General features: G+C 39.9%; 1 pseudogene; it reads left to right on the plus strand.

Moving 5' to 3' along the window:
* The first annotated feature begins 28,500 nt into the window (after positions 1-28,500).
* Positions 28,501-29,041, plus strand: LOC143679239 (testis development-related protein pseudogene; annotated as a pseudogene).
* Positions 29,042-72,089: the final 43,048 nt, after the last annotated feature.

Genomic DNA, 72,089 nt, shown 5'->3' on the forward strand with positions numbered 1-72,089 from the left:
ACAATAAATAAAAAATACAATCAAATGCTTCATTTAACCGATATTCATCTTTTATCCCAGAGGTTGACAAAAAGGCCTGCAAGCTAAATCTGCCTACTGTTTTTGTACAGCCCATGAGCTAAGAATGGCTTTTACAGTTTTTTAATGGTTGGGGAAAAAAAATCAAAGGAGGAATATTTTGTGATGCGAAAAGGATACAAAATTCAAGTTTCATGTCCGTAAGTCATTTCGTTGGAACGCACCCACACTCAGTGTCTCACACTTTGGATGGCTGCCCTCACACAATGGTGGTGTAGGGCAGCTGCAAGAAGTACTGCATGGCCCACAGACCCAAAACATTGACCCTCTGGTCCTTTCCAAAAAATGTTTGGAGGTTCTTATCCCATCTGTCCATTTAACCAACATTCATTGAGCGCCGACTGTGTGTTAGGGACTGTGCTAAGTGTTGGAGGAGACAGAAAGGCAAAAATGGTACAACTCCTGCCCTCAGGAGATTATAGGCTCCACATGGCGACAGGGTGATGCCGCTTCCACTGGCTTTAAAGTGTTCCACTCTCTGACTCATGCCTCCTGGCAATGGACCCTCATGACACTGAGGACCTCCTTACGTAGTTTCCAGAAGAAAAAACTGAAACTTTAGTGGCCTACTCACAACTGCAAACCTCACAAGTAAGAAAGAAGGGAGAGCCCAAGTCTTGTGAAGCTGCCACATTGCACCTCACATCCCACACTTCATTGAGATAGGGATAGCTCACTTAACTGTCGGGTGTCTGTGAGAATTGAATAAGGTAATGTAAATAAACTTTGAAATACATAAACTTTTAAAATTGTCAAAACCATGCAAATATCAGATACTATTTCCATTTCAAAATAAGAGGAAGGAGGACCTATAAACAAATTAATAAAAGGCTGATTGCAAGTGGTGCCACAAGAAAGGTACAAATAAATTGCTGTGGTGGTTCATTTCAAAATAGATCATGTTTCAAAGAGCGCATCAAAGCAAACTTCACTGTGAGGCCAGAAGCTTTGCTCAGCTTGCTTGGGTGAGTAAGACTTAAATAACTGGTAACAGAAGTGATTAATGTTTTGCTTATGACTTCACTTAGCAAAGCATTGAAGCCATTCATTCCTCAAAGTCGTTCTTCTAGCTCCAATTGTTTGGTGGCAGTTCATCTACAGAATCTTATCAAAATAAAAATATGATTTCCACTGTAGAAGTGGATGACAGCACCTCTTGGCCCCCCTGTCCTGAGAGGCCAGAGTGGATGGTGACCTCTCCATCCATGCCACAGGGCTGGCACTAATCACTTCATCTCAGCACTCTTTCCTGGAAGCCAGGACCCATTCCTGGGACTCATTCTTCTTCTAGCTCCCCAGGTGGTCTCACATAAGGTACCACCTGACAGCTCTGGACATTTGAGAAATTAAGCAGGGCCCTGCCCTAGTCAACACAGTGAAGAGAGACATTCTAGGGCCTGTCCCCAACCAGCAAGAAGTGGCAGAAACATCTTTCTCAATGCTCCAGGAAACAGTTAAAAGACTGCAGTAACAGTGTGAGAACCAGATCAAGAGCAGAGCTATTAAAAGCGGTAGGATCTCTTGGTGCCCTGGATGGCCCCTCCCACACTCCTCACCAGCCCCTGGTCCCAGTTCTACAGGGAGAAGAGGAACCCTCATGTGCATGCTGGGAGCATGTGTGTCTAGCCCAATATGTCTGGTGGTGCCTGACGGACTCACTGTTCCAGAATTTACCCTGCAGTAGAAGGCAGCTCATCCAGCTTTGTGGGGGAGCAGTCAAGTCGTGCTGCCTAAGTCAAGGGATTGCTGACACATAGTGAAGTGCCAGGGACTGTGAGGAAACCATTGGCTAGGTGAGAGGAGATATTTGTATCTGTGTAAATGGGGGAATTCCTAGGGCTACATGAACACGCCCAAGACATAACACATGTGCAGAAAGGGTAGGGAGACCCCTGCACTTTGCCCTGGAGCTTCTCTCTAGACTCATTGTATGGACAAACTCTGAAGGAGCGCACTTGCACAATCTGCAAAAACTAGGGAAGGTATTTTCTTTTCTTCCTTTTTTTTAGCTTGTGACAACCAAGGAAAGCTCTGTCATAACACCAGCTGGATGCCAACTTAAGGAACAGGTATCTCAGTCTAAATTCCAGTGATGACACATTAATATATCACAATGTCCATATTTCAACAAAAGTTTACAAGACATACAAAGAAATAGGAAGTAATGGCCAAGACAAAGGAGAAGATTAAAGCATTAGAAGTTATCAACAAGGAGGACCAGACCTGGGACATACCAGACAAAGACATTGCAGAAATGGTCCTAAATATGGATGAGAGAAAAAATATGGAACTATTAAACTTTACCACTTGGGAAACCCCAAGTCTCAAACAAAAAGAGACACCCAAATCAATAGGCTGAGCCCTTGATTTTGAGGCTTGCTCTTATGAAGCCTTTGTATGTAGCAGAGAAGTTTAGCCTACCTATAGATATGCCTAAGAGTTACTTCTGGAGGATCTCTTTTGTTGCTCAGATATGGTCTAACTCTCTCTAAACCCAACTTTGCAAGTGAAATGATGATTATCCCCACTATGTGGGGCACAGCATCCTGGGGTGAAAGTCTCCTTGGCACCATGGGATCCACAATGCCATACTGACCAAAATGGGGGAAAGAAGTATAACAAATAAGGTATCAGTGGCAGAGAGAGTTCAAACAGAGTTAAGAGGCTGCTCTGGAGGCTCCAATTAGACATTGCTACCTATCATAACTTGCAAACCCCAACCAAAACTACTCCTGCCAATCCTAAAGAACACCTATGGTGTTGTATAAGATTTTACAAAAGTTCCATGAACTAGGGTAATTTTCCAGGAATGTGCAACCTCCAGACGAGTCCTTAGGCCAGATAAGTCCTGAAATGCAGAGGGCCCAGCCTCTCCAGAACATCAACTACTTCCATTCCCCTACCCCATATTAGTGACAGCCTCTTCCAACTTGATAAAGTTAGAATGGGCATAGCCCGAATACCCATAAAGAGTGGGAGACAGATCAAAGGTGATGGTAGAGTTATGCAGAGAAGGTAGGGTTTAACAACTGATTATGATTACTGAATCATTATATTAATATTTCTTTTAGTCTCCAGTATCTTAGAGTAGCTAGAATAAACCCTAAAATTGTGGAATTGTAACCCATATCAAAATTTGAAATCTGTTCTACAACTAAGTGTTGCAATGTGCTTTGAACTTTATTGCTCTTTTGTATGTATACTATTTTTCACAAAAAGGAAAAAAAAATCAATTGTGTTGATAAATGCATAGCTATATGATGATACTGTGAACCATTGATGTACACTTAGGATGATTATATGGTATGTGAATATATAATATATATCAATAAAAATAATTTTTAAAAAAAGAATGAATTACCAGGTTCAAGAAATATGAAAAGTCACTGAAGTAATTTTTGGATGGATATTCTCTATGCATATGCTCCCTATACTGATAGGGACTTTCTGAAAACTAATGAAAGATATTCAGATCAGGAAATTATGTACTTGTGCCAAATCCACAAAATTAAAGTTTATTATGTCAGAAGAAAAAAAATGGTCCTAAATATGCTCAAAGAACTTATGAAGGAAATCAGGAAAATGATAGCTGAACACAAACAATCAGTACAGAGAAGGGAGTTACAAAAGGGTACCAAATAGAGCAGAATAAATTTAAAATTCACTAGAATTTTCAAAACACCAAATTGAAACTGGCAGAAGAAAAAACCAGAGAATGTGACGATAAGACTATTGAAATCATCCGATCTGAGAAACACAGAGAAGAATGAATGAAGAAAAATGAGGGACTTGTGGTACACCATTAGGCATACCAATATACACATTTGGGAGTCCCAGAGGAGAAAGAGAAATGAGCAGAGAGAATATTCAAAAAAATAATGGCTGAAAACTTCCTAAATTTAGTGAAAAACATGAATATACAATCCAAAATGTTCAATCAACTCTGAACAAGATAAACCTAAATAGAATCCTACCATGGCATATTATAATAGTCAAACATTCAAATGCCAAAGAAAAAGAAAGAATTCCGAAAGCCACAAGGGAGAAGCAACATGTCATGATAAGGGAGTCTCAATATGATTAAGTGCCAATTTCTCATTGGAAACCAAAGTGGTGGGATGACATATATAAAGTTCTGAATACAAAAAATATTGCCAATCAAGAATTCTATATCTAACGAACAATCTTTTAAAAACAAGGGAGAAATTAAAATACTTCCCAGATAAACAGAAGCTGAGGAAGTTCACCATCATTAGACCCGCCCTACAAAAGATGCCAGAGAGAGTTCTGCAGATTGCAAGGAAAAGACATTAGACAATAGATGAAAGGTACATGAAGAAATAAAGATCTCTGGTGAGGATAATGTCGTGGGTAAATATAAATGCCAGTATATTATATTTTTGGTTTGTAACTCCCTGTTTACTTCCTACAGGAACTAAAAGGCAAATGCGTACAATGAAATGATAAATCATTTATTTGGGACTCAAAATGTATAAACATATCATTTGTGATGAGAACTATACAAAGGTGAGGAGACAGAGGGGTATAGGAATATAATTTGTGTAGACTATTAGTTAAGTTGATATAATAAGTATAGATTCAGAATGTTAACTTTAAGCCCAAAGCTAACTACAAAAAAAATCATAGAAAATGCAATTTGAGAGAGAAAAAAGTTAGAGTACAGGTTGTCAGGGATGGAGGGCAGGGAGAATGAAGAGTTAATGCTTAAGGGTGCTGAAAATAGAGGATAATTAATACTTTAAAATGTCACCTTATGTGTGAGATTAAAGCAAAGAATGTTTATTTGTTACAAAATTTAGATTTTGACTAGAGCATTTCCTAATATAACTCATGTAGACAGTTTGATTGAATGTCATAAGTACTTGGAATCTCAGGTAGGACATGAGATTTTGTTGGTTTGTCCAGAGTGATGCCCTGATGAATCCCAGAGTGATTTGATCAGTGACTGGAAAAGTATTTGCAAGCCTCCTTCAGGGAATGGTGAGAGTGGGGAGAAACTCAACTTCCCCAAGTTGAATTCTTGATATTCTCACAAGCAGTGTGGACAACCAAAGCTATAGGCTGAGCCCCCAGTCTTCGGGTTTGTTCATATGAAACTTAACCCCACAAAGGATAGGTCAAGTCTACTTAAAATTTAGGCCTAAGAGTCACCCCCAAGAGAGCCTCTTTTGTTGCTCAGATGTGGCCTCTCTCTCCAGCCAACATGACGAGCAATCTCACCACTCTCCCCATCTCTGCGTGGGACATGACTCCCAGGGATGTGGACCTTCCTGACAATGTGGATCAGAGATCCTGGAATGAGCTGAGACTCAGCATCAAGAGACTGAGAAAAACCCTAGAATGAGCTGAGAATTAACATCAAGGGATTGAGAGAACCTTCTCGACCAAAGGGGGAAGAGTAAAATGAGGCAAAGTGTCAATGGCTGAGAGATTCTAAACAGAGTCGAGAGGTTATCCTGGAGGTTATTCTTATGCATTAAGTAGATATCACCTTGTTGTTCAAGATGTAGCAGGAGAGGCTGGAGGGAACTGCCTGAAAATGTAGAGCTGTGTTCCAGTAGCCATGTTTCTTGATGATGATTGAACAATGATATAGCTTTCACAATGAGACTCTGTGAATGTGAAACCTTGTGTCTGATGCTCCTTTTTAGCTACTATATCAACAGAAGAGTAGAACATTAGGAATAAAAATAAATAATAAGGGGAACAAATGTTAAAATAAATTTAGTTTGAAATGCTGGTGGTAAATGGAAGCGAGGGGTAAGGGGTATCGTATGTATAGTCTTTTTTTTTCTCTGTTGTCGTTTTATTTCTTTTTCTGTTGTCTTTTTATTTCTTTTCCTAAATCGATGCAAATGTTCTAAGAAATGATGAATATGCAACTATGTGATGATATTAAGAATTTCTGATTGTATATGTAGAATGGAATATCTTAATGTTTTGTTTGTTAATTTTTTTAATTAATAAAAAATTAAAAACAAAACAAACAAAAAAAGAGTTAATGCTTAATGGGTATAGGATTGCTGTTTAGAAAGATGGTAAAGTTTTAGTACTGGAAGGTGGCGAGGGTAGTGCAATATTGTGACTGCAATTAATCCCATCCAATGGTATGTTTGGGAGTGGTTGAGATGGGAAAGTTTATGCAGTATAACTGTTTCCACAATTTTTTTAAAAAAGCAACTAAAGAGACAATGACAGTCAATTGTAATAGTTGATCCTGGACGAGATACAGCAAGGGAGGAGAAAAATCTCAAAGATACATTATTAGGACATATGTTAATAGTGGAATAATGACTGCAAGCTTTTCCTCAATGGTAAACTTCTTGAACTTGATAAAATGTACTCAAAGTGGTTCTATATTATTCTTATGCATTAAGTAGATATCACCTTGTCATTCAAGATGTAGTGAAGAGGATGGAGGGAACTGCCTAAAAATGTAGAACTGTGTTCCAGTAGCCATGTTTCTTGATGATGACTGTATAATGATATAACTTTCACAATGTGACTGTGTGATTGTGAAAACCTTGTGTCTAATGCTCCTTTTATCTACCATGTCAACAGATGAGTAGAACATATGGGATAAAAATAAATAATAGGGGGAACAAATGTTAAAATAAATTTAGTTTGAAATGCTAGTGATAAATGAAAGCAAGGGGTAAGCGGTATGGTATGTATAATTTATTTTTCTCTGTTATCGTTTTATTTCTTTTCATGTTTCTTTTTCTTTCTTTTTCTGAATTGATGCAAATGTTCTAAGAAATGACAAATATGCAACTATGTGATGATATTGAGAATTACTGATTATATATGTAGAATGGAATGATATGCTAATGTTTGTTATTAATTTTTTTAATTAATAAATAAATTAATTTAAAAAGTTAAAAAAAATGAGTGGTCCTAATAAAGCATCACAATATTTAGAAGAACATAAAAAAAAGTGGTTGTATAAGTGAATATTCTCATTCTTAGGAAATGTACATGGCAGTAAAGGGTTCAAGGAGTGTGATGTATACAACCTATACTCAGTGTTCTGAAAATGGGTTGATAAACAGAAAGATGGATGAATGCATGGATGATGATGATGATGATGGTAAAGATGAAGAGAAAAAAAGAAAGAAAAAAAGAAAGAAAGAAAGAGAGAAAGAAAAAGAAAGAACGAAGAAAGGAAGGAGAGAGGGAGTGAGGGAGAGAGAGGAAGGAAGGAAGGGAGAGAGACAGAAGGGAGACAGAGAAAGGAAGGAAGGAAGGAAGGGAGGGAGGGAGGGAGGGAGGGTAGAAAAAAGTGTCCAGTGATAAAATTGGTGGATCTGGTTATATAGGGTGGGAGGGTAGGGATATGGTGAAATTCCCTACATGATTTTATATTATTTTTAATTGTCCTATTTCAAAATAATTTTTAAAAAAAGAAACTAAGCAGTTGATATATCATTTTTCAGAAGAGTTGGCTAAAAAATAATACATACTGTTGATGTCAGTTTCTCTGGGACTGTACCAATTTGGTTTAATATGGTCTATTTATGGGAGGTGTGATTATTTCCAACTGAATCCATGTACTCTTCATTTGAAGTGAAATTTTTAATTACTCAGAATTGTAATGCCCAGAGGCATATTCTGACAGCAATTTCTTGTATATTCAGTCTTGGAATCCATGACATGCTTATAATTATTCTTCTTCTTAGAGAAAATTTGGGGAACTGCTTATCGTTATTCTCTCAGACCACCCTTGGAGCTGTCCCCCTGTGAGATGGCTTCATCAGGGTTTTAATACTAATCAGGATGCTTTTATTCTTTAACTTTAGAACCTGCTGTTTCTCTAACTTACCGTGATTAAGCACAGAAGGAGAGGGAGGGAAGATATTTAGAGGAATGACTCATTATTCCCAAACAAATATATAGAAGTAAGAATGCTGCTATGAACAAAAAGTCTTACTGAACTCAAGTTTCCCATAAACTCTTTTTTTTTAGCCCTTACCAGAGGTAACCTCTAGTTACCCAATTTATTAAGACAAATATTACCTTATTCAGAAAAAAGCAAAAATGTAATAAAATAGTTGAAGAAGAAGATTCAAATTCAATGCAACTACTTTCCCTACATTATGCCACCCTAAAACATCATTCAACATAATTAGTACTGAGTGTCCGAGGGGTTACTCTGCCTTTGGAAATTTCAATCTGCTCCAACCTCATCTTGTCTTGCACATACCTCATGTGTAGTTAGCATACCTTAGGAAGTGGGGTAAGGCCTCATTGCCATGGTATAAAATCTGTATTTTTGGAGATGGCAAAGGTTTGTCTTTTGTCAAAAACCAAGAGCTCTACAATGTATTGGCTACATTACCAATCCAAATAAAAATTCTTTTGATAAACTAAAATTCTTATAGTAAATATTCAGTTAACCTGGAATGCTCAGAGAATAGCCATTCCAGTTGGTTTATTATTTAATAAATGAATAAGGCCACAGCAATTAAATGTTCTGGTTTGCTAAAGTATCTGGAATGTAATATACCAGAAATGAGTTGACCTTTACAGTGGAGATTTATTAGTTTACAGATTTACGTTTTAAGTCCATGAATATGTCCAAATTAAGGCATCAACAAGATAACACTTTCTCTGAGGAAAGGTTGCCGGCAGCCAGGGCTCCTCTGTCACAAAGTGACATCTACAGGCCCTTCTCTCACAGATTTCTTTCAGGTTCTGGGTCTTTCAGTTTCTGTGGGTCTTTTCTTGCTTCTCCTGGGGTTTTTCTCTCTAAACGCTCCGGGTATTCACCTCTTTTATCCTCATAAAGGACTCCAGTAAAGGATTAAGACCCATGTTTAATGGGCTGGGTCACATCTCAATCGAAACAACCTAATCAGAAGTCCCCACCCACAGTGAATCTGCCCCCACAGTGGTAGATTAAGAGAGCATGACCCTTGCCCTCGATCCTGAGGTTTACTATTGTGAAGCTTATGTAGGTAGTGGAGAAGCTTAGACTACCTATAGTTATGCCTAAGAGTTACTTCTGGAGGACCTCTTGTTGCTCAGATGTGGCCTCACCCTCTCTAAGCCCAACTCTGCGAGTGAAATCATTGCTCTCCCCTCTACGTGGAACATGACTTCCAGGGGTGAAAGTCTCCCTGGCATTGTGGGAGATGACTCCCAGGGATGAATCTGGCCCTGGCATCATGGGATCAACAATTTTATCCGGAAGAAAAGGAGATAAAGAAGTGCAATGGATAAAGTATCAGTGCCAAAGAGAGTTCAAATAGAGTCAAGAAGCTATTCTGGAGGTTGCTCTTACACAAGCCTCAGTTAGACCTTGCTACCTGTCATAACCTGCCAAAACCAAGCCAGGACCATTCCAGCAAATCCTAGAGAACACCTAGGGCAGTATATAAGATTCCACAAGGGTTCCATGTGCTTGAGTAACTTTCCAGAAACTTACAATCTCCAGATGGGTCCCTGGTCCAAATAAATCCTGAAACCTAGAGGGCCCAGCCTCTCCAGAACATTAGATAGTTCCATCTCCCTACCCCATGCTAGTGACAGACTTTCCAATATGAAAAAGTTAGAATGGTCATAGCCCAAACACCTCTAAAGAGGGATGGAAAGATCAAAGGTGATGGTGAAGTTATATAGTGTAGATAGGATTTAACAAATGAATGCTGAATCATTAAATTGATACATAGAGCAGCTAGAAGTAAAAACCTAAAATTGTGGAATCGTAACCCATATCAAACTCTGAAATATGTTCTGCAACTAATTGCGGTGCTGTGCTTTGAAATTTATTGCTTTTTTTTTTTAATATAAATGTTATTTTTCACCAAAAAAAGAAGGAAAAAAGTCTATAGTGATGATAAAAAAAATTTAAGCCCTCTAGGTCTCCTACATTCTGGAGCAGCTAGAAGGAAAAATCTGAAAGGATAATATGGTAGCCCATGACAAACTCTGGTATCTGTCTTGTAACTTGCATTGAAGAGAGCTTTGAAAACTATTGTGTTTTAATTTTTTTTGTTTTGTATATATGTTATACTCATCAATAAACAAATTAAAAAAGAGAGAGAGCATGGCCTTTTCTGTGGTACATAACAGCTTCAAACCAGCACACCCCACCCTTTGTCCCAAAAAAGAAATATTCTTTCTAGATGCAAAATATATTCACTCCATCACAATATCACAAAAGCCTTAAATCATCTCATTAACAATATTAAGTAAAAAGTCTTATCAAAATTATTTGCAGGTGTGGTCTGTCCTGGGGCAAAATTCCCCTCCATCTGTGAACCTGTGAGACTTAGAACAAGTTATCAGTTTCCAACATACAAACAAGGTACAGTCATTAGATAAATGTTCCCATTTCCAAGGGAGAAATTGGAAAGAAAACAGGGGTCAAAGTTCCCAAAGAGTTCCAAAACCTTCAGGGCAAAATTCATTAGATTTCCAGGTCTGAGATTACTGGAAAGACGTTTTATCCTCAGGGCTTGAGAGAGCAGCAGCTCCACCCTTTCCAAGGGCTTGCACAATGATCTTGTTCTCTCCAAACACTGGGGTGAGCGCTCCAACATCTGCAAGCATTGGGGAGACCACCCTGTTCTCCATTCCACCCTTCTCAGGAATATGGGTGGCAGCAGGACTCTCTGCCATCTCCGGGGCATAGGTTCATCCCTCTCCAAACAATGAGGTCATGACCAAGCTCTCTCCAATCCCTGGGAAATGTGCTCCACCCTCTCTGAAGCCTGGGACGGTAGCACTCTTCCTCAACAATGGGGAAGAAGGCCCTTCCTCTGCAAACTTCAGGACAAACTCACCATCCTCACATGCATGGGTGGGTGCACTCTCCCAGCCCAAGGTTTCTTTTCTCCAGAACTCAGTTTCCATGGTTCTGCCTTTGGAGTAATTTTCCCTTCAATTTGTCCCTTTTCTGTCCCTTTTAGTATAGGCTGGCAGTGCTTCCATCTATACAGATCCTGCAACAAATTTGTCATTTTTTCATGCAGCACACGGGAGTCTCAACCATCAGATGAAAGGACTTTACACAAATCCTTTCTGGATAGATGAATTTCCAATCCTGACTTTTTAAAAATGGCTGACTGGTTCCATGACTGGTTAAATGCTCACATGGGATACTATTCTATGGGGACTCATTTTCTGGAAGCCCAGAATTTTCCAAACTATCAATTTCTGGTTTCTGTGTACCAAAGAGCTCAGTTCTCAACTTATCCCTTTCCTCTTGCTTTTTACTATAAGGAACCAGACCAGACTTTCTACATTTAATTTGGAAATCTCTTCGGCTAAGTATCCAAGGTCATTGCTTTCATCTACCTTCCATTTGACATTAGGACTCAATTTGCCAAAGTCTCTGCCACTTTAAATATGGGCCACCTTTCTTCCAGTTTGCAATGACACAGTCATCATTTCTGCCTAAGGCCTTACCAGAAGTTCATTTAACATCCGTATTCCTACCAATAGTCTCTTCAATGCCATCTAGGTGTTTCCTATCGAGCATTCACAGTTCTTCTAGACTCTTCCCCTTACTCATTTAGAAAGTTGTTCCAGCATTTTTGATATTTGCATCTTGCAGCACCCCACTCTTCTGGTAAGAAAATCTGTTTTGGTTTGCTAAAGCTGCCAGAATGCAATATACCAGAATGGCTTGGCTTTTCCAATGGGGATTTTTAGTTTACAAATTTACAGTCCTAAGGCCATGAAAATGTTCAAATTAAGTCATTGATAAGATGATACCTTCTCTGAAGAAAGGCAGATGGCATCTGGGACACCTCTGTCACATGAAGGGGTCCGCAAGGGACTGCGTCCGCAAGTCCTTTGCTCCTCAGTCTCATAGCTTTCAGGTTCCGGCTCTTTCAGCTTCTGTGGGTCCTTGCTTGCTTCTCCTAGGGCTTTTCTCTCCGTGTCCTCTTGGTGTCTTTCTCTCTGTGAGCTCTTACCACTATTTTTCTCTTTTATCCTCATAAAGGACTCCAGGAAAGGCTTAAGGCCCATCTTGAATTGAGTGAGTGCATCTCAACTGAAAAACCTAACCAAAAGGTCCCACTCTACAATAGGTCTGTCCCCGCCCCCCCCCCCCCCCCAGGAATGGATTAAAGGAACATGGCCTTAATCCTGACCAAACGGGGAAAAGGAGTGTATCAAATAATGTATCCTTGGCTGAGAGTGTCCCTTCCAACATTATAAAATTGGAGTGGGCATAGCCCAAATACCCCTAAAGAGTGGGAGATCAAAGGTGATGTTGGAGTTATACAGAGAAGGCAAGGTTTAACAAATGAATATTATCGCTGAATCATTATATTGATATTTCTTTTAGTCTCCATTATTTTAGAGTAGCTAGAAGTAAAATCTAAAATTGTGGAATTGTAACCCATACCAAACTCTGAAATCTGTTCTACAACTAATTGCTGTGATGTGCTTTGAAGTGAATTGCTGTTTTGAATATATGTTATTTTTCACACAGAAAGAAAAAAATATTTCTTCTAGCCTCCAATGTTCTAGAGCAGCTAGAAGGAAAAATCTGAAATAGTGGCATGGTAACCCATAACAAACTCTGAAATCTGTCCTGTAACTACTTGTTGAAGTGTACTTTGATGCTTTTTCTTGCTTCTCTTTGTATATATGTTATATTCAGCAATAAAAAAACATTTTTTAAAAAAGTTAAAAAAAAATGGCCTTTTCTGGGGTACATAACAGCTTCAAACCAGTGCATTCAGGAACGTGAAATTTTAAAATAATCTTAAAAATAGTCTTATCACACCATTTTTCCTAGAGATAAAAATTAACAACATTAATGTGATCAAAATCTACATACAAATTAATCAAACGATGTCTATATAAAACAAATACAATTTAAAAGCCTGATTCAAAAATCACACATTTGGTTTTGGAGTTGAAATGAGACCAGTTAAATTCAACAGACCTTGAGGAGGCATCTCATATATGCCACACAAGGTTTAAAGAAAAAAAAATAAGTATTAAGAAAACTTTACATGTTCTGTTTTTTGCCCTCAAGAATCTTACATTACTCCAATCAACAAGACTTACAAATAATTCAAAATATAAAATAAGACAAGTTTGTCTATGATACAGTGTCAAAGTACATTTTCCAGTGTAAAGGAGCGATCAGCAAGTGAAGAGAACAGGACTGGTTGGACGGACTGAGGGAGTTGTAGGGAGATGGGCTCCTGGGACAGGCCTCAGCGGCTGGGCATAAATCGAGAGGAAAGAGGTCGGCATTCTAGGCAGTGAGCAATCTCATGAAGAGGGGAAGCAGACACATGCATGGAAATATGGGGGCAGAAAATGTCACGCACCAGCTAGAGAGGAGTTACATTCTGAGGCTCACAGCATGAGAGCGATTGCAGGCACCTCCTTGATGCCAAAGAAAAGAGAACCCCTGACCTCCAGTTTAGTAACATTTTCACTCAATCATGGAATCAACATTTTTTTTCTAAATTGCAATTAGATGCCTAAGTCCACAACAGTAAAACAGCAAAAGAGAACAAGAAAAGGTGGGGGGGGGGGGGGGGGAGTAAGAGAGAGGAAGAGGAAGAAGGAATGGAAGGAAGGAAGGAAGCAAGGAAGAAAGAAAGAAAAGCTCTGCAGTATTCCCCAAGAGAGGTATAATACTAGACCACAGACACAGATTTCTTTGGAACACTGCCCTCCCTGGCTGCCCTTCAGATAAACTCCATAAAGAGCATTTGACAGAAAAACTTTCCTCAATATGGCAATATAGTGCATACCCTATTCATTTCCATAAAACATTTTGTGATGAACACACTGTTTTGATATCAGGATAACATGTTCACACCATATGTTTCTGTTCATTCACAGCCAAAGCATTTGGGTGCTATTAGGAATGCATGAAAAGAATGTTATATATATATATATATATATTTTTTTTTTTAATTGGACCACTTGTGAAAAAAATGTTTTAATTTAATTCATTGGTAAAGCTTTCCATCCTTAACAATTCAGCCATGCATTCCCTCTGAATGAAACTCTCACAAACTGGAAATAAAGAGCTGCCTTCTACAGTGCCAGGGGAGACTACTTATTAGAACTTAAAGAAAACTCTAGCAGAGACTAGAAGTCAGAGAGTTTTGGAGTTCTAACTAAAAAGTGATTCTGAGGATCCCACACCTGGAACAGATCCCAGGTAATTCCCATGGAGAGTGAAGATGTATATTATCAAAAGTAAACCTCCACAGAAGTTAGCAGCTATGAACAGATTGAATCTGAAGTTTTTCACAGTGAGCCCTTGAAACTGAGTTTGTAGTTTCCTTCCAAACCCACAGATCAGGAAAGCTAAAGGCGCAGCAATCTTCACCTGTGAAAGCCCTACCAACTTTTCTGAAGTACTCTGTTAGAATTTAGACAATTTGGCACTATGATTGTCAAGTGTTAAAATGTTTTATTATAAATTTTTTCATGCTTTCATTTTACTAGCAGCAAAACATCTCTACCACATTTCTCTTAAATTCTTTGTTTTAAATGTCCCAGAGAACTCTCCTTCCACTATGGTACCTTGCTCCCTTTTATGGATTACATATTTGTTTCCAGCACCTCTTCCTGTTTTCCATGTGTCAGTTAATGGCAGTGATCCAATCATCTTTTTCATTCAGACCAGAAATCCCTCTGTTTTAACTGGTCACCAAGTACTGCAGTGTGAGAACAAACTGTCCATCACTTTCCCATCCCATAGACCAACCATACTGCTTGACTCCATTGTCCAGACTCATGAGGTCCATAGGCCCTTCTCTTACTTAATTCCATGTCCTTTTTATTTTTCCCCAAGGCCACATAATTGGAAGGGATGACTTCCCCAAAAGATAGAACCAAAGGCCTCCAGGATTCTGAGGTCACCTTGCCTTTAAATGGAATGGTGTTAGCTCCTATTTTGTATTTCTTAGGCCATTTTGACTTATAAAAAGAGAACTATTGGTTCCTGAAGGAGGGCAAACTTCTACTGGCTGCTGGTTCCCTCCCCTACAAGCCTTGTTGATGCCACAAAAGTCAGGAAAGCCCATCGAGCTGCAGAACTGGAGTAAAGGCCGGAAGGAGACTCCTGCAGAGGGGGCGGTTGTGGCATTAAGGGGACAGTAGGTTGGGCAGAAGGCCAGGCACAGTGTGGGACAGGTTTAAGGAAAGTGTTCTAGTTTTCCTTGTATCTCACTGCCACATTACCTGTCCATTCTCACAATGGGGCAAGAAACCCGCAGTGTTAGGCCAAGCCCACAGAAGCAGGAGGGAGCAGTGAGGCAGACTCTACACCAAATGAGAACAGCAGTTGCAGGTGGACTCAAACCCCCTCCACACCCTGAGGACTAGCAAGAAAAGTCAAGGAAGAAGCTCCACATTCGGCTGTAGGCCAGAAGTAAGTCAGATTCCCAGTCAAGGAAAGGAATCAGATGGCTTTGGACTTTTCACCAGCTATGTTAGAAGAGTGGCGCCAATTGAATAGTTTCTCAAGGTATTGAAAGAAAATAACTTTGAAACTAAAATTATCTATCTAGTCAACCTGTTGCTTGAATGTAATGTTGCAGTGAAGATATCCTCATGCATACAAAGTCTCAAGAGATCTATTACACAAAAATCACTGAAAATACTTTTGGAGGAAGGACTTCAAAAAGGAGAGAGAGAAATCTTGAAGGGTGCTATAAGATATGTGGAAAGCAGATGAATAAATGATGATTTATTGGCATTTAGAGAAAGTTTTTGTAAATAACAGAAAGAAAGAGATTAAAGCATATTTTAAATAATCTAGAAACAAACTTTGGGTTCTACCAACATGAGTGGCATGAGGGAAAGTAATGAGGAAGGACAGTGGAAGAGGCAGGTGTGTTGAGGGGCCTGTCTGTCTGGGAAGAGATATGGTGACATTTAATCCACTGATAAGGAAAAATGAAGTAAATATGGGTTTAATAGATTGGCATATCCACTAGAAGAATAAAAGTAAAATTTAGGGTTTTCAAATCAGCAAAATAAAATTAGAACCATCCAATGGAACACAAGGGAGAAGAAAAATAGTAACCTAATAGTTATAGCAATGTAAACAGAAAACAACTAGGATGGCAGAAATATGTTTGAAAAGAACAATTACAAAAGCGTAAATAGGTTGACCTCACAAATCAGAGCACAGACTGTCAGATTACATTTTATTATAAATTATCAGTGTGTTGTCAATGAGAAACAACTTTTTAAAGAGCATAGAAACTTGAAGGTAAACTATATCAAGTATATCACACACACAAAAATGCATTAGACAAATATAAATAAAAGGAGGTCAGGGCAGCAATTTTAATGTCAAATAAGATTGAACTCAAGATAAAAATTATCATAGGGTCAAAGAGAAAAAGTATATACCAATGAAAGGTAAAAGAGATAAAAATATATACTTATCTTGAACATGTATGCATCTAGCAACAAAACCACAAAATAGAAAGTAAATACTGACAGTACTATTGGGAGAAAAATTACATGATTACCTCAAGAGGAAAAATTAATCTGTTTCAAATACAATTCTCATAGCTATATAAAAAGAAGAGCTCTTCTGCAAATTTGATAAAATTTATATGCCAAAAAAATATTTCCTACAACATATAAGTGGTCTATCTTCAGACACTTTCTTACTAAGCTTAGGAACAAGGCAATTATCCACCATTGGTGCTGCTTATTAACACGATACTGCAAGTCTTGGCCAATACAAGCATAAATACAAATGCGGAGAAAAAGATGGTGTGGTCCGCAAACATTATGATAATTTCTTTATTTACCACAACAAAAACATTCAGAAAATACAACAGACTGTATCATTTATAAATGAGAAAAAAAGCTATAAAATGTGTAGAAATTAACCTAATAAAGAACACATAAGCCTTTTAAAGAGAAAGATTTTAAACTATTGTAGAACATAGGAAATATCTAAATAAATGGAGATGGGTGATATATAAAGGCAAGACAACTTAGGAGTAAAAATATCAATTCTTTCTAAATTATTCTAAAAATTCAATGCATTCTCAATAAAAATTTCAGCTGGATTTTTTTTTGGGAAATTAGGAAAATAATGAAGAATTCATATGGAACAACAAAGATTCATAAATAGCTAAATAAATTTTTTAAAACAATAGCAAAGAAAGGGCCTTGCCACATGGGTATCAGCCATATTAAAAGCCAAAGTAATTAAAAGAGTAAAATAAGTCAGTCAATCAGAATAAATGGCACATGGGGGAAATAACAGTAACAGATACTAATATTCACTGAAATGAAAACACAGTGGAATTGGAAGGCAAAGTACATTTTTTTAATTGTGTGTGTGTGTGTGTGTGACCACCAACATGTGAGCAGTGATGCTGAGAGGGAAGTGATGATCAGGGGAGGTGCAATGGTTAATCTCATATGTCAGTCTGGCTGGGTCATAGGTCAGCTGTTTGGTTAAGCAAGCACTAGCTTCATAGATTCTGTGAGGGTATTTCATACATGGATTTGCATCTACAGCTGATTGCATCTACAGTTAACAAAGGAGCTTCCCAACTCTTAACAAATATAAAGTCGTGATATATCCATAATTTCTCCCACAAATAATCAAATATCTGTATTGATAACCTCTTATGCTAGATGATACTTAAATCTCAAGATCTGGAGTGAATCAGGGATTAACTTGGGGTCTCAGAGCCCTTGTCTCTCACCAATGGAAGACACAAGTAGCAGTTGAGTCTCACGAGTACTGCTTGAATCAGCAATGAAGGGAGTCTCCTTATCCAATCACCTGGAAGTTTTAAAGGCAGTACTAAGAATTTCAGAAGTCAGAAAGAATTCCTGCCTTTACTTCAGCCCACCAACTTCTGGAGAATTCAGCTTCACCTTCACCAGAGTTTTCAACTTGTGGGCTGCCCTACAGAATTCAACTTTGCCATCCTGCAGTTGCACGAGCTGATTCCTATAATAAACCTCTTTATTTCTGTGCACATGTGTGTGTGTAATACAAATATATATGCTATATGTATATGTATATGCGTGTGTGTATATATATATATATGTATGTATGTATGTATTATACATATGCACGGACATACGGGCTTTGTTTTCGCTGGAGAACCCTGATTAATAGAGGAGGGATAAAGGGAGGATTTTAAGTTCTTTTTTTATACACATTTGCACTAAAATGCATACACTATATAATTTCTAAAATACACATACAATCAAAAGGAGAGTGAGAGAGACAGAAATGCAGAGAGAAAAGAGCACAGGTACGTTAGAAGTTGGTTCAGAAGCCCCTGATCACATTGCAGATCCCTGAGATGTGACCTCCCTTGAGGCCCAGCCTACTCTCCCCAGCCAGGGGCACAGCTTCAAAGAAGCAAAAACCCTGAAGATGGAGAATGCTGAAAAGAGAGGAAAGCTGAGTGAAGACAGACTTCACCTATTCATAGTTGGTCCCAGGGCTCAGGCTAAAACCATTACTAACCCCTAATTTTCACCAAGTCTAAATTTGGTCTGTGACTTGAAGATAAGCATTTGGAACGGATACCAAATTAAACTCTTAAAGCACAGGAAGATCGTATTCATATGTCCAAGTCACACACACCCTCTCCACACAAACACAGGGTGTATAAATATGTGAGACAAAGCACTAGTACATCGAATCATCGATATGTTTGTAGAGAAAACAAAACCATAGCCAAGGCTTTGAGTTATCCTCATTCATGACTTAGAAACAGAGTGAAAATGTGATTCATTTTTTTCCTAACATTTCTCTGTTCTTTCACAATTGAAACATTGCCTCAGCACAAATGTGAAAAATGTCTGATGGAAAAAAAAGATCATATGTCTATTTAATAGGCCTTCTGGAGCACAGATTGAATTTTTCTGGTGCATCGAGGTTTGGATGTACATGAATCTGCTGGTATTACTTTTTCTTTTCTTCTAATAATATCTTTCACAGTTACCTATGCTTTCCAAACTCATGTTCTAAGAAACAGTCCTGAGATGTCTTTTCTCAGTAACTCCTTCAAAAAGAATCCATTAAAAACTTTAATACAATGAAGGTCCAGTCCACTTCTTAACTTTTATAATTCAGAGTTTCCAGAATACAGACTGTATTTCTTCTCATTTAAAATGTGATTTCCTGGAAGGAATGGCATGCCTTTTGGAAGAAAAGCTAAAACTGAAGCTCTCTACATCATAAATGGGTATCAAGGCCCCCTTGACGTTCCTCTCTGTTTTGTTTTGTTACATTGCCAGAAGTTTTTAAACCAACCAGTAAATTAGAGGCTGGCTTCTCTCCCCAGAGGTATAATTACATTAGTTACTCAGTAAATCTTGAAACAATTTTGTTCCAGAGTTTTCTAAGGAGCTCATTAGATAATCCCTGGATCTAGGGAAATTTAGTCACAGGGCCTGAAGGAATTGGCCTTCACTGACTCAAAGAGAAAAAAAATCAGGAGCAGCAAGCAGGCAGAAGAAAATCGTAACAGCGCTGAACAAATATAAATTCATGAGACATCTACAATCTCTCTTACAATGTAAATAACAAAAACGTGCACGATGGTCTCTGTTCTAGTTTGCTAGCTGCTGGAATGCAATATACCAGAAACGGAATGGCTTTTAAAAGGAGTAATTTAATGAGTTGCTAGTTTACAGTTCTAAGGCCAAGAAAATGTCCCAATTAAAACAAGTCTATAGAAATGTCCAATCAAAGGCATCCAGGGAAAGATATCTTGATTCAAGAGGGCCGATGAAGTTCAGGGTTTCTCTCTCAAGTGAGAAGGCACATGGTGAACACAGCCAGGGATTCTCTCTTGGCTGGAAGGGCACATGGCAAATACAGCATCATCTTCTAGCTTTCTCTCCTGGCTTCCGGTTTCATGAAGCTCCCCAGGAGGCGTCTTCCTTCTTCATCTCCAAAAGTCCCTGGCTGGCTGCATTTTCTGACTTCGTGATGCTACAGCATTCTTTGCTGTCTTTGAATCTTTCATTCTCCAAAATATTTCCTCTTTTACAGGACTCCAATAAACCAATCAAGACCCACCCAAATGGGTGGAGACATGTCATCCCCTAATCCAGTTTAACAACCATTCTTGATGAAATCACCTCATCCAGGGAGATGATCTCATTACAGTTTCAAACACACAGTACCGAATAGAGATTATTCTACTTTTATGAAATGAGATTTATATCAAAACATGGCTTTTCTTAGGGGGCATACTTCCTTTCAAACCAGCACAGCCTCTTATGTAGATGATCCTTAGACCCCAAGATCTGGACCGAAGCAGGGATTAACTCAGAGCCTCAGGGTCTCATTGTCCTGCACTGGGGAGACACAGGCAGTGGTGCGAGCTTGACCTGCTGCCCCTAGGTGCTGTCACAAGCCTCCCTGTGCTGCTGGGAGTCGCGCCTCTCAAGTGGGGTGGTAGACTATACCTCTCCTCTCACTGACACGTTCCAGTCACCCTTTTCTCTCATCGCGTTTTAATCATAACAACCCAAAGTTGGAGATCTCGAGAGCCTAGCTGCGGCATGTCCAAAAGCTCCGCACTGCCAGCTCTCCCAGTGGGTGCACTGCTATGGATTGCTTAATCAAAAAAGCATGTATTCGAGGCAAATGTTCCAAGAAATGATCATGATGATGAATATGCAACTATGTGATGATATTGTGAATTACTGATTATATAGGTAGAACAGAATGAGCAAAAGTTAAGAATATTTGCGTTTGTTTGGTGTTTTTTTGGTATTTAAAAAAAAATTTTTTTTAAAGCATGTATTCAGCAACTGGTGGACCCCAGTCCCATGAAGACCCTCCCCTCAATCCAATCCACCTCGTGCCACACCAAGAGTAGATTTGGAGCCGATTCACCCACCGCGCTCCCAAACCAATTTTCTATCATATTCTTTTTTCATAAAATTTCAAAATGGTATTGGAAAGAAGATGCTAATTACTTCCTATATTTAACTGCCTGGCAATGGACTCCAAAAATAACACAAACAAACCTTTGTTTTGCAAATAAACAAAACTAGCCCTGTCTGCAGCTCATATATTTGTCAGCAACAAGTTCAGAAATAAAAGATGCCACGGGGAATTAGAGCAGCTGCTAAAAGCAAGTCAAAGCAAGTACTAAAAAAACAGAACTTCATACACTGTTAAATAACAGTCATGTTGCTAATTAGCAGTGAAGAGTCGATGGAATTCAGGATATCCTTGAATCTTGGAGCCTTCTTTCCACCAATGTGCTATGGGGAGAAAGAATTGTTTTCAAGGCAGGCCTTGATGGAAAATAAAAGTGGCTTCATTTCTTTCTCGCAGTGGTAAATGACAACCAGACCCCAAGCCCTGTGTCCGAGGCCCTCCTAACTCCCAGCGTTCACTGGAACGGGAATCTTACAGAGTAAAGTGTGTCACGTTGAACGTTCCAGCTGGCCTTCAATGTCTGTGAGCCAGGCGTGTGAACACCTTCAGGAACAGTCCCCTTCCATGACAGGAGAGGTCAGGAGTGACAATAAACAGTGTGGAGGCCGCCGTGGCTGAAGGAATTCTGCTCCAGAGTGGGACCAGAAGCCGAGGGTCCCCAGAGGCCATGGGCACCCACCTGTTCCACAGGCTCCATTATAAGGAATTTTCAGGAACAGTCTACCTTTTCCCGGGGAACAGACCAAAAAGAGTGCACCTTTTCAAGACTTGACCATTTGATAACTCAAGGCAATATGTCCCGACAGCAAAAAAAATATATATATATTTGATTTATGCTATGGAATAACATGTTGCAACACTAAGAATATGAATAAATTGTGGCGACCCACAGAAATATAAAGTCTTGTTTTATAGGGTCATTGTTGCCCTCTCTCATATTTCTTCCAATATTTTGCTTATGGCAAGTTTTCCCAAAAGACTTACTTATCTGAGCAAAGCATCTGAGTTCCGCTGATGAGCCTACCCCAAGGAAGGTGAGTCCTGACATATCAGTCCAGGAGGGAATAAAATTCATGTGCCAGGAAGAACAACACATATCCATCAATGTGGTTTAAACCGAAGAGAAAATTGAAGAGTGATGTTTTATGTGACATATAGGTTATTAGCCTGGTTTTTTAAAAAATCTGGTTGAGTATACATATTACAGGAAATTTAAAAGAGAAATAAATGTCTGACAGACAAAATCCCCCATTCCTGTTATTTGTAGATCTATAAAATAAAATTGGTCATCGATGGGTGCAAGGATGGTTCAGTGGTAGAATGCTCGCCTTTCATGCAGGAGACCTGGGTTTGATTCTCAGATCATGCATCCAAAAACAAAAAATAGTTTAAAATAAGATTAGTCATCGAAAGGCTGGTTTTTAATTCTGTATAGAGTAAAATATCTGTCCAATAATTTATGAAATCTGTTACTCAGATTTAGAGTGCTTCCTATATCAGCAGTCAAGTCACACTAACCAAATGCCTCATCCCAGTGCCCTGAGCAGGGTTTACAGACCTCACCCACTCACCCCCAACACCACTCAACACCCCTTCTGTCTGTAGAAATAGGTCTTGTTGAAGATCAGCCACACCCATTTGGTTACATATTTTTCCATGGCTGTTCGCAAGCAGAGCTGAGGAGTTGGCCTACGAAGCCAGGAAGTTTTACTCTCTGGCCCCTTCACAAAAGTCTACTGACCTGATGTGTCCCATGTCTGCCTGTCTTAATGCTCCCAATCTGCCCTAATTTCCTACTGAACTATTTCCTACTCTTTATATGTTGCAGACTCTGATGATCGTCATTTTACTTTCAGTATTTGACTTGGAAAAGACTTGGTGGACTTCAGTTCTTCCGAAGAAGTATGTAAGCTGTTAGCTTTCATAAAATGATCCTCATCCTTTTACCTTCTGCTTGTTTCACATGAAGGAGCGCCACTCCACCAGGTCTGGCACATGGGCTGGGCTGGGTTGTTTGCTGTACAAGTGGGCCCAGCAAAGGGGATAAAGCAGAAGATGAGTCCAGAACTTGCCCCATTTGACAACCCATAAGCCTGACACAAGGCCACTTCTGTGCCCCAAGAAAAGAGCACTTGTATTTGAAATTGCATGAAGTGTCTTCCAGTCGCCAAATTTTGCACCCATGTGATTGCTTCTGCCCGGAAGTGGCTATTCCTGATATACACAAAGACGTCATCTGGTCTACCTCAGGGGGTCTCTAGTGGGGACCCAGAAAAGGAGGCGAAGTTCCTAAGTAGAGTTCTGTATGTCCTAAACTCAACATCACTTTGTCCTGGGTTGTACATAAACAACAGTGAGAAGGTAGCAGCTCGGAGAGAAGAGGAAGGCAGGTTGATAACCATAATTGATATGTAATACATGTTGGGGATATGAAAAGCTTCTTAATAAGAGAAAAAATGTAGGAAAGAGGCTTCGAACTTAAATTATTTACTAATATCCTGACCAAACCTCTCTCTGGAACGCGGATATTTCTGGGGCTATGTAATTAATTACCGAACAGGAAAACAGTGATGAGGGGAGAAAGTGAAGGAGGTGGAAAGGAGGAAACATGGAAAGAAGAGATCTCTTCGGAGCAGGTGTTGGAAAGGAAGATAAATGAATGTTTAAGAAGGCTCTCCAGGAAGTCAGGTTCTCATGGAAAAACAGGGTTAGGGATGGTCAGGGAGGAGCCCTCGAGGGACTGAACATGAGGAGATGGGCCCGGACAGGGGTGGGAGGAGGGGTTGAAATGAGTTGCAGAGAAAGACAAATGAGATGGGAAACCACGACCATGGCTTCCAGCTTCTAGTTCATAAGTAATGGAAGAAGATCGATGATCTATTTTGTTGTAACACAATATGCAATTACTCCAAAAATGCAATGCATAATAGTAGTGCTGAGACATGGTGTTCACATTTCATGCAATTACATATTTAAACATGTTATAAGAGGGAATGAAATTTAAAATGAGGTATAAATCTAAATTTGCATTCTGTATTTTTCTTAAGAAGTCTATAAATTTACACATTTGAATTCCTTAGTCAATCTAACTCTCTTGAAACATACAATTCTGATTATTCAAACTTATATTGAACTTGCTAAAAGGTTTTAAAAATCGTCTAAGGTTCACCAATAAAAACAGGGAAATAGTCACCAAAAAAAAAAAAAATTAGATTTAGCTGTCAACTCTGGAGTGAATTACGTGGTTACTTGAGTCCCATATTTGGATTTGCTTTCAAATTTCCTGATGAAGGAACTTCCAGTCTTGGAGTGAATAATGAATTAGCTGAATATCCTAACCCCATGTTCATAGAAATAATAATGTTAAAAAATAATGAACCCAAATATACTCAACCACATTCTGAAAGTTCCTGAAAAATCCCCTTCTTTAGGATTTTTGCTGGGTTTGCAGGGGACTCACCTTGGGCAGCCCCTGTCCCTTATTGGGGGTTCTCCTTCTAGCTGTGCAGCTTCGAGATGAGGCTCCCCCTTGGTGCTCTGCGACCACAGCACCAAGGGGACCCCTGGGGCACAGTCTCTGTGCCTTGCTGTGGCCAAAAGGCACAGACCTCATCTTGTTGGTGATTAGTTCTCTTCTGCTGCGTGATACAGTAGCGCAAGCCTTGTGCCTTGGAGCCAGCCATTCTCAGTGGGCGCTGTGGGCTTGCTCCGAGCTCCTGGGCCCAGAAAACCCACCTCCATGCTTACCCTGCAGACTGTACCCCCTTGCAGTCTGGTGGACCTCCTCTCCCACCTCGGGCCCTGTCCCCTGCCAGGGGTCATCCGCCATGTGTGCCCAAAGCACTCGGACCAGTTGGGATGGTCTCTTCGCCCCATCCTGAGACCAGCAGGGGAAACGCTCGGCCTTACAGGGCTCACCAGTGGCTCAGCCCCCACCACCTGGGGGGCATCTCAGGCCTGAGGTTCACCCATGCCCAGGGCCCTGGGGCCTTTCCCCACCTCGGACTGGGGTCCATTCTCCTCATGCCTGTGGGGCTGGGGAAGATGCCAGGGCAGGTTCTGGGTCAGCCTGCCCAGCCCTGGCAGCCTGAGAGCCACTCCTCCCTCGTGGGCATGCTACTGTCGTGATAGGAAACAGGTACTTGTCCTTTTGTGTCTGGCTTAGCCTCGGAACCTTGCTACACTCCATTTCTTTTGCCTGTAAATCCCATATGAATGCTACTCACCCATCCTATCTCATTTTAAAGACTATTCCACTGGCAGGTCCTGTTATACACCCATGTTATTTGTGCTTCCTCTTTGCAGGAAGCACCATATAAGCATAGTTAACAGATTTTTAAATTTTCTCTCTTCCCTTCTAGACTAGACATTACTGGGGTTACATTTTCACCACTGGAAGTGTTGACATAAAATGAAGGGAGGTAGAAAGTAAGGAGGAAGGGAAGAGAGATGTAGGGAGGGACTGAGGGGAAGGCAAGACACCATACGTCAGTGACATTGCACAGATATTGCAGATATTGCAGGCAGCACCATAGGAAAAGGAATCTCAGGGTTGACTGGAGAGGGAAAAAAAACAATAAAAAGAGCTCACAGGAGACTAGAGGAGACAAAAGAAGAATACAACTGAGTCACTGAAAGAACCTTTGATTTTTGGTGATTTGGTGACGAGGGAAATTGGAATGGGTTGGGTATTTCATCTGCAGTTTTGAGAGTAAGCAAAGTGGGCAGGGATCAGTGGCTGGTGGAACTGCCCTGCCTGCATCCTGGAAGCATTTGACTCCCCCGTTTCCATTTGCACCTCATGGGCTGTGTCAGCAAACAACAGCTCCAGCCTTCTTTGGTTCTTGGCAATACAAACCAGCCTGAATCATAAGACAGGAAATTGAACAGACGCACACTCTCCTCTCTATGAGTGTAAGTAGCCACATGCCAGATGAAAAGGAAGTTAAGTGAATACATTATCTCACCCACTCAGAATATAGTGAGAATAGCTCACACTTGAATCAACTTGTCCTACAAGATCTATTGAATTCTTACCACTACTCTTCAATTTCATCCATCCAAAAATATCAACACAACTTTCCTCAAGGACTTGTGTGCATGTGTGTGTGTTGAGGGTAGGGGGGTGCCACTGCCTTTTCATAAATTTGACTCCTAAGCAGAGGAACTTGCAAGGGTTTGGCACCACCAGCACCCAATAAGTCAAGCTAGGTCAAAGAGAAAGTACAGGTCAGGAGGACTAGGAGACACGCAGTGAAAGGTACATTTCTCTAGAGCTAGACGCATTTGACACAAAAACCACACAATTGCTTACTGTGTGGAAGAAAGCCAAAATGTGACAGCAAAAGATTTCCACAAATAAGAAAACATAAGAGTCTTTGTAGCATTGAGTTATTTGAAAAGTAATTCAATGGTATGGCTTTATATGATAGGAAAGATGATTCCGTGGAAAAGAGAATTTACAACTGCTTGACTGGAGAAACACCAAGCACCATATGCTTGTGGCGGTTTGGAATGCTGTGTTCCCCAGAAAATCACGTTCTTAAAGCTAATCCGTTCCTCTAGGTGTGGACTCATTTAAGTAGGATCTATTGATAAGGTTACCTCAGTTAAGGTGTGGTCCAGAGTGGGTCTTAATCCTTTTACTGGAATCATTTATAAGAGAATAAAATTCAGACAAAGAGAAAGCTATGGAAGCAAAAAGATGAAAGCAACGAAACCCAGATGAGAAGGATAAGACCAGCAGATGCCACCATGTGACAGAGGAGCCCAGGATCATGGGCAGCTGGTCTTCAGGAAGAAAGCATTATCTTGATGATGCCTTGATTTGGACATTTCCATGGCCTCAAAACTATATACTCATAAGCTATAAATTCCCATAATTAAATGCAAAGCACTGATTCTAGGCCAACATGGTGATATAAACATTCCTTGAAAAAGCCTCCCTAGAGATTTAACAAGTAAAAGGGCAAATCTTATGTGCTTTTAACTCTGGAGGACAACAGAGACTGGAGAACGACTCCACAGATGCTGACAAGAAGAAATAAAGGGAGAAGCCCATAGTTTTTCCTCCTCCTCATTCAGTCCCATGTGGCTTGGGAGGGTCAGCACAGCCCCGGGTCCCTCTCACCATGGACAGAGATTGTAGAGTGACTCAGAGCGGTGAGCTAGAACCCCACACATATCCAGGGCCCTGAGTCTGCAGAAAATTAGGATGGAACACCAGCTGCTGAGCAGTACTGCAGACAAAGGGGCCCAGGGGGGAAGGGGGCCAGAGACTGATAGAACTGTTGTAACCAATTCAGTTCCATTGGCCAGGCCACCTAAAGGCAAAAGAGACTTTTCTGAAATGACCCGTCTTTCTAGATTGACTCCATTTTGCTCCCCAGGGTGGGATACAACAAAGTGGAAGAAACTGGGGACAGAAGAGCCTCACAGAGAAAAAAAATGGGGGCAGGGGCACTTAAGCTGAACTGCCATAAGATAGGATGGATCCCAGAACTGAATAGTGTAAGGAAAACAGGACACTGAGTGAGGGGGAGTATTTAAGCAAATTGCAGGAGCTGGGGAGAAAAGTCTGCACAAAAACAAACAAGCAAATCCTGTGAAGAGATAGAGATAGAAAAAAGAAAACTCTCTCATGGAGGTGAAAGAATTGCACAAAAAGTGCAATCTTAAAAGTGTGCCACATATCCAGGGCAAGAATCAAATGAAGAAATGAGAAAAAATGAACAGTTGAGCCGAGAATGTTAGTTGCGTACCCCAGAAAAGCCATGTCCTTTCATCTTGATTCAATATTGTTTAGAATGGAACTTTTTATTAGATTGTTTCCATGAACATTGACCCACTCAATTGTTGATGTGATGTTTTGATTAGATGGAGATATGACTCTGTCCATTCAGATGGGTCTTGATTAGTCTATTGGGGTACTTTAAAAGGGGTGACATTTTGGAGGAAGCTCAGATGCTTGGAGTGTTAAGAGAGAGAGCAGATGCACCTGAGACCCGGAAAGAAAATGCCCCTGGGGAAGCTGTTTGAAGCCAGAAGCCAAAGACCCCAGCAGACACCAGCCACGTTCCTTCCCAGCTGACAGAGGGGACCTTTCTTGAGTCCTATTGACCTTTCTCGAGCCAAGCTGTCTTTCTCTGGATGCCTTAGTTTGGACATTTGTCTAGCCTTAGAACTGTAAACTCGCAACTTAATAAATTCCTTTTTAAAAGCCATTCCATTTCTGGTATATTACATTGCAGCTGCTTGAGCAAACCAATATACATGGGCTAGTCCAAAGGTCTAGAACAAGCTGGAACAAACATCAGAGAAGAGCCTTAATGAAAAGCCAGCAACAGCTCTGGGAGCTAACAGGGCAGAACCCACTGGCCGGCGGCAGAGGCAGCAGCTAGCGCTGGGGGTCCAGTGCAGGGGACGCCGAGCATCCACCCGTTGGCCAGTGCCCTGCGGAGAAGGGAGAAGACAGACCCCAACGCCCGGAGACCCTGCCCCGGAGCATGTGGGAGCTGAACAAGAGCCAAGTGCGTCTGGGTGACTCCCGCCAGGAGGAGGTCCGTCTGCGGGAGGGGACGCCACTGCGCAGGTTCAGTTTCCCAGTCAGTTTCCCAGGTTGGAAGGAAGTGACTTCTCTGCTTAATGAGGATGATGAACAGCATCTGCTTGAAAGATGGCACTCCCCCAGGTCTGAAGGAACTAATGTACGATTGAAGGAAGAGTTGAAGACAAAGAAGAAATCTGGATTTGGGGACAATTTGGTTTTAAGACAGAATTATACAGTCTAAAAAACCAGATGAGATCGAAGGTTGGGAGCCTCCAAAAATTGCTCTTGAAGATGTAGCAGCTGATTCAAGTGACACCTTGAGTGACCATGTGTCCTGGCCAGCCTGGGAAGAGGATACTAAAGGCTCTACTGAATATACTACCCTGGCCAGCTCAGGTGATAGCTCCAAGTGGTGCATCAAATCAGCTGGAAAGTTGGTCAGTACTAAACGGCAAAGCAAAGGTAATCTTACTGATAACTGGGAAGAACTGGAGTGACAGTATAAAAGGAAAGTCTTCATAAAAGGAAAAGTCCATACTGTCCATTTATTTTCAAACCAGTGTTGGCCTGATTATGCACCTTTATATTTCATTTTATTAAGATTCTTTGAGTTTGCTAGTATCATAGTATTTTTTATTAGTGTATCATCGAGTTGTTTGGTCTGTTTTCCATATTTAAAAAAGTGAAGAATCTTGTTTTGTGCCTCTGTTTCACATTTGGAATTTTATTGTCATAGGTTGAATTTTGAAATTCCCAAACATACTGTGATTCTTCGGTGAATATATACAAGGGTTGTACATTTGGTTGTCTTATCAATACTACTTAAAATCTATGTTTTGCTGAAACTGGGATGTGAATTTTTGATGCTGTCCTTAAGATATCAGGTATGATTTGCAGTTTGCCACAAAACTCTGTTCATGTCATCCTTAGTTTTTAGTTCTGTTTCAGAATTTACATACTTTATTCTTGCATGCAACATATATGTACAGTCTGTGAAACACAAGGATGTACCAGTTGTGCGGTTCTTTTCTGTTAACCAGATAATTAACAATCCAGGTGGCAAAAGGAATCTTCCAAATGTTAAATGTGTATCAAATTAAAATGCCTTATTATTAAAGTAAATAATATGTGAACGAATTAAATAATGGAATAGCAAAGGTTATGTTTGAGTAGTCAGTTTAAAAATGTACATCTTCTTTTGCCTTAGGGAAGCATACCTTCCAGCGTGCACATTGTATAGGGAATGGTGGTTCCTGTTTTGAGATTTTGCTTTTTACTTCTCCTAAATTTTTAAATATTGATTGATCTTTATTTTCTTCTAAAAATGTGTTCTCTTTTTTGTTTATACATTAATGAGTGCTATAAATTATAGATAAATGTTAGTAACTTAATGCTTTCAATTTTGTTTCGAAAGCATTAACTTGCTCACTGTAGAATTTGGATTGTATATCAAATATTAGAAGTGCCTTTTTTCTATTATACCCAGGATGGTGTTTTTCAAAATGAAATATTATTGTGATTGATGTTATATCTGTAGGAAATTGTTTTTTTCCTCCCATAGAATAATTCATGGTTAATTTGAGAATATCACTGTGGAATTATTTCTCTCTCTCTTTCATACAGATTAAAACTATCTGTAGACTTACTAGTTGTCTTTGAAATTGGGATCCTATATATCAGGTATACAAGTTGTGGTAGTTTGATTCAGTTGTCAACTTGGCCAAGTGAAAGCACCTAGTTCTGCTGCTGTGGGCATGAGCCAATGGTACGTGAACCTCATCTGTTGCTGATTGCATCTGCAGTCAGCTAGGAGGCATGCCTGCTGCAATGAATGATGTTGGATTTAATTGGCTGGTGCTTAAATGACAGAGCACAATATAGCACAGCCCAAGCAGCTCAGCATACCTCATCTCAGCACTTGCAGCTCAGCCTAGGCCTTTGGAGATGCGGAAAGGAATCACCCCGGGGAAAGCTGTTGGAACCCAGAGGCCTGAAGAGAAGGCCAGCAGAGGTCACCCTGTGCCTTCCCATGTAAGAAAGAACCTCAGTTGAAAGTTAGCTGCCCTTCCTCTGAAGAGCTAATGAAATAAATCCCCTTTTATTAAAAGCCAATCCATCTCTGGTGTGTTGGCATTCTAGCAGCCAGCAAACTAGAACACAAGTTAATGTGTCTCTAGCAATAAGGCTCTTATCAAGCAAGTGGTGCAAATATTCACCTTAGGTAAAAGTGATTTGAAAGAAGAGATGTGTGTGTTTGTATATATATATATTTGTTGTTGTTAAAAACAAAACGAAATGCCTCCAGTTACACTATGCTCTCCCCTCGCATAAAAAAACAAAACACACAGTCCTTAGATTGTTGATTGTACACCTTTGTGTTGTTTCATTTAAGTAACTATTCCATTTAGCATTCCTTTGGAATATCTGAACATGACTGGTGGCAAAACACATTGTAGTACAACATAGTATATAAGTAAATGAATATATATATATTTTAATAGAAAAAGAAGTTTACTTGGCAAAGCCTTGAAAGAGGGACATGTTTTAAAGTGGTATTAAAATACAAATTCTAGTTTTTGTTAGAACCTGGAAATTGTTTCATAATGTAGAAAAAAGCTTATTCTTTTTAAGGTAATAACTGAGTTGAAAAATTTAGTTTCCTCAGGTAAATAATTTGATTTACAGATTAAGCTTTAGTCTCTTAAAAAAATGCTTGTATGATTGTACAGACATGTAGCATTTCATGATTTATATAAATATTTTAAAGTAGGAGCTGGGTTAAATTGTCTTTGGCTAATACTGTCTTGAGGCACAGGGAAGTAAATGATGTATTTGAGACTCTGAAAATTTTATTACTATGTGAGAAGGCTGGGAATGACATTTCCTTCACTCTTTTAGGAGTTCTGTAGTACTGTGACCAGCAAGTTTGTTATGCCTCATATTGTTAAGTGCCTGTAATTCACCTTAGTAATGTATTTGTGATGGTCATTTGGCAAAACAGTACTTTCTCAAAATTTGAAGGCAGAGGCAAATTAGGATTGGAATATGAGCTGTAAATCAAATTTTTCTTATCTACAGAGATCTATTACTATAAAAATGAATTTTTTCTTCTGTATCTGATTAAATTAGAATGACTATGTTTGTGATTGTTAATATAAGTATTTATTGGGGTGCTTTGGGAGCAAAATATTTTTTCTTGAGAGAACTTACCAAAGCTTTATTATTTTCACAGGTTAATGAGAAAATAAGGTTTCGATTTGGGAGTATTTGCTTGAATTCTGTAAACGCACAAGATCATTCAGTGTGTGAAGAAAGAGTTGTCTGTACGCTTTATACTGTTGTTTTATTATTTCTTTGTAATAGAAAAAGCATTCAGCTTCAAAGAAAATAGGATCATTCTTAATGCTGAGGTTTTTTTAAAGTAAAAATATTGTTAGTATTGTTTTTATCCTCTTTCATTATTAGTTTGCATGATTATTGGCATCTACTTAAATATAAATGCTGATATGGCTTTAAGTAATCACTTAGAGCTAATGACACTTTTCTTGACATTTTAAACCTTATTTTAAAATGTAAACAATGTATGTAGACTTTTTCATAGAATAAATGAACAATTTCCACTTAAAAAAAGTCAACAACAATAAAACCTTAGACTAGAGGGAAAAACTGACCTTCAGAGTTAACCTATCAAGAGAATCAGATGCTTATGCATCAGCAAAAACTCACAAGCTATGCTAAGAAACATGACAAAATTGTGCCTCAGTCAAGGGAAAACCTAAAACTTCAGAGGAGATTCAGAAATTGGACAACTAATCAAAGATGTTCAAACAAATCTCCTAAACCAGTTCAAGGAGATGAAGGAAATATGCATAAAGAGATAAGGATATTAAGAAGACAATGTGTGAGCATAAAGAAGAATTTAAAATAGATTATGGAGATGAAAGGCACAATAGTAGAGATTAAAAATACAATAGAGGCACACAACAGCAATTTGATAGGCAGAAGAAAGAATCAGCAAACTAGAAAACAGGACAATCAAAGTCATGTGGTCAGAAGAACAGATATAAAAAAATAGAAAAAAATTGAGCAGTGTCTCAGGGAATTGGAAGTTAACATGAAGCACACAAACATACATGTAATGGAGGTCCCAGAAGGAGAAAACAAGGGGAAAAGAGCAGAAAGAATATTTGAGGCAGTAATAGCCAAAAATTTCCCAACTCTTATGAAAGAAATAAATACACATGTCCAACAAGCACAACATACTCCAAACAGAATAAATTCTGATAAACCTACTCTGACACACATATTAATCAAAACATCATAATGCTAAAGATAAAGAGAGAATCCTGTAAGCAACAAGAGAAAAGTGGTTTACTACACTCAAGTGATGCTTAATAAGATTAAATCCCAACATCTCATCAGAAACATAGAGGTGAGAATGGAATGGTATGATATATTTAAAGTACGGAAAGGGAGAAACTGCCAGCCAAATATTCTTTATCTGGCAAAACTGTCTGTTTTAGTTAGCTAATGCTATCCGAATGCAATACACCAGAGATGGACTGGCTTTTATAAAGAGGATTTATTAGTCATAAATTACAGTTCTTTGGAGGAAAGACAGCTGGCTTTCCTCTGGCTTTCTCTGTCACATGGGAAGGCACACGGTGATGTCTGCTGACCTTCCCGCCTGGTTTCTGGGTTCAAATGGCTTTCCCCAGGGTGATTTATTTCTGTATCTCTAAACATTTGGGTGTGAGCTGGCTCTGAGCTCTGAACTGAGATGTGCTGTGCTGTGCTGTGCTGTGCTGAGCTACACTGATCTCTCTTCTGACCTCTTCCTTTTAATCTGCTAGTTAATTAAATTAAACATCACTCATTGTGGAAGGCACTCCCATTGGCCAACTGCAGATGTAATTGGCCATAGATGAATTTCACATGCTGATGATTTAAGCCCACAGCACCAGAACTGGGTACTATCACCTGGCCAAGTTGATGCCTGAACCTAACTACTACAGTGTCCACACCTTGTCATCTTGGAAACTATACAAATCACCCTAAACCATACTTAATCCCCAAATAGAAAACAATAACAGATATGTTTTTCACACTCTCGAAATAGAAAACAATGACTTTTTTTTTAGCTAACAATGCTCATCAGTCCTGCATACATTGCGCATATTCTTTCCACATACAAAATATATTCATTTCATCACAATATCACAAAAGCCTTAAATCATCTTAGTAACAATGCAAATTCACTACCAACTCAAAAATAGTACACAAATTCATCAAAGTCAGTTACAGGCATGGTCTACCTTAAAGCAAAATTCTTCTCTGGCAGTGGAGCTTAGACTCGACCATAACTTAGACCTGTTATCTGCTTTCAATGCACAGAGATGGAACTCCCATAGGATGAATGGTCCCACTGCCATAGAAAGAAATTAGAAGGAAAACAGTGGTCACCAGAACTAAACAATTCCAAAGCCTGCAGGGAAAACTCCATTAGACTTCAAAGTCTGAAAGTCATTCAGCCTCAGGACTTTAGAAAGTGGCAGCCCACCCTTTCCAAGGGTCTACACAGTGACCCTGCTCTCTCCAAATGCTTGGATGAGGGGTGCAACATTGAGGAACATTGGGGAGATCATCTTCTCCTTGGTCCCACCTTCCTCAAGCATCTGGGTGGCACCCGAATTCTCTGCCATCTCCAGGGCACATGTTCAACGTCTTCAGAACAATGGGGTGGCAGCCAGGGTCCCCCCAACCCCCAGGGAATGTAATCCACCCTCTCTGAGGCCTGGGACACCAGACTCTTCCTGAACATCAAGTCAGAATGCCCACCTCTTTCTCTGGTGTAAACTCACCCCTTCCACATGGACAGGTGGATCTACTCTCATGGCCCAAAGTTCCTTGGCTTCAGACTCTGCTCCTGAGGCCATCCTTCCTTCAATCTGTCCCTTTTCTGTCCCTTTTATTCATACTGGAAGTGGCTCCATTTATAAAGGTCTCGCAAGAAATTTGTTAACTTGGTGTGCAGCTTATAGGGGTTGGAGCCATCAGACAATAGGACCTTCCACAAATCCTTTCTGGATAATTCCATCTCCTATATTTGTCCTGTTTATCAACTGGTTCCATGTTTGGTTAAATCCTCATGCAGGGTACTATTCTCTTGGGTCTCACTTTCTGGAAATCCAGAATTTTCAAGGCCATCATTTTCTCATTTCTTTGCACCCAAAATTTCAGTCCTTGGCCTATCCCTTTCTTGTTGCATTTTACTATAAGTTACAAGGAGAAAACAGGCTGCGTCCTCCACCTTTAGCTTAGAAATTCCCTCAATCAAATATCCCAGATCATCACGTTCAAATTCTCCCTTCTACCAAGCACCAAGACTCAATTTTGCCAAACTGGGCACCGTCACCTGGCCACGTTGACACCTGAACCTAACTACTATGCTCTCTTTCAAAAACAAGGGAGAGTTGAAGTTTTCACAGATAGACAGAAACTGAGACTTTTCATCAATAGGAGGCCTGCCCAACAAGAAACACTAAAGGGAGTTCTGCAGTTGAATGGAAAAGACAGGAGAGAGTGGCTCAGAGTGGAGTGAAGAAATAAAGATTAGCTGTAAGGCTAAATAAAAGTATAAATGCAAAACCCAATAGTAGGGGGTGCAAGGGTAGTTCAATGGTAGAGTTCTTGCCTGCCATGCAGGAGACACAGGTTCGATTCCCAGCCCATGCACTTACCCGCCCCCCAACAAAAAAATTCAACAAATGGTGCTGCAGTAAAACGATAGTCACATGGAAAAGAATGAAATGTGACCCCCACCATATAGCATACAAAAAAATAAAGCCAATAGTACTATATCCTCAATTACAACTCCTCACTTTAATTCATATAAGAATCAGAATATAACTGAACAAGAAGAAGGCATATTCCTGAAAACATATGCAAAATATAAAGCGGTAAGTGGGATGAAAACAGCATAAGGGGAGGAAACAGAGGGATATGAGGGCAGAGAACATGTGTGCTATTGAAGCTAAGTTAGTATCTTTTCAAAGTGCTAGATTATTAAGATGCAGGCTATTTTCTCTCTGCGGAAATAAAAAGAATCAGACATCCACACACATGCATCTATGCAGACGCACACTGAGGTCATGAGGAAAATAATCCAATAAGGAGTCTCCTGCTTGCACTTTCAAGAGTCTGTACTCAGACATTCCCCCTGGCTGTTATTCAGGCTATCACTTCAGTCTTGTCACTTTGCTAAACCTGCAGAATCTTCCAAGATATCTTCTGTTCTCTGAATCATTTTCCTTTCAGTTGATAACATCTAACCTATTTCTTTAAGTGTATTAGTTCCTTGAAATCTCCCACGTCATAAGAAGCCATCTTCCGTGCTTCTTATCTTTCATTTCAAAATTTTGTCCAGAAGCTTACACTTATGACTATTCTATCTGCAATTTGTCTCTCAGGGTATGAAGATGGCTTTCTACATAGTTCAGTTTATTATTGCCCCTCCTCAACTGTGCAGATTGATTGCTTCTCTCCAAATTTCCACCCACTGTGATAAGCACATTTCAAGGTCAGCTAGGGAGCTAGCAGAATACATGCAGGAAGTATAACTGTACGTTTTTCCTTCTAAAGGTCGTGGCTTCTCCCCTTTGTCCATGGAAGGTAATTTTGTAAACAGACACTGAAACACACTGTTCCAAATCTTTATTGCAACTTCGAACTACCTTTAAAAAGGAGAGCCTGGAGATATTTCTCAGAGGATGGAAACATCACCATATGTGAAATCCAAACAATAAATAGTCAACCTTGAAGTGCAGGATCAGAGGGGAATTTCAAATGTGCTGGGACTTTCCCATTCCAAAGAAAGTAGCCTAGGATACATTCACGTATGTTCAAAATCATATATGTGCATGTGTACATACATATGCATAATGCATTGCATTTTTTAATAAAAAAGAATTAACAACAATTTAAAATCTTTTCAATATGACATTGGTTGAATAAACAATGGCATATCCATGCTGTGGAGCAGTATGCAGCCAGGCAAATAATGGATAAAAATTCTCTTTAATAAATATTAAGTAAAACAGCAAAGAGCAAAGCAATGCATTTAGTCTGCTACCATTTGTGTAAAATGAAGAGCATATAATATACTATGTGTGTGTTTCTTCTTAAGTATGGCATACGAATTCCTGGAAAACCTACGTTCTGAAAAGTCATACCTTAAAAATGAAAGAGGGGCGGGCCACGGTGGCTCAGCAGGCATGAATACTCGCCTGTCATGCCAGAGGACCCGGGTTCAATTCCCGGTGCTTGCCCATGTTTTAAAAAAAAAAATGAAAGAGGTTTTGGAAAGAGTAGGGATATACCACTTATAAGAATCCTTCTTTGCAAGATATAACAAAAACAACCTTGGTATTTTGGTGTAAAACCTAAAGAGTCCTGGCAGGCAGTATTTTATAGAGGGTATTTAAGATGCATAAAAACAGCACAGTAGAGGGCAGTGCGACAGTGGCTCAGTGGCAGAATTCTTGCCTGCCTTGCCGGAGACCCAGGTTTGTGCAGTGGAATTTCTGGCTTGTGGGCATTGAAACAAAGCATAAGGTTATAGAGCTCTGAGCCCTCGGATTGGCTAGGAGGGCACAGAAGGAAGTGTGGCCTGCCAAGCCCAGAGCCCCCAGGTGGGGGGGGGGGTACATCTCTGGGTTGACGGGGCTAGTGTAGATCCCCAATATTTACTTTCTTAAAAATGAACTGCAAGTGTTCCCAGCTATGGAACCTCAAGCTGAAGGCATTTCCTCAGCATTGAAGAATATTATTCTACTCCCTGTATTCCTGTTTCTTTTCCCAGGGGGGAAAAATCAATACAGCTTCCAAGTTATACTGACATAATTTCATTCTTTACTTTCCACTGGTACCGTAGCAATCACTGTTGTGGCAGAGCAAAGTATGGGCTGTATGTACTTGCGCATGCATGAAAAGAACCCCTCTGGAAAGGTAAGCAATGATCTGCTCCCACTGATTACTCTAAAGAAGGGAACAGAATAATAGGGGATGGATGGAGAGAGACTTTTCACTGTCTATTCTTGAATCTGAACCACTTGAATTTGAATTTTGAACCACTTGAATAAGTTTTGTGCATTCAAGAAAGAATTAAAATAAATCCAAAAAATGTTTAACTCCCTCTAATCAAATATAACCTGATAAATATAAAAATAACCTGGTTGGAGATTGCTATAAAATGCACACGTTATGGATCAAAGTTGAGGAATAGTGAGAGAAGACAACAGAGTTTCCAGTTTAGAAAGGAAAGACACAACCTAAAATCTCCCTACTGCACCCTGTGTAAGAGCTGCTGACACACACGTCACCTCATCCTCATGGTTATTAATGAAACTGAAATGCTTCAAACCCCATCAACCAAAATACCAGAAAATAGACCATCATTCCCTAAAAGCAAAGACAGTTAGGGTTTTTGAGTTCCCTGATTCCTGTAGCTCTTCTGACCACAAAAGGTCATACCAGCATCTTCACTCTCATCCCAGCTGTGTTGGAGAAGACAAGCACCTGAGACAGGAGGAGAAAGAGGAAGACCGTGGTGGAAAAATATCAGTAGGAAATAACACGTTAGGACTGAACAAGAGCCAGCTACCGAGAGTGTCCACAGCTTGTCCTGATTGCCTGTTGGCTGCAGAGTATAAAGGTGAGCTTAAAGCTTCGTAAAATATGGTAATTTGATGTAAGCCTTTTAAGAAAGAGAGTTCTGAGTTTAAAGCCAATGGGCAAAACCATAAAAGGAAATACAGGTATATTCAGACATGAAAACTTATTATTTTTCATCAGAAGATCGACAAAAGGAAAATTTGTAGTAACTGTATGCATGTATGTATTTATTTATTTATTTATTTTTGCATGGGCAGGCACTGGGAATCAAACCCAGGTCTCCGGCGAGGCAGGTGAGAACTCTAACTGCTGAGCCACCGTGGCCTGCCCAGTAGCTGTATTTTTAAAGGACAATGAGCTAATAAAACTGTATGCTTATCATTAAGAAAAGAATTAAGGAACAAATACATGATTCAAAGATAATTCTTGAATAGAAAATATAGTTCATAGATGAAACTATGGGAATAATTAAAGAAATACACACTGGCATAATGAAAATTCATTTTGCTAGCCAAGTATAATTTAACTACATTAAATTGTAGTATTTAATGCAGCCTTCCCCGGTATCCTACATCTTTTTTCTGCACGCACAATCAGGGGCCCCAAAGTATACACCAATAGTCTTCTTTATTTCATCTACCTAGTGCTTCATTTGAATTATCACTATTAAACTACTGTCACCTTTACCAAACTGCAAGCTCCCCAAGGCTGGGTGCTGTGCCATGCCATTCATTGCATTTTCAGGCCTTAATACAGGAAAGCATAGACTGCAAGAATTTAACAAATATCTGTTGAATGGATTAATGAATTAATAAGCAGGTGAATCACTGGAGACTGAATTAGTTCAGTCTTTCTGCTTTCTTTTTAACTTTGTACTGTGAGCATTTTCAAACATAAACAATTACCCATCACCCATCTTCAACAGTTATCGATTTCTCACCCAACGTATTTAAACTATCCTCTCCTATTCTGGTTCCCTTCCAGCTGGATTATTTTAAGGCAAATGACAGATTTCAAATAATTCCACCAGTAAATAATAGCCACAATAATATTATTGTAGCTATACAATTGTAAAGAGTTTTAATATCCCCTAAAACCTAGTCACACATTTCCATGTGCCTCAAAAATATTTTCAGAGCTGATGCATTTGTGTTAGACCCTCAGTGATGCCTACACATTGCATATGTTAGGATTGTTATGAGTTCCCTGGTTCCCAAAGCCCTTCTATGGTTGTGAAATATGCTTTAGCCTCCTGCAGTTTGCCTTCTCTGGCACGTTTTATGCCATTTATTTATTGAAGAAATGGAGTTATTTGCCCAGCAGAATTTCTCATTTTCTAGTTAGGTAATTGCATCATTTTGGTGCCATTCCATATTTTTTCCATTTCCCATACTTCCGTGGACTAAATTAGATGTGGAGGTTTAAGCAGATTTATGTACAATTTTTTATTTTCTCAAGAATGTTTCATAAGTGATGGTGTGTGCTTCCTGTAGCATCAAATCAGGCTCAGAGGTTTGGTTTTCCTCTTTTAAGATTGCTCAGAAGCATGTGAACTCACTGCCCTCCCCCGCTACGTGGGACATGACTCCCAGGGGTATAAGTCTCCTGGCAACGTGGGACAGAATGCCTGGGATAAGCCAGGACTTGGCATCAAGGGATTGAGAAAACCTTCTTGACCAAAAGGGGAAAGAGAGAAATGAGATAAAATAAGGGTTCAGTGGCTAAGAGATTTTAAACAGAATTGAGAGGTTATTCTTATGCATTAAATAGATGTCCCTTTTCCATTTATGGTGTATTGGAGTGGCTAAAGGGAAGTACCTGACACTGTAGAGCTGTATTCCAGTAGCCTTGATTCTTGAAGATGATTGTATAATGATACAGCTTTCACAATGTGACTGTGTGATTGTGGGAACCTTGTGTCTGATGCTCCTTACATCCAGGGTATGGACAGATGAGTAAAAAATACGGATATAAATAAATAAATAATAGGGAGGACAAAGGGTAAAATAAATTGGGTAGATGGAAACACTAGTGGTCAATGAGAGGGAGGGGTAAAGGGGTATGGTATGTATGAGTTTTTTCTTTTTTCTTTTTATTTCTTTTGCTGGAGTGATGCAAATTTCTAAAAAATGATCATGGTGATGAATACACTGCTATGTAATGATATTGTGAGCCATTGATTGTACACCATGTATGGAATGTTTTTATGTCAAGAATATATATTTGTGTGTTAAGTTTTTACATTAAAAATAAAAAATAAATTAAAAAATAAAGATTGCTCAGAGGACAGAACCCTAACCTATTTATTAGAAATTTCCCTTCCGATGGTTTTAGCACACATCGGTGATTTTCCTATACCCTTTATTTTATTTGGGGTGGTGAAATGGTGATTTTATAATTCTGTAATGTCTTTGGCACTGTATTTTTTCCATAAAGAACCTCCCTTCATCAAATACTTCGTTTTCCTATAATACAGCTTAAAGAGGAAAGATAGAAAGGACTTGATTCTTACTCTCCATTTGAGAACTTTTGTGATAATAACTTGGTGAACTAGCAACCTCCATAGGTGAGTAGTGACTTTTTTGGTTTGTTTTGCTGTTTTGGGGTTCTTTTCCCTTTTTTGTCCCCCGTGATACTTTTTCTTTTTTTTTTTTTTTGAAGGTTTAATTGAGGTTTATTCACGTACCATATGTTCCATCCAAAATATAAAATCACTTCTCACAGTATCCTCAATTAGCTGACCAATCATCACACTCAATTTTAGACCATTTCCATTGCTCTAAAGAGCAAAAGGACAGCTAGACACACGAAAAGAAACCCAGTGTTTTGGGTTTCTTTCGGTAGCATTGGACTATTAGTTTCTTAGGGCTGCCATAACAAGGCACCACAAGCGAGGTGGCATGGAACAATTAAAACGTCTTTTGTTTATTTTCTCTTCTTTATTCAAGTTGTAGAAGCTGGATGTCTGAAATCAAGGTATGGGCAATGCTGTACTCCCCCTTCAGGCTCCTACAGAGGGTCCCTCCTGGCCTCCACCAGCATACCAGGGCCTGTGGCTGCCTCACCCCAATCCCTGCCTCCGCCTTCCTCGGTCTTCTCACCTGTGTGTACCTCCGCGCCATGTGGCTTCTCTGGGTGCTCCTCTGTGTCTTTACTTCTTCAAAGGATGCCAGGCATGTTGAATGAAGGTCCACCCTAACCCAGAGTGGCCTCATCCCAATGTGATTCCATCTGCAAAGACTCTTTCCAAGTAAGGCCATTTTCCCAGGTCCTGGGGTTAGGACTTCAACATTCTTTTAGGAGGACACAATTCAACCCACAACAACTACAAATTCCGATAGATTTATAGGCACGATGCATTCAATCCATAGTCATTATTCCTTTCAATGACTCAGTTGTCCCTTCAGGTTGGCCCTGTGTCTTTTTTGACTTGAGTTCAGCATCTGAAATACAGGCTCAGCTTACAGTTCTGCTGCCTTGTTCTTAAAATCGACCATTTCTCCAAAGGATCCTGATTCCTTTGCCACAAGTAAATGACACTTGAAGACAGCAATCTGAGAACAAAGAGGCTTATTTCTATTGGTTTATTGTTGCCTCTGGGCCATCTCAGTGCATTGCACTAGGAAATATGTATCTTTTAGAAAAAATAAATCATAGTATTTGTATTCAGAATTTAAAGTACAAGATTTTGCTTTTTTGATTTTTTATCTGTATCTTTTATTCTTATAATAAAAGCCCCAGTTCCCAATGATGTCAACAAATTTTTTATTTGTTTTACCCTATAAAATATATTTTGAAATTAAAAATACCCAATAAAATTAGTAAAAATATTATTACAAAATGTAGTCTGTGGTTATTTATGTCCATAGGCTATATCTGATGAGATATACATAGTTAAAATACTGTGTTTAAAAATAGCTGGAAATAATTTTGTTCTCTGTGGTTATGTCACCAACTTGATAAATAGGTTAAATTGCTTCAATATGTTTTCAATTTTTAAGGATTACTTGGTTTACCTTTAGATTAAATTTTGATTTTTAACCATACAAAACATTTACATGGTTCCAGGTTTGTCTGGAATGATGCCCCAATAAATCCCAGAATGATTTGAACAGTGAATAAAAATGTATTTGCAAAGTTCCCTTGGGGGAATGGTGAGGAGGAGGGAAAATTCAACTTCCCCATTTGAAGAAGGCCTGATATTCTTGCAAGCAGTGAAAACAACAAAATAAATAGGCTGAGCCCCCAAACTTGGAGTTTGTTCATATAAAATTTATCCCCGCAAAGCATAGGCTAAGCCTACTTAAAATTAGGCCTGAGAGTCACCCCAGAGAACCTCTTGTTGCTCAGATATGGCCTATCTCTCAGCGAACATGGCAAGCAAACTCATTGCCCTCCCCCTGTCTACGTGGGACATGACTCCCAGGGGTGTGGACCTTCCTGGCAGTGTGGGAGAGATATCCTAGAATGAGCTGGGACTCGGCATCAAGGGATTGAGAAAACCTTCTTGACTGAAAGGGGGAAGAGAGAAACAAGACAAAATAAAGCACCAGTGACTGAGAGATTTCAAACAGAGTCGAGAGGTTATCCTGGGCGTTATTCTTACACATTATATAGATAACCCTTTTTTGTTTAAGGTGAATTAGAGAGGCTGGAGGGAAGTGCCTGAAACTGTAGAGTTGTGTTTCAGTAGCCATGTTCCTTTAAGATGATCATATAATGATACAGCTTTCACAAAATGACTGTATGATTGTGAAAACCTTCTTGTGATGCTCCTTTTATCTACAGTGTGGACAGATGAGTAAAAAATATGGATTTAAAATAAGTAAATAATAGGGTAAACAAATGTTAAAATAATTGAGCAGATTAAAAAAAGAATGTTCGTGATTGTATGTTGATCGATTTTATTAATAAAAATTTAAAAAAAAACATTTACATGGTTCCAAAGTCAAAACTATAAAGCAAATTCACTCAGAAGCATTCAGCTTTCATCCCATCTCTTTGCTTTGTCCCATCAATCCCTGTAGAGATAAATTAGACTTTAAATCATCTTTCCTTTGTGTACATATTTTCATAGTTTTCTCCTTTCTTGCCCTAAAAAAAGCTAATATGGTATTAGTTTCCTAGGGCTGATATAACAAATCACTACAGCTCTGGGGACTTAAAAATAACAGAAATTTATTTTCCAACCATTCTGAAGGCCAGAGTCCTAAATCAAGGTACGGACCTGGCTGTGCTTCCACAAGGGGTCCTCAAGGTAGGGCGGTGGTGGGGAGGTCCTTTCTCCCTGTCTCCTCCAGCCCACCCTCAGGGGCTCCTCCACTTCCTTAGCTTGTGGCCACCTCCCTTTATCCAATCTGTGCCTCTGGACCGCCAGCCATCTCCTCTGTGTGCCTCCATGCCATCTCTTCTGAATCATATAAGGGCATTTGTCATTGGATTCAGATCCACTGGATCCGTTGGAAAGATCTCATCTCCAGATCTTTAACCTAATTCCATTCGCAAAGACCCTTTTTCAAAATAAGTTCACCTTCTCAGTTTCCAGGGTCTTGGACATGGACATATCTTCTGAGGGCCACAGTTCAACACACCACACACTTCATTCACACTGTTTGTGCCCTGCCTTTTTTATTTTACAGCAAATATACAATATGCTCCACAGCAGTATTTATTTCTTTCTCTTTACTTTTTATAGCTGAACAGTAATTGTGGTAGACTGTGATTGTTTTCCAACTTCTTTATTCCCAGCTAGATCCACTCTCTTCGCCATGTCCTTGCAGTTCCTTCCTCTAGATGCAGCTCACTCTTCTGTACCCTCTGAGCTTAAGTTCCACCAGGATCCACAAGTCCCTTGTGTTGGCCAATGCAATGATGCAATCAGAGGCTTGAAATGTGCTTCTACAGCTGGGCCTGAAATCTTGGTATTTTGATCTTTTCCTGTCCCAGTAAGAAAAGTACCCTCTGGGTAGGTCACTGGTCTAAGAAGAACGAGAGACAAGGGGAACAGAACTGGATTCAGCCCTAAACTTAGAGCCAAGTGAACTAGACCTCATGCTTCAATAGTTTTGAACATTTAAATATTGAAAGAAATTGGCACTCATGAGCTTCAGCAACACTGAAAGGTTCTAGAAAAGATTTGAGTACAAAGGCATAATCTGGGTCCCACCTCCAAATTCAGTACTGTACTCTGTAAGGAATTATGTAGGTTTTTTAAATATTTGAAACTGGATATTGAATTCTTCACCATGTGTTCCAGGGTCATCATATGCTTGAGAGAAACATTTCAAGGTGTTAAAGACGCTATAACGATATCATCAGGTCCTCCGAGAAGACAAAGGATGCAGTAGACTCGTAGAGGTATTATTCACGGTCTAGCACAATGAAAAGGTGATGGACTTGAGGGAGTTACAGCTTCTGTCCTTGACGCTTTCCCTTACTTGCCTTTTTCAAAATGAACCGATTCAATTCCCCAAACCAGATCCAGAACTGCAGTGGAGAAGCATTTTGAATGTCTCCATATTAAGCTGCACAGTATTGGCCACGACAGAAAGTAGCAAGAAAAGAGAAATGAAAAGGAGAGAGAAGCCAACTTTGAGATACCAGTTGTGTGTTTGAGCAAAATCTAATGGAACCTGGAAAAAGAGAGAATGAAGAATAAACAAAGGGAAAAGAAAGAAGAAAGCCTAAATAAGCAAAAGAAAACACATCTTGTTTATGTAACTTTGAAGTGCCGGAATCATTTTGACTGTTGCTGCTTTGCATTTGGATAATGCCAGTTTTCTCTAGTTGCTGCCAAAGCAGTAGACTCTTCAGTCTCACTTGTCTCTCACAGACACAAAAGTTTTAGGTGCTGTTTTGGTGCTGAATGTGTCCGGATGAAACTTCTTATGACTCTTAGCACTTAGGAGCCCTCCGAGGTGATTATTTTAGGCTCGTCTTCCTATCGTCAGATGTTCTCAGCACAACACTAGGTGCTCCTGTGCCCTACAGAAAGTCCTGAATCAAAAGGAAGGCATCTTCCCTTATGGTAAATGTCACCCCCATGAATTCCTGAGAATCTATCTGCTGCTGGAAGTCAGAGGCCATGTGGTATAAAAACAAAACTGTATTCTTATTCCAGTCTCTATTGTTGATGTTTAATGTGAATAAGAGAGCACAGTCTGTCAATCCATTCACTGCTGACTGCTGGTTCTGCTAATAAATAAACTGTAATGGGAAAAAAATGCCTTTTATCACATTAAGATGCCACCTGTGTCATATACTAAATTCCACATACACGTAGATCTATTTTTGGATTTTCTGTTCTGTTTCATTTGTCTTCTTTCTTTTCTCTCTGAGTTTGAGAAGCTGAGAGGGGTACTTTCTACTTATCCATTGTCTTTCTTTTTCAGAATTTTTCCGTCTTTTTTTTTTAATTCTTCTAAATAAATTTTATGATCAACTTTTTAGCTCTTTTTAAAAAGCTGGCATTTTTATTTAGATAGCATTACATTTAGAAATTAGGAACAATTGAATGTATGGCCTTTCTGAAAAAGCTATTTGGCAACATGTATCAAAAACCTCAGAAATCTTGGAAATTTTTCCCTAGTGTGCTGGTTTAAAGCTGTGCTGTGCCTAAGAAAAGCCATGTTCTTCTAATCCAATTTTATGGGGGCAGACCTATTGTTTGGGTGGGACTTTTTATTAAGTTGTTTCCATGGAGATGTGAACCACTCAAATTAAGGTGGGTTTAAGCTTTTCCTGGAGCCCTTTATGAGAGAGAACTCAGTGTCAACACAAGAGAGCAGAAAGATGGAACCAAGACACATATGTCTGGAGATGCTGAGAGCCATTTGAAACCAGAAGCCAGGACAGAAGTACAGCAGATGTCGCCACATGCCTTCTCATGTGACAGAGAAACCTTAAACGCAGCTTTTCTTGAGTGAAGTTACCAGTGGCGTCTTAATTTGGGCATTTTCACAGCCTTAGAACTGTGACTTGAAACTTAATAAATCCCTTTTGTAAAAGCCAATCGTTTCTGGTGTACTGCATTCTGGCAGCTTTTGCAAACCAAAACACCTAGTAATTCCTCTTTTAGAGTCTTTCCTAAAGGAGAAACCTGCAGTTCCAGAAAAATAATGTTATGTTCATGTGATGTCATTTAAGGTCACATTTATGGAGGTTCATTAATGATTTCAGAAAATGCATGCTGTGTAAGCAGGGTCAAAAAGTATAACCATAATTATTAAGCATATTAACAAATGCCAAGAGAAAGTTTAAAGGAAATATGAAATGGCAACAGATAAAAGTAGCTATAGACAGGGGAGCCACACAGAAATTGCACTCCAATTTCCTAATATAACTTATGTGGACAGCTTAATTGAACACCATAGTACATGGAACCTTGAGTAGGACATGAGATTTTGTTGGTTTGTGCAGAGTGATGCCCCAATAAATCCCAGACTGATTTGAACAGTAAATCAAAAAGTATTTGCAAAGTCCCCTTGGGGGAATGGTGAGAAAGGGGGGAAATTCAACCTCTCCAAGTGAAGAGTTCTTGATATTCTCACAAGCAGTGGGGACAACAAAAGCAATAGGCTGAGCCCCCAATCTTGGGGTTTGTACATATGGAACTTAACCCTGCAAAGGATAGGCCAAGCTTACTTAAATTAGGCCTAAGAGTCACCCTCAAAAGAACCTCTTTTGTTGCTCATGTGACCTCTCTCTCTCTCAGCCACCATGATAAGCAAACTCACTGCCCTTCCCCTCTCTACGTGGGATGTGACTCCCAGGGGTGTGGACCTTCCTGGCAATGTAGAATGAGCTGGGAGTCAGCATCAAGATATTGAGAAAACCTTCTCGACCAAAAGGGGGAAGAGTGAAATGAGACAAAGCGTCAATGACTAAGAGATTCCAAATGGAGTTGAGAGGTTATTCTGAACATTATTCTTACACATTAAATAGATATCATCTTTTTAGTTAAGGTGTAATGGAGAGGCTGGAGGGAACTGCCTCTGTTAGTAGCCATGTTTCTTGAAGATGATTGTATAATGATACAGCTTGAAAAATATGACTGTGTGATTGTGAAAATCTTGTGTCTGATGCTCCTTTTATCTACATTATTGACAGACAAGTAAAACATATGGATTAAAAATAAATAAATAAGTAAGTAATGGGGGAACAAATGTGAAAATAAATTTAGTAGATTGAAATGTTAGTGATCAGTGAAAGGAAGGGGTAAGGGATATGCTATGTGTGAATTTTTTTCTGTTTCTTTTTATTTTTTTTCTGAATTGTTGCAAATGTTCTCAGAAACAATCATGATGATGAATATACAACTATGTGATGATATTGTGAGTTATTGATTGCATATCAAGAATGAAATGATCCTATGGTAAGAACGTTGGTGTTTCAAGCAATGTGGACAACCAAAGCTATAGGCTGAGCCCCAAGTCTTGGGGTTTGTTCATATGAAACTTAACCTCACAAAGGATGGGTCAAGCCTACTTAAAATTAGGCCTATGAGTCCCCCCAAGAGAACCTCTTTTGTTGCTCAGATGTGGCCTTTCTCTCCAGCCAACACAACAAGCAAACTCATCACCCTCCCCCTGTCTACATGGGACATGACTCCCAGGCGTGTGGACTTTCCTGGCAACGTAGGACAGAAATCCTAGAATGAGCTGAGAGTCAGCATCAACAGATTGAGAAAACCTTCTTGACCACAAGGGGGAAGAGTGAAATGAGACAAAATAAACTGTCAATGGCTGAGAGATTCCAAACAGAGTCGAGAGGTTATCCTGGAGGTTATTCTTATGCATTAAGTAGATATCACCTTGTTATTCAAGATGTAATGGAGAGGCTGGAGGGAACTGCCTGAAAATGTAGAGCTGTGTTCCAGTAGCCATGTTTCTTGAGGATGATTGAATAATGATATAGCTTTCACAATGTGACTGTGTGAGTGTGAAAACCTTGTGTCTGATGCTCCTTTTACCTACCTTGTCAACAGATGAGTAGAACATATGGAATAAAAATAAATAATAGGGGGAACAAATGTTAAAATAAATTTAGTTTGAAATGCTAGTGATCAATGAAACAGAGGAGTAAGGGGCATGGTATATATAATTTTTTTTTCTGTTTTCGTTTTATTTCTTTTTCTGAATAGATGCAAATGTTCCAAGAAATGATCATGATGATGAATATGCAACTATGTGATGATATTGTGAATTACTGGTTATATATGTAGAATGGAATGATCAAAAGAGGAAAGTTTGCATTTGTTACGTGTTTTTTGGTATTTAAAAAACTAAGATTAAAAAAATTAAAAAAAAAAAAAGAATGTTGGTGTTTGTATGTGGTCCTACTGCCCAAGCACTTTGTTCCTGTCTGTTTTTAATAGAGCACGAACCCTTTTCATGGCTCATTTCTCCAGTGTTTCAGAAGATGGTCCAAACCACTTCATTGTGAAAAAGAACACTTTAAAACAGTGATGTGTTGGGGCTATTTCTCATCGTTCTTCCTCATATCAGCCTTCCCATCCCTATCTCTTCAACCCCTGTTTCAGCACATCCTCACTTCCCCTCCAGCTAACCCCCTTCTCCATCCTCCCCTATAAAACTACACTTCTCAAAAGAACTGTGCACTTTGCGTTTTCATATTTTCACCAGTCCCACACTCCTCAACTTACCCCAATCTGCTTTCCAGACCCATCACTACCCCAAAAACACCCTGACTAAGATCCCCAATAATATACATCCTCTAATGGGCCACTTCTTTGAGAACTTCTTGCTGTCCGCCCCTTCCCCCTCTCCTTGCTTCTGTGACTCCTCCCACCTCCTTCTCTGGCCACTCCTTTGCTAACTCAGTTCCAGACTTCTTCCCCTCTGCCAGCCTGTAAATGTTAAAGGCCCTCAGGCAATCAGTTGTGAGTCTCCTCTTCTCACCCTATACCAGGGTATTTTATTTTCCCAGCTGCTAAAACAAATTCCATGCAATGGGTTGTCTTAGATATGGGAATTTAAGGGCTCATGGTTTTGAAGCTAGAAGTCCAAAATGAAGGCATCAGCAAGAACATGCTCTCTGCCAGGAGACTGTAGCATTGCGATCCTTTGTCCTTGGCTTTTGGGTCACATGCCAAGGTACATGGCAGCATCTTCTCCTTTCTCCTCCGGGTTCCATTGACTTCCAGCTTCTGGTTGCTCCCTGGGGCTCTGACTCAGTTTAAGAAGGATTCTAGTCATCAGGATTAGAGTTCAACCTGATTCACTGGAGCCACACGTTCACTGAAGTAACATCTTGCAGAGATCCTATTTATAAGGGGTTCACACTAGTAGGACCAGGCCAGGACCCTGTATGTGCCTATGGGGGGGACATGATTTGCTCCCCAAGACAGAGTTTACAAGCACAGAGTGGGACTGGGCAGTTGTGTTAGTTTCCCATGGCTACTTTAACCAGTCACCCCAAACTTGGTGGCTTAAAATGACAGAAATGTATTCCCTCACAATTCTTGAGACAAGGTGCCAGCTGAGCTGTGCTCCCTCCCTCTTAGGGAGAATCCACTCCCTGCCTCTTCCAGCTTTGGCTGGTTGCTGGAACTTCTTGGCTTCTGGCCCCATCACTGCAACCTCTGCCTCTGTATCCTGACACCTTCTCCTTCTCTCCATGTCTGTTCCTCTTCTGTCTGCTAGCAAGACACATCATTAGATGTAGGACCCACCCAAGTAACTCAGGATGACCTCATCTTGAGATTCTTAATTCCATCCACAAAGACCCAAACAAGATCCTTATGCAGGTGTGCTGGTTTGAAACAGTTATGTGTCCCAGAAAAGCCATGTTCTTCTAATCCAGTCTCGTGGGGGCAGGTCTATTGTTGGGTGGAGCCTTTTGATGAGGTTGTTTCCATGAAGATGCGACCTTTTGATTAGATGGAGATGTGACCTGACCCATTCAAGGTGAGTCTTAATCCTCTTACTGGAAGCCTGTAAGAAAAGAACAAAAAGCAGAAAATGCAGAGAGAGCCAACACAGAGAGCAAAAAGATGAAACCAGACACAGACATTTGGAGATGCAGAAGAAGGATACCCAGGAGATACCAGAAGCAGAGAGCACCGTGTGAAACCAGAAGCCAAAAGAAAAGGACAGCAGACCTCACCATGTGCCTTCCCATGTGACAGAGAAATCCCAGACACAATCGGCCTTTCTTGAGTGAAGATATCCTCTTGTTGATGCCTTAAATTGGACATTTTCATGGCCCTAGAACTGTACATTTGTAACCTAGTAAATTCCTTTTGTAAAAGCCAATCCTTTTCTGATATATTGCATTCTGGGAGCTTTAGCCAAAATAGCAGTTTCCAGGAATTAGGGCGTGGAAGTGTCTCTTAGGGGTCACTGTCTAACCCACTGCAGCAGGCAATGTAAAGAAGCAAAGCAGACCAGGAAGCAGGCTCAGCTCCAACTCATTCTTCACATGCAGGAACACAAACAAAATATTGCCAGAACTTCTAGTGTTTCGAGAATAGCTTAATCCTCAGGGCAAACCATGGTGGCTCAGCAGGCAGAGTTCTTTCCCGCTGTGCCAGAGACCTGGGTTCAATTCCTGGTGCCTGCCCCCCCACACACACACACACACACAAAAGTTTAATCCTGGATTATGTGGAATTTCCTGATTTTTAAATATTGGTGACTAATTCCAATTTTTAAAAATCATTGTTCAAGCCAAAATTTGCTTACCAAATTGGATCCATGCTTATGAGAGCTGGCTTCCTCTATCTGCTCTGCTCTCTCCTCCCCCTGCCTGGTCTCACCCAGGCCCCACCACCTCCATCACTGTCTAAATGCTAACTCTCGATTATCCGTCTCCTTTCAGTGCCAGACATACACATTCAAATGTTCACTTAGTGTGGCAATTGGGTGTCTTGAAGGTGCACACAATGCAACATGCCCAAAACAGAACCTATGAGCTCCTAACCTGACTCTCCTGGGAGGGCAGACTCTTTCATTGTCTCTAAGAATGGTGTCGATATGGTGGTTAGCTGTTGAGTATAGAGGGGCATGCTTCACCCAATTTTGAGCAACATATTCTAAGGTCTGTTTTCAGAATGTATTTGTGTGTGATAAGAGCATATGATTATGTGTAAAAATGCATATTTGAGCTTTATGAATATCTTTATGAGTGTGTGTGTGTGCATATTTGTGTGTGATCTCACACACATGGTACATCATAATAGGGCCCCAGGGCTGCCAAAATACAGTAAACAATTGTCCATTATAAAACCCTGGTTGGCCTGAGAGTGACTCGGAAGAGAGTAGCTCACAGGACAATCGCAGCAAAGAAGGTTTCCTCTCAACACAGGGCAGACCATCTCACCTGCAGGGCATGAGGTGTGAAGAACTTCCTTCTAGCTGTGAGAGAAGCACCAGAAGCTGAAACTCAGCTCCCAACCCTGCCTGGGGATTGATTCAGCTGAAGAAAATGACATGGCCCACAGCACTGCAGCACCCAATGGTGATCAACATGTGGGCGTCAAGACCCAGCCCTTAGCCCAAACTTACATCAACTCTGCTGGCCATCGCAGCCCCAAGCTCCCCAGGGCACCATCGAAGCTCACTGAAACTGCGACATGGTCTTCCCCACCCACCCCCATCCCTGCTTCCTTCCCTTCCTTCCCACAGGTAATTGTTCCCAGGGCTTTCCCCAATAAACACCCTGCATGCTAATTTCCATCTCTGAGTCTACTTCCTCCGGTATCCAGTTTGTGATACTTGACAAATATGGAACAATCTGCATCCTAATTAGCATGTTCCCCATTGCTGGAAATGTCCAAGCAGAGATGGGACACTTAGTTCCAGATGTTACGGAAAAGATGCATATATTGGGTGTTCTCTACGTTTCCTTTCAAGTATAAGATTCTATGTTCTAAATTTTGGGTATTGGAAACCATACAATTAATATACTTTTTGTTGGACACCTCATAGATTACATGTATTATCCCATTTAAGCCTCACCCAAACCAGAAGAGATAGAGAAGGAGTACTAGCCCCATTTTACAGAGGAAGAAACTGAGGCTCAGAAATATTATTTGGTTCCAGGTCACATATTTATTAAAGGATTGGTGCTTGAACTTACTTCTTCTTCAGCTGTCATTGTAAAGCCAAAGTTCTTCTCAGTGTAGCAATTATGTGAAAGGACTATGGGTTTCCATAAAAACACTGTGCAACAAAAAACGTGATATTAAATTTTAATTCATTTTGCCATTGCCAATATTTCATAAGAATTTTTAAAAATCACTGAAAATGCAGCTGTGTTTCCATTTGCCAACTCCATCCAAGAGGTCTGATGGGCTCTTTGAGACTACAGGGTCCTTTATTTCATTTGGTCCCACCTGAGTGTGTGCTTTCCACTAGACTGTGCAGGTCTGTGCTGTGTGGCATACCTGGCAGCCGTCCCCACTGCACAGCTCCCAGTCTGCTGGGACCCACGCCAGAAGTTCCTGAATGAAATGTGCCTATTCATAAGAATATGACAGCATCTGATGAGGAAGACTTTGTACAAAATAGTTCTAGAATAAAAACTTAGCATGTAGACTCCATTCTAGCAAGCACTTTGTGGGACAAAGCAAAGACTGGCCCTTCCACTTGTTAGAACTTGAGATATTTTGCTAGAAAACAATAATTAAACAAGGCCAATCAATGCCGCATTCTCATCTCAAGGGTGACATTAGATTCCCAGAACGGTTCAGACACTGAGCCACACTCTGAAGAAATACAATAGTACCTATCTTTAGCTCCAGATTGTGTCTTCTGAAACAACAGTGGAATCCAAATTACTTTTACAAGAGCAAGATTGAACCCAGAAGACTTCACGGAAACAGAGCAGACAATATCAGCCTTTCGATCAGGGTAGACTGGGCATTCCAGCAGCATGCTGGTTGCCGGGCCACATTTTAATCCCAGAAATAGAAATGGCAGTTTCAAACTTGGTTATATGGACTCATTTGGGGGAATCCCAGAGGAAGAAGAAGGGATACCCCTGTTAAGGTGGCATTGTGGGTGTAGCCCACTCTTCTTTCAACCTTATATCAGATGTTCTTATCAACTTTCACTTAAAGCAGGTTTACACACATTTAGTGGGGAAACTTGGACGCCCACTCCAAAGCTTGCTTTCACAACAGGTGTGCTGTGAGCTGCTGTGAACACTGGCTCCACCTCCTCCCCAGAGGCTTTGGAGTCAGGGTCCCCAGGTTTGAGACCTAGGAAAATTGCCTGAGCCTCAGTTTTTTCATCTACAAACTGTGACTTAGTATTCAAGTGTTTCAGCCTTGGTGATGTCATCTAAAAAATGCTGCTAGTCATACTCTACAGGGTTGTCTGAAAAACACAGTAAAATGTTGCATGCCAGCATCCATCACAACAGCCTTTGTGCCATGGTCAGACCTGAGAATGGGGCATTTGATGGGCCTTTGTTTAAATATTTTTCTAGCAAAATATCTCAAGTTTCAACAAACTGCAAACTGAAGGGCCAGTCTTTGCTTTGTCCTGCAAGGTACTTGCTGGAATGGAGTCTACATGCTAACTTTTTATTCTACAAATATTTTGTACAAAGTCTTCCTCATCTGATGATTGAGATTATTTGCTGCTTGCACCTAACATGGCTGTGGCAGCCTCTGCACCTACATCAGCCCAGCTGGTCCTTTCAGGTCCCCGGGCACCTCTGCACCACCAGCCCTTCCTCCTACATACCCTCTGTCTCTGCCCAGCCTGGCACTGGAGGATGCCTTTGCCATTTCCACAACTACCATCATGGCCAGGTTTGCACTGCCTTCAGTTTCTTATACATTAACATACACCAATATCTTTTTTAAATGAAATGGGTAATAACCGAAAGGCAGTAGAGCATGAAATGTGTGGCTCTGGAATCAGACTGCCTTGTTTCAGATCATAATTCTACAACCTGTCAGCTTTGTGATCCCAGGCAAATTTGTAACACTGCTTAACCTTGTTTCTCTCATCTATAAAATGGGCACAATAATAGCACCCAGTCCATGGGGCATTGTGAAAAATAAATTAGATTATCCATGTAAATGAATGGAACACAATAAGCACTCAATAGATGCTAGTTTTTATCAGTAAAATATCTCATTAGGATGAGATACTTCAGGTGGTAGAACTACATGAACCAATATAAAATGAGTAAGAAATATTAACTGGAATGCAAGTATGTGCACACTACGGATCACTTGTGTTTTTAAGAAGAGGGAGGTCTATACCGATACATCGATTATCTCTGGAAGAAACAGTATCCATGACACCCTCTGAAAAGGGGAAGCTGGGAACCGATGTAGGACTGGGAAGGACACAATTTTTATTGCATATCATTGTTTTACTCTTTGAATTGTTTCATATTTGTACGCATTACCTAGTCCAATTTAAAAAAAAACAATAACAATGAATCTTTCCTTTAGTTTAGCCACCACAAATGTTTAGAAAGTGTTACTTTCCCGGGGCATATATAGCATCCACAAAGCTAAGACCTGTGGCTGCACTGATATCTCACGCTAATACTCCCCTCTATGGATTTTGATTAATTTTATCAGTGACCTCTCCAAGAATGAAGCATATGATTTTCAATTCATGCAACAGAACTTTAATAGATAAAAAATATGCTCTATTTTATTTAAGCAACATTGAGTAAAAAATTCCAATAAGTGAAAATGAAGCAGTAGATTCTGCATCTCATATTCAGCAAAACACCACATACTCTCCCCACTCACTAACCCCCATAATATTTGCAAACTGGTATCAAAAAACTAAGTTAATGCACAAGAAGGACTTTAAATCCTGCTGTTATTATGTTTTCTTTCTTCCATGAAACCTCCTCCAAACCTCCCAAACCTCACAGATGGCTTTCTCTTCTACAGGAATATTAATTCCCATTTATTCATTGATTTGAACCACATCTTACCTAAAATAACATCTTCAAGAGCTCATATTTGCAGTGAGCTCAAAACAACAGGTATGTGGACCAAGACTAATAAGATATCTAAATTGGTTACAAAATTCAGTCTCAAGAGGTTCCAAGATGGTGACTTAGTGAAGCGTGGAATGTAGATCATCCTCCAGAGCAGCTAGCAAATAGCCAAGAACAGCACAGAACAACTGCTGGGGCCACATCAGTGACCAGACACACTGTGTACACTAGTCTGGACAAGCTGGACCAGCTGTGATTCCATCCAGAACTGTGAGTCCCCAAAGCCACAGAAGATGGCACCCCTCTCCCCAAGGGCTGTTTCCCAGAGGGAAAGGAAAGAGACTCTACTAACAGCAGGGTCTGAGCTCAACCAAGCTCCAATTGTGGAATTAATTAACAAATTCCGACTACTAAAAATAGGCCCCCAGCTCAGCTAAACCTCGAATAAAAGCTGAAGTTACTAGTTTTCGCCCTGGCACAGAGCGGGGCAGGGCTGATGGAAAAAAAAAAACAGCAACAACAGAGGTTCTTTGGATCTGACAGCACAAAATAATTGAAAAGGTCTGGACCCTGAAAAAAGAGAGGGGGCACATAGTACCCAGAAATACATAGAGCAAGATACCAACTTAAATTCTTGATTAACGAACCCAGGAGTTGGGGTGGAGGCATGGGGGGGACGGGGGGTATCCTGTGTGAAAAGGATTTTTTTTTCTTTTTGCTTTGTTTCTACTGCTTAACTGCTCCTTAGATAAACTTCAAGGCTTCTCAGGCTTCAACTGTCCCAGGCAAGGGTGGAATTAAGCTTGTCTGAGAGACAAAGAGGCTGGCCACATGAAAGGAAGTAATTCCCTGGAAGCTGTGCCTTCCCTAGGAGAGGGGTGGGGCGGCCCAGGTCAGATGGAATCCCTCCCCCAAGGAATTCAGACCCCAGGGACTGGAAAACTGAAACAGTTAAAGCCAGCCTACAAGCTCTCCTCTGTCTCAACCACATCCCCAGCAGGGAGAGTCTGCTGAAGTTAAAGGTACCACATCACTTTATGCTGGTGGGACCCACAGGCAGATAAGCACCACATACTGGGCAGGATAGGAAGAACACACAGTCTAGAGGCTTCATAGTAAAGTCTGTCAACATGCTGGGTCTCACCCTCAGGGAAAACTGATGCAGGTGACTCTTCCCTCCTGAAAGGAGGCTAGTCTGGTCTGGGAAAATCCGACTGGAGTCTATAATATGTAAGTAGACCCTCCTAAGGAAGAAAAAAGGCACCACACAGGCAGGACAAAAAACAAGAACTGAAAAATTCTGGTCCATTAAACAAAGCTTATGCTAGAGGTCTAGAATAAGCCGAACTGAATGGCAAAGAACAGAGAGTGAATAAGGCCATCCAGCAGGAAAATCCTAGGTAAAAGAGTGAAAACAATCTCCAGAATAAACTAATTAAAGAAATTAAATGCCTAGACACCAGCAAAAAATAATGACTCATACTAAGAAAATTAAAGATATGGCCCAGTCAAAGGAATGAACAAACAATTCAAATGAAATACAGGAATTGAAACAATTAATTCAAGATGTTCAAAAAAACAAGGAAAATCTCATCAAAAATCAAATCAGTGAACTGAGGGAGGATATAAAGAAGGGAATGGGTGAACAGAAAGAAGAAATCAAAAGTCTGAAAAAGCAAATCACAGAACTTATGGGAACAAAAGACACAGTAGAAGAGATGAAAAAACAATGGAAACCTACAATGTCAGATTTCAAGAGGCAGAAAATAGTATTAATGAACTGGAGGATGGGACATCTGATATCCAACAAGCAAAAGAAAATATAAGGAAAAGAATGGAAAATTATGAGCAGGGACTCAGGGAATTGAATGACAACATGAAGCACACAAATATATGTGTTGTGGGTGTCCCAGAAGGAGAAGAGAAGGGAAAAGGAGGAGAAAGACTGATGGAAGAAATTATCACTGAAAATTTCCCAACTCTTATGAAAGATTTAAAATTACAGATCCAAGAAGGGCAGCATACTCCAAACAGAGTAGATCCAAATAGACATTTGCCAAGACACTTACTAATCAGAATGTCAGATAACAAAGAAAAAGAGAGAATTTTAAAAGCAGCAAGAGAAAATCAGTTCATCACATACAAGGGAAGCCCAATAAGATAATGTGCAGATTTCTCAGCAGAAACCATGGAGACAAGAAGACAGTGGTATGATATATTTAAGATTCTAAAAGAGAAAAACTACCAACCAAGTATTCTATATCCAGCAAAATTTTCCTTCAAAATAGAGGGGGAAATTAAAATATTTTCAGACAAAAAAATCACTGAATTTGTGACCCAGGAGACTGGTCCTGCAAGAATACTAAAGGGAGCACTAGAGACAGATAGAAAAAGACAGGAGGGAGAGATGTGGAGAAGAAGGTAGAAAGCAAAATTATCAGTAAAGGTAAAAAGAGGAAAAATTAGATATGACATATAAAATTCAAAAGACAAAATGGTAGAAAGAAGTATGCCCTTATAGTAATAACAATAAATGTTAATGGGTTAAACTCCCCAATCAAAAGACATAGACTGACAGGATGGATTAAAAAACAGGACCTATCTATATGCTGTCTACAGGAGATGCGTTTTAGACCCAAGGGCAAACATAGGTTGAAAGTGGAAGGTTGGGAAAAGATATTTCATGCAAATAACTATCAGAAAGAACAGGAGTAGCTATACTAATATCCAACAAAGTAGACTTCAAATATAAAACTATTAAAAGAGACAAAGAAGGACACTATGTATTAATAAAAGGAATAATTCAACAAGAAGACATAACAATCATAAATATTTATGCACTGAGCCAGAGTCCTCCAAAATACATGAGGCAAACACTGAAAACACACATAGACAAATCTACCATAATAGTTGTAGACTTCAATTTCCTGCTCTTGTCAATGAACAGAACATCTAGACAGAGGATCATTAAAGAAACAGAATTTGAATAGCACAATAAACAAACTAGGCCTAACAGACATTTTAGAAAGTTACATCCCACAATAGCAGGATACACCTTTTTCTCAAGTGCTCATGTATCATTCTCAATGATAGACCATATGCTGGGTCACAAAGCAAGTCTCAATAAATTTTAAAAGATTGAAATAAAAAAATACTTTCTCAGATCATAAAGGAAAGAAGTTGGAAATCAATAACAGGCAGAGGGCCAAAAATTCACAAATATGTGGAGGTTTAACAACACACTTTTAAACAATCAGTTGGTCAAGGAAGAAATTACAAGAGAAATCAGTAAATATCTCAAGGCAGATGAAAATGAAAACACAACATATCAAAATTTATGGGCTGCAAAAGCAGTTCTAAGAGGGAAATTTATTGCTCTAAATGCCTATGTCAAAAAAGAAGAAAGAGCAAAAATCAAGGAAATAACTGTTCATTTGGAAGAACTAAAGAAAGAACAGCAAACTAATCCCAAAGCAAGCAAAAAGAAAGAACGAAGATTAGATCAGAAATAAATGAAATTGAGAACATGAAAACAATTGACAAAATCAACAAAACCAGAACTTGGTTCTATGAGAAAATCAACAAAATCGATGGACCCTTAGCAAGTTTGACAAAAAGAAGAAGAGAGAGGATGCAAATAAATAAAATCAGAAGTGGAAGAGGAGACATAACCAATGATCCCACAGAAATAAAGGAGTTAATGAGAGGATATTTGGAACAACTTTATGCTAATAAACTGGACAATGTAGATGAAATGCACAACTTCCTAGAAATGCATGCACATTGACTCAAGAAGAAATAGACGACCTCAACAAACCAATCACAAGTAAAGAAATTGAATCAGTCATTAACAAGCTCCCAAAAATGAAAAGCCCAGGACCAGATGACTTCACATGTGAATTCTACCAAATATTCAAGAAAGAATTAGTACCTCCTGCTCAAACTCTTCAAAAAAATTGAAGAGGAGGGAAGACTACCTAACTCATTCTAAGAAGTCAACATCACCCTCATACCAAAGCCAGACAAAGATACTACAAGAAAAGAAAATTACTGACCAATCTCTCTAATGAATATAGATGCAAAAATCCTCAACAAAATTCTTGCAAATTAAATCCAGCACCACATTAAAAGAATTATACACCATGACCAAGTAGAATTCATCCCAGGTATGCAAGGATGGCTCAACATAAGAAAATCAATTAATGTAATGCATCATATCAACAAATCAAAGAAAAAAAAACTCATGATCATCTTGGTTGATGCAAAAAAAGGTATTTGACATAATTCAACATACTGTCTTGTTGAAAACACTTCAAAGGATAGGAATAGAAGGGAACTTCCTCAACATGATGAAGGGAATATATGAAAAACCCACAGCTAACATCATCTTCAATGGGAAAAGCTGAATGCTTTTCCCCTAAGATCAGGAACAAGACAAGGATGTCCACTGTCACATTGTTATTCAACATTGTATTAGAAGTTCTAGCCAGAGCAATTAGATAACAAAAAGAAATACAAGGCATCAAAATTGTAAAGGAAGAAGTAAAAGTCTCACTGTTTGCAGATGACATGACATTATATGTCAAAAACCCAAAAAAATCCACAGCAAAACTACTAGAGCTAACAAATGAGTACATCAAAGTGGCAGGCTACAAGATCAACACTCAAAAATCTGTAGTGTTTCTATACACTAGTACTGAGCAATCTGAGGGGGAAATAGAGAAAAAAATTCCATTTACAATTGCAATCAAAAGAATAGAATATTTAGGAATAATTTTAACTAAAGATGCAAAAGATCTATACAAAGGAAACTACAAGAAATTGCTAAAAGAAATCACAGAAGACTTTTGTGCATCAAAGAACTTTGTCAGTAAAGTAAAAAGACAACCTACACTATGGGAGACAATATTTGGAAAAGGCATCTCAGATAAGGGTCTAGTATCCAGAATGTATAAAGAGATTGTTCAATTCAACAACAAAAAGACAAACAACCTATTAAAAAATGGGCAAAAGGCATGAACAGACACTTATCAGAAGAAAAAATGCAAATGGTTAAAAGGCACATGAAAAGATGCTCAATCTCCCTGGCTATTAGGAAAATGCAAATCAAAACCACAATGAGATATTATCCCACACACACCAGAATGGCCATTAACAATAAAATAGAAAATGACAAGTGCTGGAGAGGATGTGGAGAAAGAGACAGACTTATCCACTGTTAGTGGGAATGTCAAATGGTACAACTGCTATGGAAGGCAGTTTAGCAGTTTCTCAGGAAGCTAAGTATAGAATTGCCAATATGATTGGACAATATTATTGCTAGGTATCTATTCAGAGGACATGAGGGCAAGGACACAATTGGACATTTGCACACCAATGTTTATAGCAGTGTTATCTACAGTTTACAACAGATGGAAACAGCCCAAATGTCCATCAACAGAACAGTGGCTAAACAAGCTGTGGTATGTACATACACTGGGATATTATGCAGCTGTAAGACAGAATAAAGTCATGAAGCATGTACAACCTGAATGGACCTTGAGGACATTATACTGAGTGAGATTAGCCAGAAACGAAAGAACAAATACTGTATGGGCTCAAAGATATGAACTAACATTAATGAATGAATTTGGAGGATTTCAATTAAGAACAGAGGTCAGCAGTAGATAGAAATAGGGTAGAGATTAGGTATTTGAAGCTGAAGAGACACAGATTATGCAACAGGACTGAGTGTAAAAATTCAGAAATGGATAGCACAATAATACCTGATTGTAAGCACAATAATATAAGTACACTGAATGAAGCTGGATATGAGAATGACAGAGGGAGAAGGCTGGGGGCACATATGAAACCAGAAGGAAAGATAGACAATAAAGACTGAGATGGTATAATCTAGGAATACCTGCAGTATTAATTTGTACTTAAATGTACAAATTAAAAAATAGTTTTGCATGAGGAAGAACAAAGGAATGTCAATATTGCAGGGTGTTGAAAATAGATGGTCATTCATATTTTAAAACTTAAACTTCTGGGTGAGACTAAGGCAGAAAAAATGCTTATTTGGTGCAAAATTTGTATTTTGACTAGTGAATTTCATAATAGAGCTTATATGAACAGGTTAATTGAACACCATAAGTACATGGGACCTTGAATAGGGCATGAGATGCTGTAGGTTTGTCCAGAGTGATGCCCTGATAACTCCCAGAGTGATTTGAACAGTGAATAAAGAAGTATTTGCAAAGTCCCCTAGAGGGAATGGTGAGAAAGCAGGAAACTTCAACTTCCCCGTTTGGAGAATTTTTGATATTTTTGCAAGCAGTGGGGACAACCAAATTAATAGGCTGAGCCCTCAATCTTGGGGTCTGTTCATGTGAAACTGAAGCCCACAAAGGATAGACTAAGCCTACTTAAAATTAGGCCTAAGAGTCACCCCCAGAGAACCTCTTTTGTTGCTCAGATGTGGCCCATGTCTCTCTCAGCCAACACAGCAAGCAAACTCACTGCCCTCCCTCTCTCTGTACATGGGAAATGTCTCCCAGGGATGGAAACCTCCCTGACAACATGGGACAGAAATCCTAGAGTAAGCTGTAAATCAGCATCAAGGGATTGAGAAAACCTTCTTGACCAAAAGGGGGAAGAGAGAAATGAGCCAAAATAAATAAATAAATAAATCTCTCAGTGGTTGAGAGATTTCAAATAGAGTTGAGAGGTTATCCTGGATGTTATTTTTATGCATTATATAGATATCACCTTTTTTAGTTTAAGGTGTATTAGAGAGGCTAGAGGGAAGTGCCTGAAACTGTAGAGCTGTGTTCCTGTAGCCATGTTTCTTGAAAATGACTATTTAATGATACAGCTTTCACAGTGTGACTGTGTGGCTGTGAAAACCTTGTGTCTGATGCTCCTTTTATCTATGGGGTGGACAGATGAATAAAAAATATGGATTAAAAATAAATAAACAGTAGGGGGAAAAAATGTTAAAATAAATTTAGTAGATTTAAATGCTAGTGATCAATGAAAGGGAGTGTGGTAAGAAGTATAGAAAAATAGGGGGAACAAAGGTTAAAATATATTGGGTAGAAGGAAATACTAGTGGTCAATGAGAAGGAAGAGTAAGGGGTATGGCACATATGAGTTTTATCTTTTTATTTCTTTTTCTGGAATGGTGCAAATATTCTAAGAAATGATCATGGTAACAAATATACAACTATGTGATGATATTGTGAGCCACTGATTATACACCAAATATGGAATGTTCATTTGTTAAGAATGTTCGTGTTTGTATGTTGTTTTGTCAATAAAAATTTTAAAATATTCTATCTCAAATTATTGTTTTTGTTTGATTTTTAGGATGACCTATTCCCATCATCCTAACCTGATAGTAAGTCCCACCCATAAAAAGCCATGACTTTTGGCCTCTTTATATTCCCAGAAGTTAGCACTGGGTCTGAAGAGTAATGGTGAAAAGTGAAGGTGATGGTGGAGGTGATGGTGGGGAAAATAGTGGGGGTGAAGGTGGGAATGATGGGGTGAAGTTGGGGACAATCATGGACGTGAAGTTGTGGGTGATAGTGGGGATTGTGGTGAGTGATGATGGAGGTAATAGTGGAGATGACGGTGAGATGATAATGGAGGTGATGGTTGGTGTGATAGTGGGGACAATGGTGGGAGTGATGGAAGAGGTGAAAGTGGGGTGAACTGATGATAATGGGGATGATGAGATGAAGGTGGAGTGATAGTGAGGAGGATGATGGGGGTGATCGCAGGATGATGGTGAAGGTGATGGTGGAGAAGATACTGGACATGAAAGTGGGGGTGATAGTGGGGATTATGGTAGAATGATAGTAGGATGATGGTGGAGGTGATGGTGGTGATAAGCGGAGGTGAAGATAGAGGGAAAGGTGAGGATAAAGTGATGATGGTGGGTGTGCTGGTTTGAAAGGATTATGTACCCTCGAAAAGTCTTATTTTAAGACTGACCCAATCTTGTGAGAGCAACTATTTATTTTAATCCTATTCAATAATGCAGGCTGGAATCTCTTGATTAGATTATCTCCATGGAGATGTGACGTGCCCAACTGTGGGTATTGACTTTTGCTTAGATGGAGATATGACTCCATCATTCCAAGTGGGTCTTGATTTGTTTACTGGAATCCTTTAAAAGAGGAAGTATTTTGGAGAGAGTGATAAGAATCACAAGAGCCCACACAGCCAGAGACCTTTGGAGATGAAGAAGGAAAATGCCCCTGGGGGAGCTTCATGAAACAAGAAGATTAGAGAGAAAGCAAGCAGATGTCACCATGTTCACCATGTGCCTTTGCAGTTGAGAGAGAAACCGTGAACCTCATCAGCCTTCTTGAACCAGGGTATCTTTCCCTGAAAGCCTTAGACTGGACCTTTCTATATCCTTGCCTGAATTGGAACATTTTCATGGCCTTAGAACTCTAAACTTGCAACTTAATAAATTCCCCTCCTAAAAGCCATTCCATTTCTGGTATATTGCATTCTGGCAACTGAAAAACTAGAACAGTGGGGATGATGAGATGAAGGTGGGCATGATAGTAAGGATGATGGTGGAGGTGATGGCAGGGATAATGGTGAAGTGACGGTGAAGGTGATGGTGAGGAGGATATTGGAAGTTTTTTTGTTTCTAAAGCTGCTAGAATGCAATATCAAGAAATAGGTTGGCTTGTGTCTGATGCTCATTTTATCTACCTTGTCAACAGATGAGTAGAACATGTGGAATAAAAATGTATAATAGGGGAACAAATGTTAAAATAAATTTAGTTTGAGGTGCTGGTGATCAATGGGGGAGGGGTGGGGGGTATGGTATGTATAACCTCTTTTTTTCTGTTTTCATTTTATTTCTTTTTCTGTGGCCTTTTTATTTCTTTTTCTGAATTGATGCAAATGTTCTAGGAAATGATCATGATGATGAATATGCAACTATGTGATGATATTGTGAATTACTGATTATATATGTATAACGGAATGATCATATGTTAAGAATGTTTTTGTTCGTTTGTTGTTGGTTTTTTTAATTAATAAAAAAATTTTAAAAAAAGAAAAAAATAGATTGGCTTTTAACAATGGGGATTTACTAGGTTAAAAGTTACAATTCTAAGGCCACAGAAATGTTCAAATTAAGGCATCAACAAAAGAATACCTTCACTGAAGAAAGACCAATGGAATCTGGGATTCCTCTATCACATGGGAAATCACATGGGTGCCGGCTGCTCCTGCATTCCAAACTGCCTCTGGGCTTCTGTGGGTCCTGGTTTGTTCTTCCCAGGGTGTTTCTGTCTAAGCTGTCTCTCTCCATCATCTCTCTTAAAGAACTCTAATAAAGGATTAAGACCTACCTTGAATTAGGTGGGTCACATCTCCATAGACACAACCTAATCAAAAGGTCCCATCTGACAATAGGCTTGCACCCACAATTATGGATTAGAAGAGCATGCCTTTTCTGGGGTACCTAACAGTTTCCAACAAGTGCATTCCACCCCTTGAACCCCAAAAAGACATGTTTCTTTCCATATACAAAGTACCATCGTCCCATCACAATATCACAAAAGCCTTAAACCATTTCAGTAAAAATACAAATACAATACTAAGTCAAAAACAGTGCAAAGTTTCATCAAAGTCAGCAACAGGCATGGCTATTCTAAGTCAAAATTCTCCTCAGGCTATGGACCTGTGAAACTCAGAATAAGTTATCTGTTTCCAATATACAAAGGAGATACAGTCGTAGGATCAGCATTCCCATTGCCATAGGAATAAACTGGAAGTAAAAAAGAGTCAAAGTTTCTAAACACTTCCCAAAACATGCAGGGCAAACTCTTTTAGATATCAAAATCTGAGAGTAACCTACAGAAGGATGTTTTTTCCTCAGGGATTATAAGAGCAGTAGTCCCACTCTCTCCAAGGGCTTACTCAGCAGCCCTCCTCCCTCCAAAAACTAGGGGGCTTAACATATCCAAGCCACCTTGTTTTTGGCTCCACCCTATTCAAGCATTGGGGTGGCACCCATACTCTCTGCCATCTCTGGGGCACAGACTCACTCCTCTCCAAAAAGTTGGGTTGTGGCCAGGCTCGCCTAATCCCCAGAAAATGTGCCTCACCCTCTCTGAAGCCTAGGGCATAAAAACTCTTCCTGAATGATGAGATGGCCAGCCTCCCCTTTGTAAACTCCTGGGAAGACTCACCCTTTCCATATGCATAGGTAGGTTTGCTCTTCTGGCCCAAGGGGTCCTAGCTCCAGACCTTGGCTTCCACAATTCTGCCTTTAAATTAATTTTTCCTTCAATCTGTCCCTTTTAGTCCAGGTTGGCAGTGGCTCCATTTATACAGATCCCACAACAAACTTGTTGGTTTTCCATGAAGCATACAGGGATCTCAACCATCAGTCTATATGATTTTCCACAAATCCTTTCTGGATAGCTGCATTTTACAAACTCAACTTTTTCTGAAATGGCTGACTGGTTCCATGCTTGCTCAAATCCTTATGTGAGGCACTATTCTCTGGAGTCTCATTTTCAAAAAACTCAGAATTTTTGAAGTTATCAATTTCTGGTTTCTTTGTACCCAAGAGTTCAGTTCTCAGTTTATCTCTTTCCTCTTGCACTTTTCTATAAGCTATAAGGAGAAGCCAGGCTGTCTTTTCCACTTTTACTTTGGAAATTTCCTCAGGTAGATATCCCCACTCATCACTGTCAAATTCTCCCATTCATCCAACACCAATTTTGCCAAATTCTCCACCACTTTAAAACAGGGACTGCCTTCTGTCTTAATCAGGTTCTCTAGAGAAATAGAACCAACAGGAGATAGCTGTACATATGAAATTTTGTATAAGTATCTCATGCAACTGTGTGGATGCATGAGTCCAAATTCCCTAGGATAGGCTGCTAGCCATAAACTCCCATGAAGTTCATCAGTGAATTCTCCAGGAGAGGCTGACTGGCTGGCTGAAGAAGAGGTGGAAGTTCTCTCTTCTCCCTTAAAAGTCTTTGACCGCACTACACCCAAAGTGATTGGATTATCTCACAATGGAAACCACTCCCTTAGTTGATTGTAGATGCAATCAGCCACAAATGCAATAAATTGACTGATGATTTAATAAGACAGCCTTTTCATTTATTAACCAGCAAAAATGTCCTCACAGTAATGGTTAGGCCAGTGTTTTTGCTTGACCAGACAACTGAGCACCATTACCTGGCCAAGATACTACATGAACCTAATCATCACAACTCTCTCTCTCTCTCTCTCTCTCTCTCTCTCTCTCTCTCTCTCTCTCTCTCTTAATCACTAAAGGATTAAGACCCATCTGTGGTAGTTAGATTCAGTTGTCAACTTGGACAGGTGAAGGCACCTAGTTCTGTTGCTGTGAACATGAGCCAATGGCATGTGAACCTCATCTGCTGATGATTACATCTGCAGTCGCCTAGGAGGCGTGCATGCTGCAATGAATGATGTTTGATTTAATTGGCTGGTGCTCAAATGAGAGAACTCAATATAGCACAACTCAAGCAGCTCAGCGTACCTCATCTCAGTACTCGCAGCTCAGCCCAGGCCTTTGGAGATGCAGAAAAAAATCACTCCAGGGAAAGTTTTTGGAACCCAGAGGCCTGGAGAGAAGACCAGCAGAGATTGCCCTGTGCCTTCTAACGTAAGAAAGAGCCTCAGTTGAAAGCTACCTGCCTTTCCTCTGAAGAACTAATGAAATAAATCCCCTTTTATTAAAAGCCAATCCATCTCTGGTGCGTTGCATTCCGGCAGCTAGCAAACTAGAACATCATTTTAATATGAATTGGATGCACACATATCCATGGAAACAGCCTAATCAAAAGTTCCCGTCCAACAATAGCTCTGCACGCACAAGAATGGATCAGAAGAGCATGCCTTTTGAGGGTACAAAACAGTTCACACAAGCACAGAGGTGAAGGTGGGGATGATCAGGATGATGGTGGGGATGACAGTGGAAGTCAAAGTAGAGGTGATGGTAGGGATGAAAGAGGGGATGATGATGGAGTATGGTGGGGGGCATGGTGAGGGGGATGGCAGAGGTGATGGTGGAGGTGATAGTGAGATAATAGTGGAGGTGATGGTGGGGAGGATACTGAGTGAAGTGGGGATGATGGCGTGAAGGTAGGGATGATGGTGGAAGTGAAGGTAGAGGTGAAGATGGGGATGAATGTATAATGGGAATGATGTGATGAAGGTGGGGGTTGGGATGGAAGTGATGATGGGGAGGATAGTGGAGGTGAAGGTGGTGGTGGGATGAAAGAGTGGATAAAGGGACAGTGGTGGGGATGAAAAGATGATGATGATGTTAATAGTAGTAATGATGTAATGCAAAGCCCATTGGGTGAAATTTTGAGCAGTCACTTTGTGCCAAAGTACACTTATTCATTCAACAAGTAATGTGTGAGTGAGTGTGCCAGGCTTGTATCTCTGGAGCCATAAGAATAATAAGGTCCTCTAGCTGCTAGGATAGAAAATGGTATGGAGGGCAGTTGGGACTCAGAGTGTGGCTATTATATGCAAAGAGGAGGAAAAGACTCAGTAGTTACGAAGTCCACATATACATTGCTGCCATCTTCCTCCTTCTAGGTGGCAATGAGTGTTCACTGTGTACCAGGCACCAAGCCAAGGGCATTGCACAAATTGTTTCAATGAATCCTCAGTGCAACTTGGAGTTGGTGTCATTACTACTTCCTTTAGGCAAATGAGAAAAGTAAGGTTCACTTTTCCTAAGATTACAGACCTTACAAGTGATCGAGCCCCAAACGCTGAGCTCTTGACTGCTGCCCCACACAGCCTCTTCCAATGCCTTTGAAACGAAAAATATTCCACCTGAGGTCATCTCAAAAATTCCATAAAATATTGGATAAAAGGCCATCTGTAGACTGTGTTGAAACTGAGTAAAATCCACCCACTTCAGCAGGAGCTGTAGCTCAACAGAATATGTGGCATCCTTCAAATTTCACCGTGCACATGGAAACCAGCTTGCTTGAACAGAAAGATGATATTATCAGGAGCTGTTTTCTAAGCAATGGACTCATCCACTTGCAGTCCTGAGGTGTCAATTGGAAAAGCTGTAAACAGCATAATTTGGAATTAAGAAAAGAGTAAAAATACACATTCCAGGCACACTGGAGTCCAGATGCCTAAGTGAGAAGTGAGTCAGACATTGGTAACCTACATTATTCTGAATTCATTGGATGTGAACAATTTCTCAAAGTGAAAATAGTCTGTTTATGCACAGCTTACAACCTGTTAAGGGAACAGACAGTAAAAGCCAGGAAGACTTTCCCAGAAATAAATCAACGCTCTACCAATAACATTCACACGATAATGTTGGACAGAAGTACACGACCAAAGAAGAGTCAGGACAATAGAATGGTCTCTGTGAGGAGCCTGAGTCATTGTAAATAGAATTGAATTGGGGAATTTAAGGACTATTATAAAAATGTATGGCTTAATATATCACATCCTTCTCAAGGGACCTAATGTTTCAAATAAAGCAGTTAATTGCACTATGCAACACAAAATATTTCTGTAGGCAGCCTAAAGGGATGACATACAGTCACAATTCTGATTCCATCCAGGTCTGTGAGCCACCACACCACTGTCACCTGTCACCTGGAAAGTGTGGCAATAACTGCAGGCGAGATTCAGAGCTGGGTCCCCAGGCATGAGGCACTGCAAAGCATGCCCTCATTATTAGAAGTACAGGAAACAATGGTGCTGTGGCTGATAAAGAAGACAATGGTGTAGACAAAAGATGAGTCCATGGGCACCTTGCAGGATGCTGGTCAACCCAGAGAGGCCCAGGGACAATGTCTTGAGGGAGTAGAACATGAGCAAAGCAGACCCGAATCCCACCCCGCTGCATCCTAGTTGTTTGTTCCTGCGATGGTGAAATTCATGTGTCAACTTAGCCAGGCTATGGTGTCCAGTTAGTTGGTCAGCAAGCAGCGGCCTGACTGTTACCATGACAGTATTTCCTAAATGGATTTAAATCATCAGTCAGTTGGTGGCATCTATGGCTGACGACTTCTACAATCAACTGAGGAGGTGCAATGAAAGAACTCTCAGCTAATCAGTTAAAGCCTTAAAAGGAGAAGAGGTTTTTTCCATCTCTGCTTTAGCCAGCCAGCTCTTCCTGGGAAGTCACCAAAACCTTCACCAGAGTTGTCAGCTTGTGACCTGCTCTATGGAATCTGGACTTGCTGGTCCCCATGGTCACGTGAGCCAGTTCTTAGAATGAAACTCTACATTTCCACGCACACACATACACATATCCTAACGGATGTTTCTCTGGAGAATCCTAACTTATACAGTTCTGCAAGCCAAATAGCCACAGACCCTTCTTCCTCCTAATGCCATTTTCGCTGAAGTGTCTACTTTTAAACACTTATGAGTGTCTCCGTTTTAAAAGGAAACATTTCCTGAAGGAGTTAGTAAAATGCACTATTGGAAATTTTTAATTGCCAAGCAAAGAGTTGTTGGTGTTTACCCTACAAAACTTAGTCTGTTTATGTATATTTATTTTAAAGATTTTCCTTTTGTAATAAAGGTTAGCATAGCAAGCAATAATTTTAGCACCTGTAGAAAAGACTCAACACTGTATGGTGGGTTTCGTCATTATGTTTCTACCTATTTTTGAATGTGCTTAAAATTTTCCTAAATATATAAGGATTGTTAAAAGGCTCTACTAGGGGCGGGCCGCGGTGGCTCAGCGGGCAAAGTGCTTGCCTGCCATGCCGGAGGACCTCGGTTCGATTCCCGGCCCCAGCCCATGTAAAAAACAAACAAACAAACAAAATACAAGAAAATGTTTAAAGATGTTTCCCTTTCTTCCTCCCTTCCTTCCTTCCATCCTTCTTTCCTTCCCTTCCTCCCTCTCTCTTAAAAAAAAAAAAGAAAAAAAAAAAAAAAAAAAAAAAAGGCTCTACTAGAAAGGGAAAGTATATATGTGCTTCATGTACCACTAACTCTACATAAAGTCATTTGATTGCCATCAGATTATGTTATCATAGTCATAGAAAAAATATTTTGTTCTGCATAGCAAAATCACCTGAAAATGTGGCATGATATTAAGAATCTGGGTTCGGAATCAAACGGCCATGGTTGCATTCCACCTTCACTTGTCAGCTGTTGCAACCTTGGAAAAATTATTTATTCTGCTTAAACTCCAGTCTCCCTACCTGGAAATGGGGATAATGTTAGAGCAGCCTCATAGGTCATTGTGAGAATTAAGCGATATGAAAGATATGATGTCATCATGCGGGGCTGGGCTCCCATAAACATTAGCTATCAATATCCCCACGCTGTTCCCTGGTATTATTAGTCTCTGCTTCTTGAGAGAAGCAGGTTAAGGCATAGATGGGTTCCCATCTATAGGTGGAGAAAGAGAGCTCGGAGATTCACAGTTCAGAGTTTAAAAGCATTTTCTTGGTTCTAGGTTATATATTTACAGTTTATAAAACCCTTGCGCTGCAGCAGCCTGCTGTGAGGTCTGCAGTCTGCTCCCCTCCAGGTGAGCCCTGTGGCTGGGAAGTGGCCACTCTTCCTGGTCCATGGTGCAGGGAGGACCCTGCACAGACCTTGCTGGAGGAACTCGATAAGGGGCTTACCTGGCCTCAGCATTTTTCATGGATAATTGCGCTTCACTTGGTGGTATGCCTCAGGTTGAGTTCAAGATCTCTGAAATGCAAGACAGTTTTGCCCAATTTTATTGTTGTAAAATGATTTTTCAGGAGCCATATCATCAAAACACAGGATGTATCATCACAAAAGTAAGTGGGAGGTGCGTGCTGGTAGTGGCCACTAGCAGCAGCATTCTGCTCCGCAGATCACGCCCAGACAGGTGAAATAAAACGTGCTGCTTATTGCAAGAGAATATTGACATTTTTCTATTTAATTTCATATGATTATATTCTCTACTAATTAAAGTATTTGAGCTCCTCAAGAAATAAGGATGCCACAGACAATAGACAATAATTCATAATTCAGAAATTCACCATCCTTTCTAAAGGATGGTGAGAATCACCTTATGAAAGCAGGATTTTAAAAATGCATTTTCAGCCAGAGAGGATGATGGTAGATGAACTAAAAAATGTTTCTGTGAGCATAATTACAGGTCGAGCCTCCAACTGTGAATGCGTCTGACTGCAGAAGCGAGAGTTATAGAAAATAATTGTGCTCTTCTGGAGGCAGCCTCTCTTACACGCGTGTTAGAAAGGAACTCCTGAGGTTCGGTGCCGACCTATATCCACACCTCCGGGTTCACTAAACTCCAGCTCAGGAATCCTTTTATTTTCTTTGCCATTGACAGTCATGATCAAAACTAATACAAGAGGATTCTGTAGAATAATTAAGGCAGCTTAATGTAATAGGTCCACAGCACTCCCTTTGAACATCTGACATCGTTATAACCTACAGCTTTTCCTTCTTGCAGACAGCTTTGTTAGGACTTTAGCATATTCAACTGGAAGGCAATGGGAAAAGGCAATAGGTGTGAAATTTTGTTATTAGTGGTTCCCTGTAACTTTTCCGATCTTTGAATAAAGTAGCGATTCGATTTAAATGAATATGTTCTCATAATGACCTATCAACGTATTAGATATTCTCTAGAAAGAAGTGACAGCCTACAAGGAAAAGCAAAAGAGATGATTCAGTTCCTTTCTGCTGTGGAAGGGAGAAAAGAAAGGTGTCAAAATTTTATGCACTTCACCAGAGCTGAAGGAAAAAAGGGTAACAGTTTTTAAAGCTAAAATCTCATACTACGTTCTCAATATAAGCAAAACAGCATTTAAAAGGTATTTTGTTTGTTTGTTTAAATGACCGTATTACTAAGTTTCAGAACCACTGAGCGATGCAGAGCAATGGAGAGGAAGTTTTCTTCCTTCATGACCAGAGAAAACTCAA

This window comes from Tamandua tetradactyla, chromosome 4, assembly GCF_023851605.1.
Source record: "Tamandua tetradactyla isolate mTamTet1 chromosome 4, mTamTet1.pri, whole genome shotgun sequence".
NCBI classification, from domain to species: Eukaryota; Metazoa; Chordata; class Mammalia; order Pilosa; family Myrmecophagidae; genus Tamandua; species Tamandua tetradactyla.